Source organism: Paramormyrops kingsleyae, chromosome 21, assembly GCF_048594095.1.
Source record: "Paramormyrops kingsleyae isolate MSU_618 chromosome 21, PKINGS_0.4, whole genome shotgun sequence".
Taxonomy (NCBI): domain Eukaryota; kingdom Metazoa; phylum Chordata; class Actinopteri; order Osteoglossiformes; family Mormyridae; genus Paramormyrops; species Paramormyrops kingsleyae.
Genome location: NC_132817.1, coordinates 6,240,190 through 6,301,137, shown reverse-complemented (window position 1 = coordinate 6,301,137; position 60,948 = coordinate 6,240,190). Strand labels below are relative to the sequence as shown.

The window sequence follows — 60,948 nt, the reverse complement described above, 5'->3', positions numbered from 1 at the left end:
TACATTCAGAAAAATTTGCCCATCCATCCATCTTCCAACCATTTGTCCATTATCTATAGTCAAACCATAATCTTTATATATGTGCCAGTTCATTTTAATAATAATAATAATAATAATAATAATAATATATAGGTGCTGCCAGACAAGTCAGGGGTCAAAGGTTATGCTGTGGACATAAGTGGAGTTGCTGTTTTTGTCAGTTTCTTGCCATCCAGGTACCGCATGGCCCTCTGTGCCCAGGGGCTCGATGGATCCGAGCAGATGGTAATGCCCAATACAGTCTTGATCCTGGGAAGACAAAATGGTAACATGACTGATCACTTGTTTTATTCATGCGATGCTTAATTAGCATGCACTGCAAATTTTACAATGAAATTCCGGCTAAAGGAAATGTTTTGACAATCATCGTGTAGGACTATAAGATTTAAGAAGAGGACTGTTTACACTGGCTATTGCATCTCATAGAAGCTGACTATATTATTACTAATTAATTATTATTTCTAATTATTAATTTTATTTAATGGAATTAAATGTGTGTATTTTGGAAAACAAAACTCATAGCAGGACCTTCCTGAAAGACACAAAACACTGATACTTGGTTTCCTGCTGATGATCAGAATGAATTTAATAATTATCTCTGTAATAGATGCTAAGGATATTTGAAAGTTAATTATATCAGAAAGCTTGTTGAAGGATACTCACTGAACTGCTTCCACTGCACACACTGCATTCTGCATGTGGTAGCTCACCAGCCTCCCCAGGGGAGCTTTGGCGTCTTGGGTTTTCAGACAACAGGAGGCCACTGGACCAGCTAATGCTGGATAAGATGAAGGACACATGTTAGATGTGTAGATCTTAACAAAATCCCGGCCCCAACCAATATGGATCTTTGACCATCAACATCAGTAAGAGTTTACTGAGAGCTTCACTCAGCTTTGACCTCCGTACGTTATCTGATTTAGAATCTGTCCAATTTAACATTACTTGACAGTTTGTGCCACCAGGTACTCAATTGTCTACAAGAGTTAAATAATTGTACTACAACTAATTGACTACAGTAGACGTACATGCCAAGTGTCCTGTGTTCTCAGTGTAAAAGAGTAAGGACTGGAAGGCGTAAGGAGATCTAAGTATGGCAACGTCCGTCATCCATCTCTAGCAGAAGAGCCAAACATTTGGTCACTCACCTTGGCTGGATGGAGTATTCAGGAAGAGCATCAGTAGACAGAGGCCGAAGAAAGGTGAGCTTGCAGGCATCATTTTGACAGAAGGAGGATTTCTAACATCTCCATCCAAACCCTGCTTATATATACGCTTCTCTTGCTCCACGCAGAGGGGAAAAAAACAGTAGCACTTCTTCCAGTCTGCCCTCCTCCCCAACCACCCACCAAACCCAGCAATCGTCACCTTGCTACGAGTGAACTCTTACTTTCTAGTTTGTGGTGCTTGATGGTTTTTAAATATAGCACATCTTCATCAGAAACTGTGGTGGAGTGCATGTGTGCAGACATTAAAGCTGAAAGTAAAGCCTGCATGTCCAAAGACGATAGATAGATAGATGCTGGCTATTGTCATTTTAAGTACAATGAGATTTAGTTTGGAACACGCCAGCAGATGCACAGTATATTTACAATTAAATAGATTCTGAGGCATAAATAGAATGGGAGAGTATGTACAGAAACTATATATGTACAAGATATATATATACAATAAGGTGCTTGTAATTTAGTTTGCAGAGGTAGAGTTTTCAAGTGGACTAAATGCACATAAATATGGAAATTGCACATGTGGGGTATTGCATCAGAATGTTTGAGATCAGTGCTGAGAGTTCAGAAGTGTGACAAGTTCAGCCGGGTTATAATAAATGAAAAAGTGGCATCTACATGGGGAGCTAAGGGCTGGCGTGTCCGTGCGCTGCCATCTTGGAAGTTATGATGGAGAGTGAATGAGCGCTTAACATGTCAGGCAGCTCAATATCATTCATAGAGCATCACACTAACAAAATACAACTCAAAGATTCCTCCGTCTGCTAAAGATATTGGCTGAAACTTGTATGTTACAGTAGAAAAGTTTATGGAGTCTGCATAACGTTCTAAAAATTGATGCTAGATTTGTTACTATAGCACAGTGTCTGGTTAGAAGTTCTCCAGATAATAGCGTGTTGGGAAGCCAGGAAATCCACATATACCTGTTTAAATGCACAATAACGTGCTTAGTGGTCTTTCCTTGCAGCCAAGTAAACATTTTAGTTCTTCCATGACAGAAGAACAGAGTGCGGCCTTCTTGTCTGGCTCAACTTTTGTAACGTCCATCATCCCGGAGCTCCTCCTCATGCCAGCGTTCTAGAGCCTTCTCCCTTCACATTTTATAGCTGTCGCATCAGTTGGTGACTGGTTTGCGGCCCTGCTGCTCCTTGGAGCCTTTCTACAGCGCCGTGAGGCCCGGCTTCAGGATTCAGCAGAACATGGCAGCAGAAGGTTTCTGGGGTCCGTCAGGCTGACAGTGTGCCTCCGATCATCACGCCACTTGCTGAAGATTCTGTCAGGCTCCACAGGACAGGGGACAGTTTAGGGTCCCCAGGATCTTCTGAGGCGTTTGCTGTTTGGGCTCTAGACTCATTATAAATTGCACCCCCCCCCCCAAAGGATATTAACCAGTAAATAATCAAGCAAAAGCAACTCGCCTTGTGATGACTCTTGATGACTGGAATCAGCCATTTTTGCTGATATTGTGCCATAATAAGGGGAATTATCTGTTGCACGATTCACATTACACAATTGCTATTCTCGTAAGTCTGTATAACAGACAATCATGCATCGGCTATTATATTAGCAGTTGGATGAGTACTGATAACGAAGAAAAGTAACCTAGACGGATGAGTATATTCCTGATGAAAGACAATATCAGAGCATGAAATAAAAATATTCTTTATCGTTAGAACTCAATTTGCAACTGTATAAAGGGATATAAATGAGCTTTTTTTAAAACACTGTTTAACTCACCTGAGGGGTCATTAAACGTTAATAGTTATTTTTGTGTGCACAAATTGTGTATTTATTCTCAGACATTGTTTTAGTGGTCCTTCCGGAACAGACCCTGGTGGACTTATGTTGCCATTACGCTGATTGGCTATCCCAAAGACCCCGATACTCTTAGTGTGTAGCGAAGACGTGCGATTGGTTATTCAGTCAGAGGAAATATGGGGGGGTGCTGGGGGGTTGTAAATGGAAGCAGTGTTCCGTTTCTTAGTAGTGTGCTGCCTTGGCCACAAAAACCTCATCCCCCCTGCAGATGAGTTTCACTAAAGTTCACCCCCTAAGCACAGCTCCACCCAGGGGGCATCAGCACCCATGTGACTCCCTCTGACGTTCACGATTGGCCCGTCACAACTCTTACATAATTCCGATTGCCTGTTGCCAGGAAACAATGAGTCATGTGCAGGTTCTTGTTGAGGCTCACTGATGCATGGCATCGAGTCCTTAATGGCGTGTGTAATTATGCAACATCTACACACTTGTTCTGTAAGGCTGTGAAACCTGGTGGACCTCATCAGTGCTTAGTGAACTATCAAGGAGACCCATTTCTAAATTGCTTCTGCTTTTCTGTGAGAAATTGCTGTTGCGCTCATGCTGAATCGTGCCACTCGCTTTTTCATGGGGCCTGACTTAAATTTTTTCCTGCCACCATGACGGAGATCCCTCTGCAGGGCTGTCTCTTCAGAATGACAGGGCAAGGAAAGGTCACCCTCAAGACACTTTAACTTGATCTCAGTGGGGCAAACATTCGAGAGAGAAGGAAGGAAAGTGGTTCCTTTGTTATCGTGCATCGTGTGTGTGACCTGGAAGAGCCGAAAGCAACGTGTACATTAAGCGTGCGAGTGAGCAAACGGGCTAAACCACAGACAGGGTGTAAATCCCACGTGTCTTGGTTTCGTGCACGATCTCCAAAATTTCACATCAACCATTTGGAATGTACAGCAAATTAAAATGTGGTTTGGTCAGGGAATGAGACCCCAGATCTGAGGGTGGGGCGGGGGGCTTTAGGCAGCTAAGGCTGGAAACTTTGACAGTTCAGCACAAAGTATTAGTCAGTCTTATGCCCCTTTTTGGTACAGCAGCAGTGGGAAAAAAAAACAAACACTTTTTTTCAGACCCTGTCAACACATAATTAAATATCAGACTATATAAAAATTGTTATTATATACACTGTATGATCAAATGTATTGGCCAAGAAGGCCTCTTATGATCAGAAGAGCTATAAATCTGTCACCTTCAGTAATTTTCATGACATCTCATTCTCAATCCATAGGCATCAATATGCAGTTGGTCCCCCCCTTTGCAGCTATAACAGCTGCCACTCTTCTGGGAATCGCCTTCCAGAGGATTTTGGAGTGTGTCTGTGGGAATTTTTGCCCATTCATCCAGAAGAGCATTTGTGAGGTCAGGCACTGATGATGGAGGTGAAGGTCTGGCTCACGATCTCCATTACAGTTCATCTCAAAGGTGTTTGATAGCATTAAGGTCTGGGCTCTGTGTGGGCCAGTCAGGTTCTTCCACACCAAACTCACCCAACCATGTCTTTATGGACCTTACTTTGTGCACTAGGGCACATGTCACGCTGGAACAGAAAAGGAACTTCCCCAAACTGTCCCCACAAAGTTGGAAACATTGAAATGTCCAAAATGTCTCGGTATGCATATCAATACATCATGAATAATTCTATGTTGACAATTGTATATTGATGCCTATGGATTTAGAATGGAATACAATAAAAGTTCAAGTGGGTGTAATGGCCAGGTGTCCCAGTACTTTTGTCTATACTATATGTGTACCAGGTAGTATTAAGGTGGTGCATGTGTGTTTCACTGAATTTAAATGTATACATATCTATGTGTGTGTGTGTATGTGTGTGTGTGTGTGTGTGTGTGTGTGTGTGTGTGTGATATATATATATATATATATATACAGGAACACTCAAGAGTAAGACCTACTTGGCTGGAGAATAAGCGACAGTTTCACATGAGACAGTTCTACGTTTTCAAAAATCATACATATTCAAATGTATATGTTACAAAATAAACCATTTAATGTCTTCTGCAAAGAGCATCCCAAAAAAAAAAACATCAATGAAGGAGAGGGGCCATCTCTTCCTTTTACAGCAGTTTCTATTCTGTCCACCACCTTGTGACTCCTGCAAGGGCTTCTAGGTTCTGGTCAGAAACTCCCAGTCAAATCGAAACTTCTGAACAAGGGGAGTGGCAGACACTCACAAAAAATCAGCAAGTGTCATCATCTGATTCACACTGTTCAACCTTCCCGTCTCATTCCTCCTGAGTGTCAAGGCTACAGTAAAATGTCTGGACTCTCAGGCATTGGTGTCATGGGTTTCTGTGGTTGTTCTCGCATTAACTCTCCATTGACAGGTCGCCTCAAAGCGCGTCTAGTGAACGGAAGTTAGACAACCTAACATCTACTGAATGAAAAACCAAGATAGACCCTTTTCCACTATTAGGGGCTGCTAACCACTCCAACCATTTATTCATCTATATGTTAGCTGTGATCTTATTGAGGGTTGCCATACTCAGGGGTAGTGCTTGAGATTTTGGGCTCCATGAGAGCATATCATAGTAGGGCCCCAACTCCAGACCAATCCAATTAGGTTCCAAACATTTGTGTCACTCAGTGGACTCTGGAATCATCCTAACTCCCCACCCCCACCCCCCATCCCCTTTCCAGTGCCTCAGGACATGCGACCACCAACTTATTGGCAATCAACTCAATGCCATTAGCTCAGGACTTTCATGAAAACTAGAAATAGAGTCTTATGTGCAGAACACTCTGATCCTCTCCTGGACATGTTGAAAACCAGACTTCTGGGTTTAAACCAAACAAAAAAATACAGCTTGGTATAAGATGTTATTTTTCACGTTGCCATGGCCACCTGTTCAGTCTATAGGCCTCAGGTTGACGGACAGGATATAACTATTTGTGTGGCCACGAGTGTAATATTGCTGGTCTTTTCCCAGTGAAGATGCAACTCAGCGAGTGACGGTCAGCTGCTGGAGGGCTGACCTTCCCCAGTGTCGGGTGGAAAGGTTCCGCCACTGCATAATATTCAGCCACTGCATTTAACTGCACGCTGTTGACACCCTCAGGTCTCCCTGACAAGGGATTTTCTTGTGACACTTCTATCATGTAACACATTGTGCTTTTTTTGAGAAAGTAGGGGCAGACAGTTACAGGTGCAAATGGGGATTACAAGCTTTGCTCGGGAGCTCAACGGTGAAATCGCTCCACTGACCCTGGGATTTGAATCGGTGACCTTCCACTGAGAGGCAGAGGATTCCAACCCGCTGATTCACCACCCAGCAGGCGTCCAACGCTCCTTGAACTAACCTCCCATTCGAACACAGCGTATGAGCTGTATATTTACTCAAATGTGATAACGGGTCATTCGATTCACTGGAACCATTGAAAGCACATTATACTTCACACATCGTAAGGCGAGAGTGGGCGTGAACATGCCGGCGTGGGGCAAAGGCAGGTAACCAGAGCGCTCATTCACCTCACCTGGGTCTTATAAAATTCTCCTGGACTCTGCTGGATGGGTCCTTGCGCCGCTTGTAGGCTGATTTGGTTTGGTTTGCTCCTCTTGAATCTCAGCAGTCATTAACGATGGATAGATGCAATCAGACTGAGAGAAAATCAATTATATGAAAAATAAAACATTGCACTTTGGAGTATTGCAATATAAAGAACAGCACATATGGATTGCACATACATTGTATGTTTCCGAACCCCTAACTGTGCACTTTTTGATCCTAGCAAATGGAATTTCCCTTTATTTTAAGTACAAACATTGCATAATCTTCCGAACAGCTATAAATAGAGAAATAAAGTCCTCAAGTTTCTATACAATTCTCAGTTTCTATGCAATTCCCAATTTCTAAATCACACAGAATTTTCTGTTTACCATAACAATTAATCCCACGTAACTGCTGATTTTGGAACTGGATTTTGGAATATGCATGCACCGAGGACAGTCCAGTTTCCAATGAATATCGTAGCTTTCTTGGTTTTCGTGAGAAAAGAAACTTATGTTTGAAGCTGCCTTTGTTCAGAGGTTCCACTGCAAAATTGGCTTGTAACAGGCAACAAATTAGCAGCACATTAGGGCGAATTATGAATGAAGAATATCTAAGTGAAAGGAACCAGATGAGTCTGAAAAATGGGGACCTGCAGCAAATGCAAGGGGAAGTACTGGGTTTGCTGGACACAGACCATCACATTTCCACTTCCCCAATAAGTGGCCATGCACTCCTTTTCCAACTGCTTATTCACTGCTGGGTCACTGGAGGCCCGGAGCCAATCCCTGGCAACATAGAGCACAAGACCTGAACCCTCGGTGGGATATCAGTCCATCACTGGGTACACGCTCTCTCGCAACTGGCAATTTAGAGACACACAGTCATTTAATTCCGTATTTTTGGACTTAAATCCCCAGCCGTGCAGGCATGAGGCAAGAGTGTTTCCTCTAGTGGGATGTTCAATCCTGTTGCTCTGCACGTGGAGCATTGCACTAATGATGCATAGGTTGTGGGTTCAAATCCCACTCATAAAAAAGGTGCAGTCCTTCCCTCTGCTTTTTGGATGAAATCGTTAGATCAATGAATAAATGTAAGTTTATTTAAATGTAAACTAAGGCTGTGAAACAGACACCCTAATAAGGACATGGTGTTACGGCTCACAGTACACGAAGCCATGTTCCACATTCCCAAGATCCGAGGATTCGTTATCCGGTCTTACCTGCTGAAGGTGAAGTGTCTGTTTTCTGTGGTCTATCCCTTGTTTTGCTAAACTCACCAAACCCCAGGTGAGGTCCTGGTCGCCGGACTCCAACGTGTCTGTTCGCCATCGTACCCAGAGAAAGCCATGTCGATGGCTCTTCAAATCTGGACCTCGTTTCCAAACCCAGGCCTTGTTTTCAGTTCTCCCAGGTAGTTAGTTTTAATAATTACTGATTCTGATTGGCCAGAGGCTTCACACTTTGCTCACAGGTAAAGGAAGGCTGGAAAATCAGCAGGGCTCGGCCCTTGCGGCCTGTGATATGAATATCCCCAACATGCATCTAATATGAGTGCAGATTATTGGAGTAGAATGACCTTTGACCCTATACTCTGGAAAGCCATTGACGTCGCAGATATGAATAGGTTTTCAATAGGTACTGTGACTGTGGCTTTAATGCAAAGCAAATGCTTTCTGGAATCTGGCCCAAAATAAAATAGTTAAACTGAAAATTCAAAGTAATAAGTTTAGGAAGAAATTCCAGTTCTCAGTTAGCATTGAGTGTCCAGGAAGGATGTTGCATCAGTCACATGTCTGACCACAAACTTCCTAGACTGAAGCTCATGAGCCTCCTGATCCGAACGAGAGCTTACAGGCCTCGTTGCATGACGCTGTCCTTGGGCACCTCTCCTCTCTATCAAGCTCCTGCCAGAGCTCGCACCGAAGCCAGAGGCGTCGCTGTACTACACCTCAGCACTGCTCTGAGATCCTGGCCTGATACAGCACCAGCCACTTCAGCAGATACTGAGCTCCACAGATGCAGCCCCTATGCATCCCGTCGTCCCTCTTTGCACAATTTTCGATTTTATAATTTCTGTCTGTGGTGTCACTCAGTGAATCTGGGGATTCCCATCTGCGGCCAGCACAGGACCCTGCGGTCTCAGAAATCTGGCCATTTCACTGATTCCTTCCTCTTTCTGTCTTGGTGTGACTTGGTGTGGACAGACAGGAAACAGATGAGCGGCAAACCAGCTCGTGACCGACCGCCCATTGAGGAAAAACCACGTGTCGGATGACTTTTCAATGCTCCACCACTTTTATCATCAATGTCGTAATTGGTGACTTACACTTTTTAACATATGAGTGTTTTCCCTGGTGTATGTCGTCTTCAGCCATCATGCATGTTCTCTACAGGCGGTACTCATTTCTATTTGAAGTGAAAAAATCATTTTGCTAATTGTTAATATTGGCTCCCTTGTGTCTCTCTACCATCCAGAATCAAATACGTACCGAATAACTGAGCTGGAAAATTAACAGAGGACATAAAAACCACCATGGTTAATTTTTGCCAATAAAGGAACGGTATAGTGTCAATTTTCTAAGTTACAATGGCTGTGTCTATTAATGTATTTACTGAAATATTTCAATATTGTTCGTTAAATGTAATCTATTTGTCATTCATGGTCATAGAATTATAATTTGTGCTTATAATAGCTAGTGCTCTGTAGACTCTAATGGAATCAAGTGAACTGAGTGATAACATATGATTACATCTCACATTTACACATATTTATTTAGCAGCACATTTGCCCAAAGTGATGTACAAGTGAAGCAGATAACCAATGTTTGACTAGTAACAAGTGCAAAGTGCTGCTAAACAAATATCACGTTTCAATAGCGAATTATCAAGTGGCCTATTAAATCTACAGCCTTCAACCTACAACAGGATACTTTTTCTCATGCTGGTCTAGATGACAAGTTTTTAAATGCAATTGAGGATAACGAGATTTCCGCTGACTTTGACCAAAAGTATGTCTGACTCAACCGGAGTGCAACACCACCCCAGAGATTTAAGCAGCGAAAAAAAAAAAACGATTCACCAAACTTCTTCATTTCTTGGAAGCAATCTGAATTATCCAACATCCTGCCAGTTCATTCATAGCTCGAAAAAAAATGCTGACTTTGACATCCTCAGCGAAATAAATAGGGCTCTCTTGGTAATACAGGCACCAGTTAGTAATCGGAGCTTCATACAATCACTGAACAACACTAACGACAAGCATGTCTCTCTCCAGAAGACTCTCAAGCTACTTGGTGGTTCTCAGCATCGTCGCAACCATTATGGCTATCAGAACAGGTAAGGTTATCCTCATCCGTAATGCCTTTTTCATCGACTCGGTTCAGGCCATAACTCTAAAAGCCTGAGGTTTTAAGAGTAAAATCTGCGGATTTGATGCAGCTTGAGCCAGCCTTTTGTCTCGGACATCGACGGCTGCGTGACCGACGCCTCTAATGATGCCCGTGGGCGATTATCATCATTAGCAGTCAGACTTGTAATGTCAGGCTCATGCACCGCAAATCACATACTTCCTGCGAGACTGACAGGCTTTCAAACATGGTATTCAAAGTGCTCAGAACCACCTTCCCTTTTCTTTCTCTAATGCTTTTCTACTTCTGCACCGTCAGTTTTCCCACTGTGCGATATCTTTAAAGTGTAAAACAGCTTCTATCTAAAGAAAAACAAATTCTTGAGTTTAAATAGCACTTTAAATCTGCCATGCATTTTCTAACATATCTACTTAAGAAGGGACTTAGATGTCGCTGTCAATCAGCTGAGGTGACTGTTGGATTTTAATGAACATTCATTGAATTCAGTTAACACAAACTGAGGCTGGATACCCCGCACACTCCGCATGCCACAGAGATCGATCTAAAACCATTTATCCTTTCAGATGGGGATGAAAAAGTCACCAGCTGTTGCACTACAGTGTCAAGGAGGAAGATCACGTCACCCATCCTGGGGTACAGGACCCAGAAATGGAGCCCGCCTTGTGTGAAGGCAGTGATGTAAGTCCGGCTACCAATCAGCAGCGATTCTCGGTGTCTTTTAAGCGATAGTTTGCTCATGGCTGAAATCCATCCATGTCACAGAGTGGAACCGAGAAAGAAGTCAGAATCCCTGTGTTAATGGAGAGTAATGCAGAGATATGATTGAATGACATGTCGAGTAAAGTGCATAAATACGCTGGCCAATCATGTTCCACCTGATTGACATGCTGAATAATTGGCATTAACACTCAGTTGCCATGGCGACGGACCGCACGTCTCTTATTCAGCCCAAAAGGCCAAAATCGCTGGTCATTCTTGCAAACCAGGCTAGCATTAGCATTAGCAGCACCAGCCACCTGCTGCCGGTTAGCGGACCGCTGTCTTAGCTCGCCCTCTCCTGTTTCCCCAGTTGAGAAAAATCCAAATACATGCACAGATCAATACATGCATCCTTTTCCCCACAGCTTTGAAACCGAAGACGGACCTGTGTGCAGCCACTGGAGGGAAGAGTGGGTCTTCCAGAAAGTTAAGGAACTGGAGTAAGTGTCAGATGAATCTTACAGACGAATTAGCGCATTAGCAGTCATGCTAGGTCAGTAGCACTTTGGGAAAGAAAGCAACCGGACCTCAAATGTGACGCATGGCTCTTTCCCATACAGGATGGCCCGAAGAACCCAGATCACCACAGCCCCCACCTCGAGAAGGGTCTGAATACTCCTACAAGCAGTTTCAGTGGCGCAAATCAACGCTCCTTTCCAGTTATAAATGAAGATCTCTATAGTAACTCAATTCACAAACATCCACGTGTATTTAAATCTTATATGTTTTAATGTAGACTTAAATTATTAATTGTTATTGATGATGCACTTTTATTTATTTCTTTAAATTATTATTAAGGAGTATGTATTGGCAACTTTAATATATATGGTTTAAGATTTGCTGTGGAGATTAACTGTTTATGGAAATGTCTAAGATGGATTGACGTGTTACTGCCGTGGACAAAATAAAAAAATGGAGAATAGCAAACGCTACATTTGTTGCTTGTCTTTCGAAAATGCGCGGTTTAAAACCAAAAGCCAGAGATCCTGAAGATCTGATATCAGGCGGCGTTACGTGAAGGTCCGGGGTGAAAGGTGTCAGACTGCGGGAGGAGCAGGAGTGCGTGGGACAGTTTAAACATGAACGTGCCACAGCCATCTTGTTCTCACACTGCAGGTAAAGGCCTGTCTGCGGGGTGATTATGAATCGGCCTCATCGGGACACAAAAGCTACGTGAAACTGATCAATTATCACCACAGAATATAGGAAAAGTTGCAAGGAACAAATTAATAAAAATAAGATGCTGGTCCCCATGGGAAAATTCATCTTCTGTTCTCTCCAACTTGCTCTAGTCTAGAGGACACACACATCTAAATGGCAGCAACGGGCAGCCACCTATGGCAGTGGCAAATGGAGCTGGGGGGTACAGGGTCATGCTCAAGGACCCACTGACATGTAACTATTCTGCCAAAGCTGGGCTCAAGCCGGCAACCTTTGAATTACAAGTGGAAAGACTAAGCCCACCGAGCCACCTGCTGCCCCTGATTGGTACTGCAGGCTCAGCAGAGCTCGTCATCCTGGACAACCGTTACACTGCAAGACGTGCAGATGGAAATTTTTTGTAATGAAGGACATATTTTTCCAACCATAACAGATCACTCATACCACAAATTTAGCACCTTGCACGATTTCGCCTCCAGCTGTTGTGTTTCATACCACAATGCAAATCTTTTTCTTATTCACCTTGTAATGACGTGGGGCAGAGATGGCTCAGTAACTGAAAGTGAAATTGCCAGAGATGTCTGTCAGCTAGGCATTAAAGCTGGAATGTATGCATGTATGCGTCCTTGCATATTAGATTTTTCACTTAAAGATGAAAGACTATTGAAACCGACGACATGTGACCAGGGAAATGCGTGCGGTGGTTTAGAGCTTCACTTTTGTTTGCTTACTATTTTTACCTGAAGTGCTCTAAATATCTTAAAATTTAGCACACTGAGTAAGTAGAACAGTATTAAACAGAAGCACTTTTCTGTTACAGGTTTTCATTCAGCGTTAGTATTTTATTCACAGACAAGGCCTGTAGGAAATTTCAAGATATTTTATCTTGATTATTAGCTGTTTTCCGTAATTCGACTCAGATTGAGGATTTGTAATGATAAAACTGTTTTGTGTTTCCTTCTTTTTTTTTTGCGAAAATACTGTAGAAGAAACGTTACCTTTTCTAGCTGAGTAACAGCATGTAACTCCCGGGATCCCCTGTCACCTTGAAGGCAAGTGTTTTTCCGTAAGTCATGCATCAATACAGCTTTGGGCGTAGCTCAATACCGACATCTAGTGTCCGAGAAGAAGTACAACCGGCGCTGCTTTTAACGACCCACCGCGTATATATACCAGCCGGAGCCCCTAGAACCGAGGCCGCTGCTGCAAGCAAATGAATATAAAACCGATGGTCAGGCGTGTGTATGTGCGTCATAGTTATTTACTATTTGTTATACTGTTAGAACTAATAATAATAGGTGGCCTAAGCTGGTTTCCTAGCGAGGGCCATAAACAAATTGCGAGTTGTGTCTGTGTGTGTGTGTGTGAGCGGGTATACCATACCTTATGGAGATACAATGTCCCCACAACGTGATGAATACCTGTATTTTATAATAAAAAAACTCAATTTAATAAAAAATCTGTGACTACAATGAAAAAAATTAAAATGTAAAATCTTGTATTTTGTTTGGTTACTTATGGTTATGGTTAGGGCAGGGTAGGGGTTAAGGCTGTCATAATTAGCGTTAGCATTTGTCCCATACAAATGAATGAGTGGTCCCCATAAAGATATGTTTACCCGACGTGTGTGTGTGTCTGTGTGCACGTGCGTGTAACCGTCCCGTAATAACTTCATATTACGCACAACAAATAGAAGTTTAAATGTTAAATACAGCTACTTAACCGTTGCTTTTTCTAGTTACTGTGACTTTTAACCAATTATTGCAGTTATGTAGATTGTCGAATCTGTTTTTAATATCTAAATGTGCTAACCAAGGTCATTTTGTTAGTGGTACATAAAATCGTTTTACGGTTAAAGTAAAACAAACTAAAAAGCAGCCTATTCTTTCCCTAATTTTATGATTATGATAATTTATGAATATCATGAATATTTACTTGAAATTTTTTATAAGATCCTTCAAACATTTTCCTCCTAGACTGATCATTACATGCGCAAAAATTGACGTCTGTACAGTTAACGTAAAGACACTGCTTTTCCGCGAGGGACTATTATTGCGGGTTTAAATCTAATCTTACGTATCAAACACGAAACGATGTATGGTTATTCACTGATGGCGGGATAAGGGCTCCAGCAAAAGGAGCGTCAGAATGAACAGCTTATCTTCGTTACAGTACAGTAATGCCTGGTACGTAGCTGGAAGGGAGATAAGGGTACAATACCAAAGCTGATAATATCACTCAATGCAAACCTACACTGTTCTTCAATGAATTCGAACAAAATATTAATAGTGATAATGATAATCAGGCGCGTCGCTAAACACTTTGGGCCCCATGACAGTGCATCATATTGGGTCCCCCAGTCCAGACCAATCCAGGTATTTTCACATTTTTTTAGGGCTACCTTTCCCCCTCTTACAGTGCCCCTAATTAATAATAATAATAATAATAATAATAATACTGATAAAACATCCATCTTCTAAAGCAGTGTTTCTCGACCCAGACCTCTGGACCCACAAACGGTCCATGTTTCTCTGTCATAAACAGCACTGGACATGCTCAGAATCTACAAGGTAGCCTTCAGGGTTAGGAAAAGCTAATTAAACGTAGCGAGCTGTATTTTTAAAGTTGCCACAGTGTCGCAGTCATAGTAGGGGGTGGTGTGTTTCAGTGCTTAGGGCCAGCACCTCTGAAAGGCCAGTCATCCATGGAACACGCTGAGAAAGAGTGTAAATTGAGCACGATCACTAAGATAAGGAGGAACCAAGCTATAAAAGGATCTGAAGGAGTTATAGGGCCTTACTGTCTAATCTGAGCGGAAACTGGCCAGACGCTCCATGGAGGCTGTGGTCACATCATCTAGACATGGCAGGCGACAACTGCGCCTGAGTACGCCGATCGATGGGGGCCACTTGGGTTCATCCCGCACTTGAATGAAGGCCGCCGGTCAAAGGAAGGGCTGGTGCGGAGGATGAGATGAGAGAAGGGAGGTTGACAAAAGGGGCTCAGTTTCCAAAAGATTGTGTGGGAGGGGCTTAGCAATAACAAACAGCCAATCAGAATTCTAGAACTTAATGTGACAGAATGTTAATTGCCACCTGAGAGATGCCTAAATGGGTCTGGGGTGACTCAGCCCGCCTCCCTGAACGGTCACATTCTTTTTAGAATCAGAATCATAAGTTTTTCACCGAGTACTTTTACATACAGTTTATTCTGAGGTGTCATGCAAAGCATCCAATCATTTCTAGGGGTCTGGAGCCGATCGCAGAAACTACAGCCATAAGACACAGAATGACCCAGTAATAATACTATGAACAAAAATAAAATACTGTGTTCTAAAGTGCAAAGAAAAATTCCTTGTAACTATTAGGTACTTTGCAGAAACAAGCTGTAACTATGTTTGAGTTTGTCATAGGTGATAATTGTCATGATTGGGCAAGGAGACAGAAACACCAGTGTCATGCAAATTAGTACTGAAATTAAACAGAATGAAACCAAAGAAAGATCCCAATATGTGTGAGTTCAAAACAGAGCGGCTGCTTTGAATGTATGGAGATAAAATCAGGTCACCTGGGCCGTATCTCTGAAGGGAAATGTGAGTAAGACAGAACCGTGAGTAAATGACGACCACGCTGCTGGTATATACTGGTACTGTATACACACACACAGTCGCATAATACATACAGTACTGTGCAAAAGTCTTACGCAGGCAAAGAAAATGATGTTTAGATTATACTCATGTTGCTGTAAAACTATGATATTATTCCTGTCAAAGTGTGTCAGCTCAGCCATTTCAGAACCTCTGCTAAAATCATCCCAGTATTTGCAGCGACCGTCCAGTGCAGCCATGTATGTTTTGCCTTGGCCACTAGCACACCTCATACAGCTGGTCAATCTGTCACTGACTTTTTAAACCAGTTTATTTAATTATTTCATTAAGTTGTTGGTGAAATTTAACAAAATCATGGAACGGCTGAGGTGCCCCTGAGGAGAAGTTTGGGAACTGAAGCGGTGTTCATCTAGCCATCCAACTAGATATCAGGAACTTTTTAGAAAACAGAAGAAATTCTTACTAGGTTTTATTGTGTTACTCTTAATTTGCACATGTTCTAATGTTAAATTGTGTTTTTTGTTCTAAGCCAAAGTACACTTGCTACCCAGATAAACAGCTTTAAACATTTCTTTGGACTGCCTAAGACTTTTGCACAGTACTGTATAGCCATCCATGCACCTTCTGTGTCTGCTTGTCTTATACAGGGTCGCGGGGGATCTGGTGCCTAAAACTAAAGTAGGGAACAACCCAGGATGGGGCACCAACCCATCGCAGGGCACCAACCCAGGATGGGGCACCAACCCATCACGGGGCACCAACCCAGGATGGGGCACCAACCCATCGCGGGGCACCAACCCAGGATGGGGCACCAACCCATCGCGGGGCACCAACCCAGGATGGGGCACCAACCCAGGATGGGGCACCAACCCATCGCAGGGCACGCAGACACACCACTCACACACCCAGAGGTTGAAACAAAATCTTGGTCTGGATTTTTACTTTCCGGACCTGAAATGTCCACCTCTGCGCACTCCTACGGGCAATTTAGAAATTCAGTTTACTTCAGCACACTTTTGGACTGTGATGATGACATGGAGGGAACATGCCAATGGCACACACCTGGAACCGAGGCAGAGCCTTGAACCCTGGTCCCAGATATGTGAGGCTGACTCTTATATATAGATACTGTCTATAAATATACCATATAACCTTAAGGCAGTTGCCTGTTAATATGCACGCATATTTAATTTTGTTTGTGTTCTGTTAGTACGTACTGGCCGATTTTATTTGAGGTTTTGTATTAAAGTAAAAATTGCAGACTTACACAATCAAGTAGTAAGACACCAGAGACTCAAGAGTCCAGGTTGGTCTTATTGAATTAATGAATCTGTATCCTTAGTGTTTATTGTAGAAACGACCTTTCCTCCGGCGTCTTGGCAATAGGCTGTGTGGTTTCATCTGGTCTGCTGTTCCCTGTAAGATTTGTGCTTCGGAATATGCAGGCTGGTATGCTGATATCGTGACCCTTTGGAGAGAAGCTGAACCACTCAAGCTTCTGTCTGACGCGGAACCGGTACTTCAGGGACCCAGCTGTGTGTGTCGTCACATGGTGGTGATGTCACCAAAGCGGGACAGGGACAGTAAAGGGGGTCAGGATGGGGGTGGGACCGTTTCATTCTTCTCCATCCTCCAAATTCCAGTTGATGGAGGAACATAAAATAAGTAGATAATGAATTCAGAAGAGAGAGTTTAAAACTGCTTTGATTAATGTATTTATTTCAATCTTTTGATATACAGCCCATTAATATGCAAGCATACAGAAGGTATTTTAACTGAAAGCTAACATATATGTATTATAGTATACATCATAACAGAAACAAGCAGAAAGAATATGAATCTCTATTTTATATGTATTCATTAAGAGGAAGTACGAAGCGTGTTTATTTAAAAACAGAGTAATGACGTATTAATGATTTTAAATCAGCTTAAGAAGCTTACTGATGCTGTTTATCTGTTTGTTAAGGTTTGGTAGCGCTCCCGTTGATCATTTTGAGAGCCCAGCATTCTCTGTATGATGGGTCTTCGGGTGCTCCACTGTTAGTCAGCACGTCTACCTTCTCGCTGTAAAAGGATGGCCGGTTATCACCTGATTAAACTGCTTTAGGGCACAGGAACGAGGGTATTGGGAGGTTTGGGATGTTACCTGAGACAGGAGATGGTAGTCTTGACCCAGTCATGTTCAGGACTGGCACAAACCTTCTGGTTCCTCATCGTGACGAATCTGTACAGGGAACAGGATGTGGAAAAAGCTATCAGAGGCAACAGTGGACCAGATTGTCTTGCAATTTCTCCGTTTGTCTGCCCCCCCCCCCCCTCCACCATCTGCGTCGATCATATTTGAGTTGTTCTGAAACTTTGATACAGCATTGGATGGTCCTTCGCATTGGACTCACATGATGGCGTCCATACGACAGACCTCCAGCGAGCTTTGCACCATGTAGCCCTTGATGAGGCGGAATGGCAGGGGTCTGCGGGTGTACTTCACACAGCAGGCATGGTTCACAGGGGGGTCTGCAAACAGGAGGCACATGCAGCCATCATGGGTCAAAACCACGAGATACAGCACGCAAACCGGGAAGAGCGAATCGGGATTGGAGCGGTCTGGATCAAAGGAGCGGTCTTTCCCAGGTCACCTTCTCTACGATTAAAGAACCTCTCCATCGAAGCTCAAGATCAAATGACTGAGAGATTTAAACTCATACTTGAACTAATTCATTTTTATGGCTTATCAATCTTACTATAGAAAAAGCATGGAATAAAATCCACAAATAATAAGAAGAAAAAGATTATACTAGCAGCAAGTAATTAATTTCAGCTTCTGTAGCAGATAGGTAGTACAGCATTGTATTAGCAGTGAAAAGGTTGTGGGTTCAGAGCCCAAGCAGCACATGCAAAATTGTAACTCTTCCCTCACATGTAAGTTGATTTGGATGAAAACGTCAAGTAAATGTAGTTTCCTTGTCCATTGTTAATCATCATTTCGCCAAAAAACTGTTAGCTAATTTCCAGATACGCATCTATATTGTCGATTTAATTATACAATTTTTATAGATTCCGCACAAATTATTGAAGCACACGAAATGACCATGTCCTACACAGCCATGTTTTCTGCTGCCGAAAACGACCCAATGAGAGGAGAGACTCACATGCTTCGCTGGACTGCGGGACCTCGGCCAGGAGGCAGAAGGAAAGGGCGACGGTGACGAGGCTTCTGCAGCAGGTCATGATGGCAAAACGGGGGTCGAGTCTCACTGGAGCGAGATCACCTGCCCCGTGCACGTTTATACCCGCCAGGGCCAGGGGAGGGAACTCCGCAAGGGTCCCGTCGGAAACCGCACATCGGAGCAGTGATAAGATCTTATCTGCAGCCTGCAAATGTAGCACAAAAAGCCAAAGGGACTGAAACCTATGAGCATGGGTGCAGGAAGCACTTGATGTTCTAGGGTTTTTCTGAGGGGGCACATTATAATCAGTGTGGCCCCCGGGGGCCACCGATGCCATAATGGTGCTGCTGAGCTCAGCAGAAACCAAACATAATTTTAAAAATGGGAGCAAATCGCTGCTTTTTACCAAATACAGAATAATGGCCCGAGATCAGCCGTAAACATTTAGTTCCTTATTTATCGTGAAAGATATTTATGTGCCTGACACATGTCCACGCTAAAATGTCTGAGAGCGATGAAGTAATAAATATCAAGTATTCATATATATTATAAAAACAATTTTCACGTAGATCTTTAAGCTAATTCAAAATATATTTGAAAGAATTTCTTCATGTATATTAATTTATCAGTCATGGCCTTGACTAGTTAACAGAAAGAAATCTGTTATATACAGAAAATATGGTGCAGGTCCAATGCGATACATAGTAGTTTTAAAATTATTTGTCAACGATTGATTTTAAACTTTAGAAGGTATAATATGTAAACTACCCTCCTACTTTTCAGCGTATATTAAACATTGTGTATAATCAAAAAATGGCGATTTTAATGCAATTTTGTTTTTCAAAGTATAAAGTTGCATGTACTTTGCTTATGGTTATTGCAAGCATGAGGGGAAAATGTATGTCATGGCTGGAAAACAAAAGAGAAAACTTTGACTTGGTTGACCTATTTAGTTGTGGGAAAGAACATACGTTTGATTTCCTTGAGATTAGAATCTTCTTTGCAGGTTTCTGTCGCCATTACATGACTGTTGACTGGTCTGACCTAAAACAGGGACGAAACAGCATGGTTTAGAGCTGAAATGGTCGACATCGAGCTGCATTCAGGGAAATGAATGAGAAGATTTGCTTCGTGTCCCCCAGCGTTATCGCCCCCCAACACTGTGACCTACGGTGTCCCTTACCATGTCCCTTACCGTGTCCTTACTGTCCTGCCTGCATGCAAGGAAGACGCACTAATTATTCATAACTGATGTTTTTCAGTGCCTCGTGCCATTGTGGATGTTACACTGTTACACTTTTTATTTTCGTATATGTTAAAAAAATTTTTTTAAAAAAGCAATGGATGCTGGACATCGACGAAGATCCAGGGTGACTGTTTTAAAATGTGCAAAAAACAGAATTTTAGTTCTGGTTTATTATTTAAATCTGGCCTGTTATTTGTGATCTCTGTGTAAATATCTTTCGAGCCGGAGGTGTATGAAAGTAAAGATATATCTTTCAAGATAATATCGTCCTCAAAAATCATATTGGAAATACTTTGGCTTACATGGTACGCGTAGTGTATATAAACGGCTTTGTTATTACTTAGCTGTGTAACATTTGTAAACTGCAATTTTCTTCAAGGTAAAAACTTTGCTACATTTCATAAAATAGTTTAAAAGGCCTTTAAAAACCTGAGGACTTGTGGGAAATTTGCACCCCCTCCTGGACAAAGTGGGAACAGGCCAGAGCGCTTCACTACGCCTGCTTTAGCTGACCATGACAGGATTACCTTTTGCGTAGATAATGAGGCAGTTTTGTGGCATCGCAGTGTGGGACCTTGAAAAATGGGACAAGCCCCTGTTCGAACCTCACTACTACTGGAAAACCCCATGGGTAAATACTCCCCCCCTCCCACTCCCACACATCATCCACCGGATGATGGAGAGATAAGCTAAACAAAGCCATAATCGCTTATCTCGGCCTTCCACCTTGGCTTTGTAAGGTACCAGCCTTTGGAGAATGGATTTGATTGATTTCCTCACGATGTACTTGCTCGTGTGGGTGTGGGTGTCCAGCATGGCCCCGGTGCGAGGGGGGGCTCTGCCACTCTTTTCAGGCTCCCGCTTTTTGCAAGGATGCTTTTGAAGCTGTCCGACGTTGGGCACGAACGGTGACAGCAAAGTTTCGAAATCCAGTAAAGTCACTCGTTCGGTCTGCACACAGCCTCAAAATTCAGATCTCTCCATCTTTTCCGTCTTTTCAACAATTTCATAGTTGTTGTTCAAAGGCGAGTCGTTTCAGTAAGTGGAATGGGCTGACAGCCAATCAGCTGGTCTTAAATTAGTCATATGGTCTTAAGGTTGGATGTAAGTATCCGTACACCGACTATGTAATTTTTCACCCGAAGACATCATCTGCTGCTTTTTGACACTTCTTCAGTGAATTCAGAATTTAAAACAGGAAAGTTTTTTATGCTCAGGAAATGATTAAAACATTTGTCAGAGTCCATCATCAGAATCTCTCATTCAGTTGATGCTCAATGTTCCTCTCAAACCAACAGTGGCTCCCAAAGGAGTTGGGAGAGAATTTCTCAATGCTGTCCCATCCCATCATGCAAAGTACGGGAACTTGACGCTGTCTGTCATTAGCAAAGGGGAGAACCCATCTTGGTTCACAGGAGAACCCACACAGTTTCCTAGGAGAACCAGGGGTGTTTACAGGGTCTGGTTCAGAGGAGAATCTGTTTGGTGTTCCACAGAGTGAGAGAGAAGCTCAGCATAAAGGAGACAGAATAGCATGATGCTAACCACTGAAGGCTATCATCAATTACAGCAGCACCCACTGGCCTAGAACCCAGACACAAGCCAGCAGAGACCACACAAGCTGCTGAATCTGATCCGGACCCAGTTCCCTTCTCCCCACGGCCATGTTTCCTCAGGATCACAGCGTTATGTCACAGAGTTACGCAAGCTGCAGTGTTTTCTTAATTTCGGCTTTAGTTCCTGTCGTTCTGGATTCTGTTTCACTGGGGTGGCAATCCTACACTCATCTACATCATCATTCTTGTCTCATCCCCATATCTATCTCCTTCCATCTTCCTGTGAACGCTACATGGAGGCCCTTGGGCTCAAGATGTTTCATGAAGAATGGCTCTTCTAGGGTCAAGAGGAGGGTTCCATCCTGCTCGTTCACAGCTAGGGCCGTAAAGCCGACACGTAGCGCAGTCTCACGTTCCCTGCGTCACGCCCCACCGGCAGACTGGCAATGGGAGGCAGCTGCCCCCAACCAAAACCCAGCAACCACGCTGAATAAAAGTACGACAATGGCTGCAGCCCGGCGCGAGGAATTGCTGATGTATAGAGACATACTGAGCGTTAATTTCCCTGTCTCCCGTATAGCTCCGTTCCGCCCTGCCGGACTCTCCCTGCACCTCGTCTCAGCCTCCCTCCTGCCCTTCCTCCCCTCGCTCTTCCTCCTTGTGAGTTCCCCTGTGTGCCCTGTCTGTGTGCTCGGACGCATTCCCCGGTGGTCAACCCTCTCGCCCGCAACCCCCGACCACGGACCCGGATCCTGACTCTTGCCTGCCGCTTGTTCCTGATCTCCCGGCTTTCGACCCCCCCTGCGCGACCACGTCTCTGTCCGCTCCCTGTATCTGTTGTCTCTGACGGGTTCAATAAAGGCTCAGTGATCAAACCCACAGCGGGTCAGTGCGTATTCGTGACACCCTGCCTCGTTAACCTGCCATTGTGACCGGAGTGGCCTTAAACGATGTGGTTCTCCTTAATGGAAAAAAACTTGCTGTGGTGACACACGTCATACCAGCCCGATGTCATGGATGTCACCTTCCTGGTGAAACGTTACGGAGGACGGAGCTGTCATGTGAAGATGTGAGTCAGGAGCGGGGTGGGGAGAGGGGTTTGGGCACTTCTGTTATACCCATGTTCCCACACATGGCCCCCATCTACTACCCCTCCCCCCCAACCAACCCACACACAGTCAACCGTGGTCCAATATGAAAGGGGTCTGGCCTGTTCCATGAAACAAAACAAACTGTGATATTGTTTTTAAATATAAAAGGAATGAGGAATGCAAGTTCCACTTGGCTTGCTGGAATGGAAAATTATGTATATAACATACAAATTCAACCATCAAGATCTTTAATACTCATTACAAAGGACTTGAATGTCTTTAAAGTCTAATCGTTGGTGGGGCTGACATCTGCAGCGCCGGCTCACACGATGTTGCTGGATGTTGTACGACTAATTTCTTCGTGATGTTCATCTGTGTGGTCGCTGGGTTATATATAAGCATCGAAAAAACCCTGAGGAATGTAAACCCATTACTAAAGCTGTCAAACTGATCTGCGCGCTGGTAGATTTGTAGGAAATACAGGCTGCGTTTGAAGCACAGTCAGTGTTGTGGTTGTGTCTGTCCAACTGTTTGTCCCTCCTAGTGATGGGAGGGGACAAATCAGGAGACAAAATTGAACACTATACTCACAAGGAATGAGAGGGTGGCAGCAGGGGTCCAGGGTGGGCCCAATCCTAAGCCGGTCACCTGTAGTTCTAGGGTCTGCTTTCAGGTAGGGACAATTTGTAAATACCCTTAAGTCTGACTTCCCATAATTTCCCAGGTACCCCCCCCCCCAGGTGTCCCCACCCACCAGTAATGATGGGAGTCTTGCTTCAGGGTCTAAAGCGGAAGAGGGTCTCCCACCCATGCAAGAAAAATACAGGAGCCTGGAATTTGACCCCTTCCTGCCCCCCCGCTGTGTTGAGGGTCGTACTGTTGCGTGCCCCCCCCCCCCCCCCTTGCTCAGCAAACTGGGTGTGCTTTCCAGATAGGAGGGATGTCACCATTTTTGAGAGAGCAGTTGTCCCCGCCGAAATTCCCGAAAGTTCCTGGGAAATAAAATTACGAAAGACATGGTCAAATTAAATCAAGCCGATTGCCTTCCACTCGGGGAACAATGGGGGGGGAAAATAACATAGAAGACAGAGTGGTGTCTTGCCCTCCCCCCCCTCCCCAACGAAATCCCTCTGGCCATGCCAAGACCTTTCAGCTGAAGCCGTTCACGTACTCCCACAGTCTGCAGCCGGGGAGGGGGGGGGAGAGGCCCAGTGGGGATGGAGGAGGCGCAGAGTGGGAGGATAAGCTCCGCAGGGGCAGAGACGGCTGGGGGGGGGGAATCACACAAACAAGTGGGCGCTGGTGACCACAGGAGGTCCTGTACCACAGGAAGGGCGCCTTCGTCTTTAAAGAACGAGAAGAATGAAAGAAGCCTGTTGGTTTGAGCTATTTGTGAACACCCTCAAAGCACCGGCTTTTCACTCACACTGACAACAATGCCCCAACGTGCCCCCCCACCCAGCTTGTCTGGCCCCTTACCCTCCCCCCGTAATTAGTTGCACGGATGCTGTGCTAAACTCCAGGTTTTGGATAAAAAAACAAACACGGATTCCCGGTGACCCAAATCGAGATGGATGATGGTAGAGGCGCACTCCCTCGGCCTCTTCTGGGGGGGGGGGGGGTATCGGCTCCAGGCGGTCGGTCTCGCACACGGTGACTCCTACACGCGTTCTTCACGAGCTGTTTTTACTGCTGCCAGTAAATCATGTGGTGCCGAAACACCCCAGGAACCAGCCGTAGGACGTGGTGGATCCCAGCAGGACTATTCAGGGAGGACTGGAGTCTTCCTCAGTGGCTACCAGTGCAGGGAGCATGTCTTCCAGAGATGAACCCAGGGAAGGTATGTGGTTGGACATGCGTGAGATTTTCCAGCTTCCTCTGCAGGTCATTGATGGGAGGCTGGGACTCTACTTTCATAACATGTATCCCTGAGTTCTGGTGGAATCGGAATATTAGCACACGGACAAAACCATCTCATAAGCAATCCACAAAACTAGATCTAAGGGCCCTAGTGTCATTCATTCTTACCATCAATTAGAGCAGATACAGATTTCTGCCTGGGCTTCCTTGTATAAAGACATTACAATGTGAAAGGAGGGGTAGTTTAGGATAACATGACATGTACGGTGTAAACACTCCTCGCCGACGTGACTGATCACTACACTCTCTGGGAGATTAGAGTGTAGAGAAGAGGAAGAGAGAGTGTGAAACATGGCCGCTTGAGAGAGCAGACGATATAAATCAAAACAGGTGACTGGAGGCATTCCACAGCCGTGGAAGGCTATTTTTAGGATCGCAGAACCTCAGTATGTATGTAGGTAGTGTAATATTTCTATGATTATTGTGAACACGCTGGTGTAAATAACACAGCAGCTCGGGATCGAGCCAATATTAGTGAGATATTCTAGGATTTTGTGTTCTTTAAGAAGCAGGGCTTAGTGCAGAGGCGAGAACTTAGCAAACCTGTGCTTTACTGAATCAGTGAAGGAGATCTCAAGAACATCGCTTGCATGTGCTTGCGGGATCTCTAAGGGGTTTCCGGCCTTGTTTGCAGATATTGCTGATCAGGTTTTAATGGTAGCAAAGGTGTCTGGGCCAGAAATGTAGCACCTCCTCTGTTTCTGAGATTATATTGTGAAACAAGTCACTTTGAAATAACTCATTACTCAAATTTTATTGTCATTTAAAAACACATTTTCTCTTTCTCCTCTGGAGAGATTCACTATTGTAATGTTGTAAAATGTATTATCTTCTTACCTCCTCAGTTTTTTTAACCTCCTCCAGTACCACAGGGTAGTTTGGTGAGTCTCTGGCAATTTGGCTACTGTTTTTTTTTTGCTGCAGCCCCATGTGTATAAAAACAGACAGACGTATAGCAGAACCATCCTTCCTCCTAGAGATATATCAACAGCAGTGAACGAACACGGCACTGAGAGATCTCGACAAAAAGAAAATTCGAAAGGGAACGTCGCCGACGTTTCACACTGTCAAGCTTTAGTTTATCGGCTGGCACCACAAGATCTGCGCAATTTCAGAACCTCAGCTCCTCATGTGGCTGGCTGAGGATGATTTTATCACCGGCAGTATTTTAATCTTGGTGCGTTTCAGACGCCCACGTGCATCCAGCCCTCTTGTGGTCTGTGTCATGACCCTGTTGTCTTTGGAAGCTTAGAACCCCAAGATTAGAGATAAATGTCCTCGGATTGTATCTGTAAAACTGCGACAGCATTCACAGAGAACGAGGGCCGCTGTGTCACTGCGGCGTTAGAGTATAACGGGCACAGGCAGACTGAGAGAATGTCACAGCAAAGCATTCAGCACAGATAAGAGGGAGCACAGGTCCACTTCACTACAAACGGCCCAAATGTGTGGGTTGATGCCATCTGGGTCCTCCTGGACAAAGGGCCTTTGGGCTGCCACTCAGCGAATTGTTCTGGGGCACCAAAGAATCTCAGGAGAAAATGGGACATAATCCAACGGTAATCAATCAAAAAACCAGTGACACAAATTGTTAACGAATGTCACGATGGCACTATGAACCCCCGGGTGTCGCCGCCACCTGCGGCCGGCCCCCCGCCCACTGGCGTCGAAGATCAGCAGGCCTCGGAGGTCCCGCTCGCGTCCCATTGGCCGAGTCGCCCGAGTGCGGTATGGTTAATTCGACCATTATGATTGCGCAGCCTGTCGAGCAAGTCAAAGGAGCGCCAATGGTCCAGGCATGTCAGCTGACAATCGATACGGTCTCCATAGCGCCAGATGCTCTGTCTGTCTCATTGTATCAATCAAGATGGTTTCATCATTCAACTGTCCAATCAAGCCACATCGGTTTCATACCAGATTTACTTCTTAGAACATATAAAAGAACAATCAAGGTAATTTCAAGTGAAGTTACACAGAACATATTTATTTAAAACATTTATAAAACCATAAATTATAATGATAGATGCGATAAATAGAACAGTTCTGATATTACTTTGTGTCACACATGCTAGATTTTTCATTATTCCAGAGTATATAATTATATAATTGTGTTTCATGAGACAGGTGAGTGGTTCAAAGTGCATAGCATTTACATTGGTGGGGATGTACTCCGAAGTAACCGCTAAGCGGCGCCCTTGTTTTGCCACTCTTCGCTGCGCATTGCAGTGTATAGTGCTATCAGGAGAGCGTATATTGGAAACGTTTCACGTCGCGAGCGGTAATGGGGGTAGCAGTAGGCGTTTTTCAGGCACTCTCTCTGTGGTGTTATTTTGAGCAACAGCCTAAAATATACCGAACGAATCGTACTGGTTCCCGTTTGTGTCATTGATCGGGACCCCTAGAAAGTTTCACAAGTTGTTTGTCTTTGCCATTAAATGTGGTGCAGCTTGGAGATCGAAACGGCAATTCGCGCACAGTTGCGACAATAATATTCAAGCATACTTGAAAAACAGTGGTAATTGTTAAAAAAAATCCCAGGTCCTCTAACTGAAACCCATAATTACATTGAATAAAATACCGCAACAATGTAACATGAAACTGCTAATCGATTGACGCTTAGGCTAAATAAATCGCCGCTTTGTCGGAGGGCGGCGCGCGAAAGGTGCGCTGCAGTGAGTTTGTAGGGATGCGCGTGGATTGACTGGCGCGTCACAGGCAGCCGGAACGCCCCTTGGCAGCGGCTATAGACGCGGCGCCCTCTTCCAACACTTATTCCACAGGGATAAGAGCGCACCTCGGACCTGTGCAGCTCGGAGCGAAGGAGACGGAGTCCAACCCGAGCAAATGGCTGCGTTTGTTTTCACGGTGTCGTCTGTACTGTTTGGAATTTTCAGCTTTGTTTCCTCATCTCGGACTTATCCTCCGAATGAAGGTAAGGCAGAAGTGGGATCTTAATGGAATTTGTTTTTTTTTCCCACCGATGGCTCTCTTGTGAAGGACTACAGCATTTTAGTCTGCGGGCATCGCTGTTAAAGTCCCGCATCGACTGAAGATGTGTCCAAGAATTTACCAGGATTTAATTTTTTTTTTATTTCTTTTTTTGCATGCTGTGTTTTTATGGGTTTCGACGCGAGTTGAAAACGTCGCGTCCTTGCATACAAATTGAGACGGACTCGACTTTTTTGTAAATCAGAGATCCGCGTATGCAACCTGACGAGCTTCGCGTTGTGGTGATGGCAATGCGCGGAGGGGACACTCAGATGCCATACAGTCCAAAGATATACGTTACAAAAAGTTCATTTTTATGCGAACAAATAAAACACGCAAAATCGCAACTATACATATACGTGCTTTGATGTACATATAATTTTGTCCAGCATAATAATATAGAACATAATCCTGTACTTCACCAGTTAGTGAAGATATTGTTCTTTCAGTTGAATGAGTGAAGTTTATACGCGGGATGCTACTGGTAAATTTTGTGCGTTCAAAAATAGTTTGAACATTGCAATTCATGCATTAAATACGGAGCCTAATTAACTTTGAACGTCACCGTTCGCTGTAAACGTTAGACTGCGTTCTGAGACCGGTTTCATACAGACCTGATGCTCTGCGTAATTATTTGTCTTTCTCTGTTATGCGACACAATTAGTCACATATGCATTATGAACTCATTTCGAGGGATTCATGCTGGACTGTAAAATATAAATTCTTTGCTGACCAGTCCTTCTAGGGTTCTCCTATCAAACCGTTGGATCGCATCCAAACCCCCTATTCTTTTCCAGCCAGTGAGTAGATCTGATTCGAATTGCGCATCAGATTAAAGCCATACACATTCCTAAATTTTTATCTGTTCGTTCTATATAAGTAAAACTATTTTGTAGCCTAATCAGAATAAATTACAGAATAATTAAACACAATCTGTTGTTTAGTGGTGTATTCTTGAACCTTGTTGTTTTTAGCGTGAATTTTATCTTCTTACCATTTGTTTCAGTAATCCGGGGAACAAAAAATCAGTAGGCTTTTAAATAAGTGTAGTAAACGTTTTATGTTATGAATTGTTCATTGTTGACATTATCACAGAAAAGCCCTATTATTGATAAATATTTAAAATTGAAACTTAAATTTGTTTAATATTGAGCCAAAGATACAAACTTTAATGCTCTATTTAATGATCGTAAACAAGAACGATTACGTGAGGAACGTCGCGCTATTGTGACTATGGATACGAAGTTGCAATGTTTGAATTTAATTCCCTGCGCAGAGACGGCGCTGAGAGCTGCACTTTTGTCTTAATTGTTGCTCTGCATGCATTTTTACTCAGCGGGGATTTCTGTTCATTTACTTTTTGTTTTAGTGACGCTCCTGGACTCCCGAACAGTGCAAGGGGAATTGAAATGGGTGGCAAGCCCAACAGAAGGAGGGGTAAGTGCACCCCTCGCATAATATCTACTCTTAAGAAAAGACCTAAATGTCTTCTTTTTTCCTTGGTAACGCGAGAACGATGTTGTTCAGAGGCGTCATATTTCCTGAATAGACAGTTCAATGAATCGTCTTTTGTGGGGTAACTTTATATCCCCCACTCGGAAAGAGAAAAAGGTGAGGGGGCCTTTTCGGCGATTACAGAATCATAGGGGATCATCTGGAAGGAGATCTGGATGAATGCCGCGCCCGTGACCCGTCTAATTGGTGTATATAAGGTAACACTGATAAGGAAACAAAGTGCAACTGTTCAAAACTACCGATTATAGGGAAACGTGAACGGCTGTATCGGGGCCGAGCGGCTCGCTGACAGCGGGCTGATTTAGCGCAGATACGGGAGCGCCGAGACGTGCGGGGACGCTCCAGCAAACCGCCTGTATTACTGCTGTCTTTGGAGGTGCCCCGCTACGTACAGTGGCTTATTTCACATCGAAATTATGTGGCTCCTTGGGGTTTTTGACTCATGTCTTAATCTATATATAGGGCCTAACCGTATTGTGAAAATTAAAATATAAATAAATAATAACATTGATAAGACAGTTTAGTCTCTCATTTTTGCGTTTAAAATATAAGTAAATGTATAATTACATTTTCTTTATTTTTGAAGATTAAACTTTAGATAGACCATTGTTAAATTAATAGTTAATTAACTTAATTGTTATCTAAAAGCTCCAACAGCTGCACTGCGCTATTATTATTAATTATTATTATTAATAATTGTTATTGTTATTCATTATTATTATTAATTATTATTGTTGTTGTTAAAGCTCTCGTCCGCAAGCACACGTTTACTCATTTTCCGGTAACTTTTAACGCCCGGGTGGCGCACTGCCTTTGCCTTGGAAATGGAGATCCGATGAAGGTCCGATAGAGCGACGTCGCCTGCGGCATTTCCTTTGATATACTTTCAAGAAAATAAACACCAGGATGAGCAAACAAATGTGAATTCTCAAATCCTTTTTTTTTGCTGCTACATTAACATATTGCACGTTTTTTCCCCATTAGAGATTTTGATCACAGGTTTTTAAGATTCATGGGTAAATCGTGTTATATATTTTTTTAAAATATTTACTTTAACGAGAGCTTCAAGCTGCGTCTGTGAGCCTCGTTTTCGCAATAAAAATCACCTGAGCGATTACTATCGTCCTAGAAAGGAAAGGCCAGCACCGTAATTGCCTGCACCCTGCAACTGCTGAGATGATAAGCAAGCTTTCTGTTTTATTCATTTTTAAATCAATTTTTGTGACCTGTGGGCTCTGTAGGCTCTGTGGGTTCTCCGGTGTTTGGTAATGAGTAATGAAAATGGGCGTTGTCCTGTTTTGCGGCATCGTCTACTAGTGGGAGGAGGTGAGCATCATGGACGAGAAGAACACGCCCATCCGCACCTACCAGGTGTGCAACGTGATGGAGCCCAGCCAGAACAACTGGCTGCGGACGGACTGGATCGCTCGCGGCGGAGCCCAGCGCATCTACGTGGAGATCAAGTTCACGCTGCGCGACTGCAACAGCCTGCCGGGGGTGACGGGCACCTGCAAGGAGACCTTCAACCTCTACTACTACGAGTCCAACGACGACAAGGAGCGCTACATCCGCGAGAGCCAGTTCGGCAAGATCGACACGGTGGCGGCGGACGAGAGCTTCACGCAGGTGGACATCGGCGACCGCATCATGAAGCTCAACACTGAGGTCCGCGTCGTGGGCTCCCTGACCCGCAAGGGCTTCTACCTGGCCTTCCAGGACGTGGGCGCCTGCATCGCCCTGGTCTCCGTGCGCGTCTTCTACAAACGCTGCCCGCTCACCGTCCGCAACCTGGCGCAGTTCCCCGACACGGTCACGGGTGGCGACACCTCCTCCTTGGTGGAGGTGCGTGGCTCCTGCGTGCACAACTCCGAGGAGCAGGACGCCCCGCGCATGTTCTGCGGCGCCGACGGCGAGTGGCTGGTGCCTATCGGTAACTGCCTGTGCAGCCCCGGGTACGAGGAACGTGGCGGCACATGCAATGGTAAGTTACCCCTGTAAGGGACACCGAGCAAGAGGATATAGACCCCAGCTCCTCATCTTCCATCCATCCATCTATCTATGCATGTGTCATGTGCTGTTCAGGTTGTCTCTGGGGTCCTATGATATAGGTGTCCAACCATTTGCCTGCTCTGCTGGTTTCTCTGCGGATTGTGCTTGTACTGACCACCAAATGAAACCACTCCTTCTCGTTTTGCACACCCCCCTCCCTTGGTATTTGCGTTATAAGTACATTTAGTCCAAAAAGGATTATTAGATAGGAAATGTGTTTACAGAGCAGCTCAGAGCAGGAGAAGCGATGTGGAGCCGGGCGAGTTAAAAGCGCCGTGCTGATTATGCGACTTGAGAAGCGGCCCTCGGGGTTTGCTCGTCAGGTGGCGGCATAATCGAGGATCTCGCTTCGGCTGCTTGCCACCGGAATGAACTTCACACGCGGACAGACGCTGGCCCGCTCCCGAGAGGCCGCTTAATCGTCCCAGGGACGGGAACACACCGTCAGGAACAAAACAAAGGACGGCAGGCAGAAGATGAGATGATCTCAACGCCGTCACAAAGATGACGGCCGTTGCCCTCCGTTTGCTGGCTGTTTTGAGAGTTTGAGTGGCAAGACGGGGCAGGGGGCCTAAGAGCGGGGTCAGGGGTCAAGTCTGCTCTGGGGGGGTCGGGGGTCAAGGCTACTCCGGGAAGTTTGATTGCCGGTTAACGCACCATCGCCGAGCCCTCCCCCTCTGCCGGTCCAGCCCTCCAAAGGGGTCCAGGCTCAGAATCCTCGAGAAACATATCAAGCTGAAACGTAGAGGAAGAGCAAGGAAACGCCGCAAGACACTTTCACACGGAGATTAGGCAGGACGTCCGCTTTAATCCGCTGGTTTATTCTCTTTGTTTTTCAATAAATACACAGGGAAGGGTTTGCATTTTCTCTGGCTGCATCTGAACCGCAGGACATCTTTCTAAAGTAGAGTAATGAACCTTGAAATTGGAATAGATGACTGAAAAAATATAAAGACGCAACATGTTTTATAAAAAGCGCAGGCTTTGCAGAGTCCTAGGGCCTGTTTCATTCGTGCAGCTGCTGTCTGTAGTTCTGGTCAGTACAGTGTCAGTCCTGCTGACATTCACGCCCCGAGTCCCGCTCTGGGTAAATGGGGGCCGACACGGTGGATTATCTCGTGGCTTCGCCGTCCCGACCGCGACAACGTCCGGCATCCTCCTCTCCAGGGTGAGGTTGAAAGGTCCTTCACACTCCCAGGCTCTGGGTTCTGCTTGATATTTCGGAGCGTGAATCCAGAGCGGGGGCCGGATCGAAAGCTCCGCCTTGACCGTGACGACCATGATGGGGTTATGGTCTGCGGGGAGAAGGGGGCGTCGCTCGGTGGGACGTCCCAGGGCGTCAGAGAAAGTCGGACGGCTGCGGAGGCGGGGGACGGGTGAATGCGACAGCCGCCCCCCCCCTCCCCGCTGGGCTGAGGGCAGTCAGGGGCAGGAATGCGACGGGACGGACACAGGGGGGGTCAGAGGTGCTCGCCGCTCCCATCCATCTGTGTCCATTAGAGACTGTCGTTGATTAAGACCTCAGAGTTTGACAGCTTGCTATTGTCAGTTGACCCTGTCACTAAAGGTACGAGGCATACAGACACACAGACAGACTCATGTGGAGATACACGCAGACAGACACATGCCAGGAGCACAAACAGGAACATACAAGCCACAGATGTGGACACACGCGTGTTCAGGATGGCTCCAGATGCAAGTGATAAGGAACATGTTGATTTATAAACATTATGGTATTCCATTTTGTGCCCCATACATCTCTCTCTCTCTCTCTCTCTTTCTCGCTGTGCTGAATCTCCAGCCATATCCTAAAACCAAGCGTCAGGCATTCATCTGATTGGCAACAGATTTAAACGACTTAGAAACTCGCAGTGTTTCTTTTTTATTAGGGTGAGACGTACTTAATTATGGGTTATCCGCTGTCGTACGATACTTTGTGCCTGGAGACTTTAGCCCTGAATAGGGCCGACTGTTGCCATGACACCGTCGGAGTTGTCAGTGGTAAACTGGATGTTCTGGGTCATTCGGAAGCTGCGCGCTGCCTTCATTCATATAGCTAGATGGCTACGCGCAGCAACCCACAAAGGCAATTCGGTTTATTCATTTTTTCGCTGGCACTTTAACAGTCATTATCGGAAGTGTTATTTACGCCAGTGGTGAATTTCAGCAGTGTTGGGATTAGAGGGGCAGACCGGGGCCAGAGAATTTGTGGGGTCGAGTGAACGTCACGCTACAGGTGGATGTTACTCATATGGCCAGCAGGGCCCTCCTAAGTTAGGATGATTACAAGGGGGCCGAAAAATAGTTGGGGCCCAGTAAAATGTGTTTTTAATGGGTCCAAAATCGGTAACGGTACCGCTAATGATCAGTGACCCGTGAGGTCTCAGTCGCTGCTCTGTTCTGCTCCGCTGTCCTGGTCCCAACCTGCTGAATCACGCCCCTGTCCTCCATGGCCGGGCTCGGCACCCGCCGTCCAGGATGTAAAACACGCCGCCCCCTACAGGCCGAGCGTTCCTGGGAGAACGCGCCAGCGGTCTCTGAGCCAATGCGGGCCACGCACGTCGATTCCTGTCACGATCCCCCCCGCACCCCCCTCCCCCACACACCCCTCCCCCAGGCCTGTGAAAAGGAGGGCCGTCAGCTGTCTGAGAGGAGTGAGTGAGGGAGAGAAAGGAAGAATGTGGCAAGAGGAGAAAAAAAAATAGAGTCCTGCACTTTGGTCACTGGTGGATCCCTCATTTGCATATTCTGTATGTCCCCCAAATGCAAAGCGACACAGCACATGGCCCCCAGGCTCAGGGTTCAGGCCCCCCTCTTTATGAAGAGGCCTGCCCCCCTTCTTCCAGAGCACCCCTCCTCCAGTCACTGATTTACATTTATTTGCTTACATTTCTGATCTATAATTCAGATTTTATAGTGCCGCTTCTCATTCTGCTGGGCTAGCCTTTAGGTCAAGTCGATTCCAGACTCCAAGTGTGTGTGTCTGTGTCTTTCTCTGCGTGTGTGTCCATGTTTGTGTGTATATTTATACATTTATATGTGTGTGTGTCTGTCTGATAGTGTGTATCTGTGTGTGTGTCCGTCTGAATATGCATGTCTGTGGCTGAATATGTGTGTCTGTGACTCTGTGTGTCTGTGACTCTCCCCTCGACCTCCATCAGCTTGACATGGAGACTAAGGTCATGGTGTCAGGTGCCCCCTGAGGTGTCCTGCTCCTATTCCTCCTCTCCTGCTGAGCCTTTCCTTTCTGAGAAGCATAGAGACACAGAGTCCTAAAGGCTGCTCCGAATTCCCCACGAGACTCACGTAGTCTTCGGTCCAGTGTCGGTTCGGTCTGAACGCCTCGCTTCTAACAGACGCCACTCAGTGACATTTAAGACGCCATCCGCCTCACCCTGACACATGAATGGCAGAATTTGCACGTTTTCACGCGGCAGTGAGGGTAGATGTTCCGGCCTGGTCTCCGGGAAGCATTTCCGCAGCACAGAGACGGACAGTGTTTTTGAGTGTAATAAGAGGCCACACTCTCAGAGCCAGACGTGAGAGAAGTGCATTCGCACGTTGGGCCTCTGGTCTTTTTCACTCTTTCTCCAGGACTGTGTGTGTGTTCATTCTCATTATTTCCAGATGTTTCTTCTCTTTCCTGTCTTTCCTCAAAGCTTTTCTCCTCTTGGCTCTTTCATCGCCTGGCTTGCCCCGTCGCCATGTCCTGAGCATCGGATTGAAACACCCACCTCGGCCCCCCAACCCCCCCCCCCCCCATGCCCACCCTCCCTTACTGCTTCCTCCATGTTTCTCGCACGCTTGGGAAAGTAACCCGGACACGGACAGCCGGTTCGACGGCGCGTGTTTCGGTCGCCATGGTACCCCCCCCCCATAAGAACGGCCTGGATTACCTCCACCTCGCTCCCCTTCCTGCGGTCATATGACTCCAGGGATTGTGGGCTCGGGGTCGCCGTGGTGACGCCCCCCCCACCCCGGCTCTCACAGACGTCTGTCGGCACCTGTCTACCAGTCAGAAAGGCATTATGGCGTGATAAAAATGGTTGAGCGAATACGAGTAATTAGGTGTGAGCCTCGCAAAGCTTTCTTTACCACAGAACATTACCGCTGCCAATTAATTTGAAGGGCTTTCATCTCACTGCCAGACCAGTGGCCACCCCCAGCCGTCTCGCTCCTTACTCACCACACAGACACGATACAATTAGGATATTATATGATTTATTTAATTAGCTAAGTTCCTCTCTTGCGTGTCGAACCCGACTTCACTTGGTAGCTGAGGTTAATCGCCTAGGGGGACTTCATTATCTTACATAGCTGTCTTGCTGTCGGAACGTGACCCCACCCCCCAGGAAAAGGGCCCTCTCTTAGAGTGGCTGTTTTTTTGTACATGTGATCTAAAGGCTGTTAACATCACTCCTCTTTGAGCTGTTGACTGGACATGGGGCAGAGTGAGTCAATCAATCACCTACTGCACCGAGCCTCTGACAGAAGCGATTCACAGCAGGAGAATGTGGTTTATTAAGTGTGACTGAAATGTGGTCTAAGCCACCGCTGAGCCTATTAGCATCCCAGCCTGGGGGGGTGGGAGAGGCGGCAGGGGGTTTGGGGGGGCGAGGGCTAAAAACTCTTGAATGGATTAGACTGGAAGGAGGGGCTCAGAATCCAGTTCGCAGAGGTAGAGCCAGAGTCCTGCAGACCTACACGTGACACCAAGGACATTCCTAAGTGACAGGTCCTGGGGACCCTCGTCTAAGCTGGAATGGTCCCGCTGTCACTAGATTCTGCTATTTCCACGGCAACATGACCACCGCTACCGCGGAAACAGCTAAACGCAGTGCCGGCAGGACCCATTCTAGCCATAGGTGGCCCCGATGGGAGCAGACAGACTGATGAAAGAAGGCAAAAACGGGCCGTATTCGCAGTGTGAGGATGTTTTTTCCCGTTACTTTTGCAGAAAATTGCTTAAAGGTCAGCGCAGTTTTTCCTGATCATGCCGCCGATATTTAGCAGTCAGCTGATGGTGGGAATGCGGGGCAGCCTCGGTGCTTTTAGCTGAGCGTGACGCAGCTCAGCGAGCCAGACAGCGGACCCCGCCAGTCTGCACTACCCGTCCCAGGGCTCCGCACCGGGCCGCGCCTGGGGGGGTCATGACATTAGCGTCGGAGCATCCAGCTGTGGCTGAGAGGCTGCATTAGTCGGCTAACCCGCGCTAACCCGAAAGCCATTAGCGGATCGCGTTGCACAAAGAGTAGCCGGGCTCGCGCAGGCTGCTGCGCGGGGTTAATGGCGGTTGGCGTACACCGGGGGCTGGAGCCTTTACGCATCACTTCCTTTTGGGAGGCGGGCGTCCACTCAGGCCCCGCCCACTTGAGCCATGGTTCGGTGTGTTCCCAGGCAGTTGGGCAATATTGCTGCAAATCCTCGTTCTAATACGCTGATAATGATAAAGTCTGAAACATGATGTAATGTTTGAATGGAAAGGAGACGAGGATTGGCTGGATTATAATGTCCTGTTGCCATGTGATGCTCCTGAATGATGACAACTTCCGGAATATGTGAGGCTTTCGCCATACAGAGGCATTGACGCGCTAACTTGCCTAGCAGCTGCCCCCCCCCCCCCCCCCGTCCTGCCGCCACCTTTCCTTCCTGGTTTGTGCCCGGATTCCGTCCCGGTGTTGCTCTTGGAAAATCCACGTGCTCCCCCCTTCCTTTGAGCCATTGTGGTGAGTGGCACCGTCTTTGTGGTGAGCCTGATGATAAGGCCAACATTAATACAGCAAAGAGAAATGTGGGGAGGGGCCGACGCCCAGAAAGACATTTTTATACGGGGTGGTTATGGCATGAATCGCTTTGCATTCCTGTCTCGAAGCAGAGGTGTGGGACGAGCACTGGGGGTTTCTGGGAAACGGCAGCGGGAGGGAGGACAAAGTTTGCCTTCCAGTGAACGGAGATTAGTAACAACAGGCTTTGTCTGATCCTGATTGAATCATTTGCTTCAGGTGGGCCAGGCAACCCCATAATTTCTCAAGGGGCTGCAAGCTGTTTCTCTAATCCTACAATGCAGGCCCCCCTCCCAACCTGGTTTTACTGACGTGGAAGGAGCTGGGGATCTTGGGGGGGGGGGGGGGCAGAGTCTGAGCTCCCCGTGTGTGTGTGTGCATCTGACGCGTTATTGGCTCTCTGAACCATGTGACGTGGCCCTGCTCTCTCGTCAGGCTCCTCTCCTTCCTCTGTTCTCCCTCCCTGCAGCCTCATCCTCTCTCTTCCAACCCCCCCCCCCCCCCCACCCCCACCCCGCCCTGTAAAACGCTACAGCAGAACCTTCCGGGGCTTTTGGAACTTTTGGTCCTACTTTCGTTTTCTCCCTTGTGCCCCTTTGTTTTGTCAAAGACAGCGAGTTGCTGCTCACACTCCCTCGTGCATGTCACACTCACTCACACACACGTTCCCCCATGCACATTCATGCACTCACACAGTCCTCCATGCACATTCATGCACTCACACAGTCCCCCATGCACACTTACACGGTCACAGTCCCCCACGCACACTCATGCACTCACACAGTCCCCCACGCACACTCATGCACTCACACAGTCCCCCACGCACACTCATGCTCTCACACAGTCCCCCATGCACATTCATGCACTCACACAGTCCCCCATGCACACTTACACGGTCACAGTCCCCCACGCACACTCATGCTCTCACACAGTCCCCCATGCACACTTACACAGTCACAGTCCTCCATGCACACTTACACGCTCACACAGTCCCCCATGCACACTTACACACTCACACAATGCCCCGTGCATACTCATGCACTCACACAATCCCCCATGCACACTTACACAGTCGCAGTCCTCCATGCACACTCATGCACTCACACAATCTTCCATGCACACTCATGCACTCACACAGTCCCCCACGCACACTCATGCTCTCACACAGTCCCCCATGCACACTTACACAGTCGCAGTCCTCCATGCACACTCATGCACTCACACAATCTTCCATGCACACTCATGCACTCACACAGTCCCCCACGCACACTCATGCTCTCACACAGTCCCCCATGCACACTTACACAGTCGCAGTCCTCCATGCACACTCATGCACTCACACAATCTTCCATGCACACTCATGCTCTCACACAGTCCCCCATGCACACTTACACAGTCACAGTCCTCCATGCACACTCATGCACTCACACAGTCACCCATGCACACTTACGCACTCACACAATCCCCCATACACACTCATGCACTCACACAGTCCCCCACGCACACTCATGCTCTCACACAGTCCCCCATGCACACTTACACAGTCGCAGTCCTCCATGCACACTCATGCACTCACACAATCTTCCATGCACACTCATGCACTCACACAGTCCCCCACGCACACTCATGCTCTCACACAGTCCCCCATGCACACTTACACAGTCGCAGTCCTCCATGCACACTCATGCACTCACACAATCTTCCATGCACACTCATGCACTCACACAGTCCCCCACGCACACTCATGCTCTCACACAGTCCCCCATGCACACTTACACAGTCGCAGTCCTCCATGCACACTCATGCACTCACACAATCTTCCATGCACACTCATGCTCTCACACAGTCCCCCATGCACACTTACACAGTCACAGTCCTCCATGCACACTCATGCACTCACACAGTCACCCATGCACACTTACGCACTCACACAATCCCCCATACACACTCATGCACTCACATAGCCTCCCATGCACACTCATGCACTCCTGCAGACCCCTGTGCACACACACGCCCACACCAGCTCCTAGCATGCATTCACATGCACCAACACATGCCCCCCCGCCCCACACTCCTGTGTACACATGTAACCCTTCGTGCCCCCCCCCCACACACACACACTATGCACTCGCTCCAGCAGGTAGGGGAATGAATCCTACCTATGAGTCCAGATCCACAAATGCCATCAAGGCCACTGCCTTTGTTTAGCATTACAAAGAGGACACATTGTCCCCTCTTTCAGGTTGGGGGGGGGGGGGGTAACGATCCTGAATAACAGGGGAGAAGCCTGTAATCACTGCCTTATTATCAATGGGCAAAAAACCCATCAGTTTAATCCAGTGTCAGCCCCCCCCCCCCAAACAAAGCTGCTTTGCCCTGTGGCACAAATAGCCCCCCAGTCAGCCGGCTTACGTTTAGGATGGGACAGGAGAGGCCACAGTAAGGGCTCAGCTTGGGGGGGGGGGGCGTCCCACTCAACATGTGGCGGCCCCTTGTAAAGTCAGATTGCTTTGGACACTTCGGTAAAGAGCTGAGGTCTTAGGATCAGGTGCAGGCTGCCTCCCCCCCGCCCCCCCCCACCCCGTGATGTCAGAAGCCCCAGGGCACAACCCTTAATTAACTCTCCCCCGGGCGTTCCTCTAAAAGGAACCAGCGGTGAGCTTTTTTGGTGGAGGGGGGCTTCATCTCGCTTTCCCCTCTGCTGCACAAAGATAAAGACCCCCCCTGTTAAAAGTGCCCCCCCGTCCCGATCCTGCCTGAAGACCTGTTCTGCCCCCTCTAGTCAGCTTCTGCATCTGAGACCGCTCCCAATCAGAGTGAGAATAATCTCCCCTCACTTCATCTGCGACGGCTCGTCTGTCGAATCCCAATTAACATGACCCCACCCCCATATCTTTCGCTGATTGGCTCCCCACTTTCAGTGAATCGGTCAGGCTGCGGAGGGGAGGGGGGGAGGGCGGGACATTTCTGAGCCACGGTGGGAGGGTCATCAGTGATCAGGAGCACCGCTGCTGTGCTGATAAGCGGCGGACGTCCAGCTGTAGGCCTCGGCCAGCCATCTGGTACCTTCCCTTGCCTATAATTATCCTGGACTTAAAACTCTTAGTAAGTGAATTACCAGTATAATGTCATTTCATTTATTGATTTAGCAGCATTTTATCCAAAGCGATGTACATTTGAGAAAGCAGGGACTGTCCCTTGCGCAACTGGTGTTAAGGGCCTCACTAAAATTACTTAGCCGACCACAGGATTTGAACCGACAGCCTTCTGGTCACAGGTGATGTGACTTGTTGATCCACACAGCGCTCCCAGCGGCTGGTTTACAGGCAACTCACACATGGGGCTTCCTGACCCTCCCTCATCCCAAAAGAGACCCTCTGTTCACCACGCCGTCCGAACTCGTCGGCTGTGCGGTGGCTGTCAAACCGCACGCGGTTCCCGCGAAGGTCCGGACCGGCATGAACAGGACCCCCTGTGACACACAGACATTCGTGTGTTGCAGTTTGTAGTTCAGCAAGGGGTGGGAAGGACACCCGTCTGGTAGAACCATCCCAGACGACCACGGTTATCCTGTGGCCGCTTTTATTAAGCCGCGGCGTAGATGTGAGTAAGATGTACGACCGTAAAATCCAGATAAGTTTATGGCCCAGCGGTTTAGAAGAATGCAGAACACTTGAGATTCATGAGCGTGTTTTATACCGATGTTGATAGGCCACACTATAAAGGCTCTATGAATAGCCACAAGTCCGCCTTCCATGGCTGGCGGGGGGGTTCTGCCGGATCGCGCCGCACGATCCCGGGAGATGACGGGAACGCCGGCGATAAGGCACTGACAGCATTCCCGGGAGGCGGCCGGGGCTCGTAATTAGGGTCATAAACAGAATCCCCGGCCAGCGCACTTTCATTCATGCATTCCTGCCGCCCCTTATCTCTTTCATTCCCTGCAGAATGGTGGGACGTCTGTGCCGGGAACGTGGACGGCGGAGGACGAGAAGGGGGTCGTGGTGGGGTCGCGGGGGGGTTAGGCACGGACAGGTGATGACAGCTACGCCTCTCGCACTCTCAGCCTGCAGGCCCGGCTTCTTCAAGGCTCAGGCCACGGAGCCCGGATGCTCGGCCTGCCCTCAGCACAGCGGCTCCACCACTGAGGCCTCCTCCGCCTGCCGCTGCCACCAGGGATACTTCCGCTCGCCCTCTGACCCCGTCTCCATGGCGTGCACGCGTAAGTGTGTCTGTGTGGGGGGGTGTGTGTCAGCCCGTGTGTGTGTGAGAACCTGTGTGTGTGTGTGAGAACCTGTGTGTGTGTGTGTGTGTGTGTGTGTGTGTGAGAACCTGTGTGTGTGTCAGCCTGTGTGTGTGTGTGTGTGTGTGTGTGTGTGAGAGAGAACCTGTGTGTGTGTGTGTGTGTGTGTGAGCAGGCTTCAGTCTCATGGTAGGGATTTTCAGAGAATACATTAACACAGATTTGAGAACCAATACCAAAAAAAAATACTTGTTTGCCTTTTCTCTTAATTTCTTTTAAAGGAACTACAACTTCTTATGGCATTTGAGTTTCGTTATGGTGGGTAAACATTAAAGCAGGAGTTTACAGGAATTTAAACTTGGGAGTTTAGCGAAAGTCTTCATTTGGATTTCTAAGTATGTCTGAATGTACATGTGTCTGTGGATATTCATTGTTCACTATAAATTTCTCATTGATGTACATGTGATGGTGTGTGTGTGTGTATTTCGTCTGTCTATCTCTCCGATTCGCCGTGTGTGTCCTGTGTTGTCCCCTTTCCTTTTGGCCTCCATACTTTGTCACTGGTCTCACCTCTGACCTCTGACCCTTGACTGCTCTAGCTTTACGGGCATCCCAGACATGTTGTTACACATTTAATCTGAGCTGCCTCAGTAAAATATACAATAACTTCAGTGTCCAACTGTAGACGTTGTTACGCTGCCTTGGATGTTGGTCTGTAACTGTAATCATCAGGCAGCAGGACAGCTTGGCAGCTTTGGCAGCTTGTCTGGAGCTTAACGTCAGACACAAGCTCCGCCTACCATGACAGAGGGTGTCACTGCCTCGTAGGTTAATCACACCTCATGTTGACCCTTCGAGGTAAAAAGAGAAGGTGTGGTAATTCTCAGTAACGCACAACACTGGCCTGCTCACACACACACACACACACACGCACACACACACACACACACACACACACACGCTGTCCTGCCTCCCTGGTCCTCAAAATGCTTATTTTCACATATTCCATGTTATTCTCTTTTTTTGAGACATAAACACATATAAGAATAAAACTTGTGGTCAGACTTTCATCTGGTGCCCCTAGAACGTTTTTCATGGGGTTAAGGGCCTTACTAACCCCCCCAACAGTGATGTCGAGTGGCTCGGGATGCTGGTCTGACAGGAATGTTGATCCCTCTTAATGTCTGGGTGTGTCTTTTTACACATTTTACACGTGCAAATGAGCTCACGAGTGCCCGCCCCCCGTCTCCATCCCAGGACCCCCCTCGGCCCCCCAGCAGCTCATCTCCAATGTGAACGAGACTTCGTTGACCCTGGAGTGGACGGCACCGGAGTCGTCCGGCGGCCGCGACGACCTCAGCTACAGCGTGGTGTGCCAGCGGTGTGGGCCAGACCCGCGCCGCTGTCAGCCATGCGGGGGCGCCGTGCACTACTCCCCCCAAAAGGAGGGGCTGCGAGACACGCGTGTCGCCATCACCGACCTGCAGGCCCACACCAACTACACCTTCCAGGTCTGGGCCGTAAACGGCGTGTCCCAGCAGAGTCCCGGGCGCGAGCAGTCTGTGTCCGTCACCGTGACCACCAACCAGGCCGGTGAGTGTGTGTGTGGATTATGTTTATATGACATTGTGGGGACCAAAAACCTGTTATTTTGATGTTGTGGGGACCATTTTTCAGGTCCCCACAAATATCTGTAAATGCAAACAAAAAACTGAAAATGGCAGAAGTCTCAGATTTTGTTTGGTTACTTATGGTTAAGGTTCGGGCTGGATGGAGGTTATGACAGAGAGCCTAGTAGTGCTTTTACAAACCCCACCATTGTTTGTCTTTGTTTCATTCTTAGCTACTTAGCAGTATACAGTCATTAACATAGTAATGGTTTTACACAGGCTTTCCCTGAAATTGCACTGCTATTGCCCCTGTCACGATTACCTGGAAGATCTCTGCATCTGTCGTCAGCATCTGATTGGCCGAGTTAGACGTGTGTCACACAAACATGTCCTGTAACTTTGCTCTCCAGTTTACGGTGTTTAACTGAAAACTCTTGATGCACATTTTTTTTTTTTCCCCTGTTTCCATTCCTTGGTCTCCTCTTTCTGGGTTTCTGGTTTTCAAAAGCCGTCTTTGTTGGCCGGCGGCTCTCGGCGTCCGCGAGACCGAGGCGCCCGTCGCGGCCCTCATTAAAGCCGTTTAAGCGCCACTACGAGCTGCCGGACATGGCGTTTGCCGTGAGGATGAGACAGCTGCTGGCTGAATGCCCCAGAAACAAAAGCGCCCCAAAATAAAAGCTCCAAAAAGGTCTTCTGGGGCTTCAAGGGAGGGGGGGCCCTTATACTAATCATGATTTTACAGGCCCAATAGCCAAGCCTTAGAAGGCCCCGCTGTTCCCACAGTTGGAAAGCAGCCCCATTGTGGTCAGTCCTGTCATTTGCACGTGGGGGGGGGCCTGAACAAAGGGGGGCGAGTGTGTCAGAGGCCAAGGAGACCGGACCTGCGCGAATGTCACAACAAACGTGTGAAAGCTGTCCAGTCGGGGTTGGGGGTGGGGGGGGGGGGGAGTGCCATTATTTTTAGTATTTTACAATTTTGGGCTTCAGTGGTAAACAGCCCGTTTTAAGTCCCCCATTTATGGCTTGAAGGCCGCAGCTGTTTCTCAGATAAACATGTTGGCTACACAAGTATACTAATTAAGCATCTTAAATTGAATCGGAGACGCTGAGGCTACTTCTGTCAGTCTTCATCTAACCTTGAACACATTCTCCAGCTCTGCTGGGTGGGTTTCAGTCCACGTGGCCGCAACTTTAGCCTGAAACTTAGCAAAACAGTCAGTGTGGTCAGCTGTTAGCGCGCGCCGCTCGGTTTGCGGTGTTAGCGTTTGGCAGATGGACGGGGCGAGCCAGGGAGAGCTCTCGGCTTAGCGCCGCGGGGACGTCCGCCGAGCAGCGCCACACCTGCGCGATAATCCGCGCGGCCGAGCTGAGAGAGAAAGAGAGAGAGACCTGCTCGTAAGGCAGCATGAAGGGGAGTATCCCAAAAGTGACTTCATTAGCATAGCATTAGCGTAGCGTGGCGTCAACCCCAAGTTGACGCACAATGAAAACAGAGCCGAACAGGCGGGTTGGAAGTTAGCGACTGGGTGATCTGGCGAGGGGGGGTCGTTAAGTGGGACAAACAAATGCAGGTTTCCAGGACGAGGAGAATCACCTCAGATGGGAGCGGCGTGCTCTTTGTAGCCAGGGAAATTGCAGCCGTTTGAACAGCTTGGGTCGTTCTTGAGGAGCGCCTGAAGAGGCCATGATTACAATAATAATGCCCATCACAAAAGCCTCAGCAGCCCTGTAAAATTCAGATGGGCACTTGGTTTCACTTCGAGTGCATGCGCGTGTGTGCGCACGTCCCTAAGGTGTGGACTGAGTATTTGAGCCGGTTTACACTGTTTTTGGGGTCGGGAGTGCAAGGCTGTGGTAGAGCACTGGCCCTTTAAGAGGAAAGTCAAACGCATGCCTGACGAATTGCAATCCAGCTCACATTGCAGGAAACCAAGTTTTACTGAAACTGTAAATAGTGATTCTGTTTTATTATTTTAAAGTCAAATTGGGGCCGAATGGTGGCTCCTGTGCCGGGAGGGAACTGATCAGGACCTCGGCGGGCCGGACCTCAAGCGCTGTATCTCTGCTATTGCAGCTCCCTCCCAGGTCACAACCATCCAGACCAAAGAGATCACGCGGCACGCCGTCTCACTGGTGTGGCAGCCGCCCGAGCGATCCAACGGGGTCATCTTGGAGTACGAGGTCAAGTACTACGAGAAGGTGAGGAGCGGCGTCTTGCATTCCTGCCACCAGGTGGCGAGGCCGGGGGGTCGCGGAGGAGACAAAATGTCAGCTAACCGTAGCGGAAATGGCGGCCCTGCGGATTTTGAAGCCAAGGACCTTTTTCCAGTAACTTGTGCCGGTGTCGTTGTTTTGCCCAAGGCTTCCTGGATGATCCCAGGTAGCTATTTCTGTCCGACCGCCGGCGCCACGTCAGTGATGATTTATAGAGGTGCTGCCTTTCTGAACCGCCGCTTTCCGGAAGCTCCGACGTAAACTGGGACAGTAGCTCTTCCTGTGTGATGTCAGTAAAACACGACCTTTAAAGCATCCAAGCGTGCACTGCTCAGGCGGGCCCGCCAGGAGCTTTCCAGAACACATAGGGTTGTGTAGTTAAAGAACACATACACAAGCGGGAGGCTTTTCAGTGTCTGTTTCTCTGCGAATCGCTGCCGGCTGGTGAGGTCCGGCCCTGCGATGATGTTGATCTGTGACCGCGGGTCTTTTCATCCACCAGCGTGTGAAATAACTCTGTCTGTATTAGTTAGACGGCGAAATGAATTGACCCCCAGATCACACGTTTAAATCTCTCCTCTGCTCTGCGTAACGCTCACAAGAAGGATTAATGAATGGGTAAAACCTTCCAGAAAAGCATATTCACAAAACATGCTGAAAGTAATCTCCTTGCTCTCCTTCTTCCTCCCTCCCTCCCTCCCTCCCTCGCTCTGTTCCGCTCCCTATCTGCCCTCCCCAGGACCAGAACGAGAGGAGCTACAGAATAATCAAGACCTCCTCCCGGAGCGCCGACATCAAGGGCCTGTCTCCCCTCACCTCGTACGTCTTCCACGTGCGGGCGCGCACAGCCGCGGGCTACGGCGAATTCAGCGCCCCCTATGAGCTAATGACTAACTCTGGTATGTTGGGGTGCTCCGGACCCCCTGAGGGGCTGCCTATTCTGGGCGACGTAGACCGCACGGCGCATGCTAAAATACCCTGTGCTTGCTTTTGGCACTCGCAGCATGACCAGGCACTGAACCACTAATAAATCCCGTTGTCTCTCATCTTAGTCCCATCCCCAGTCATCGGCGACGGCGCCAACCCCACCGTGCTGTTGGCCTCGGGCGGCGGTGCCATCGGCCTGCTCCTCGTGGCTGTGGGGGCCTTTGTCATTTCCAGAAGGTCAGATACCTCTCGCCAAGCGCTCTTTGCCCTTCCGTGATCCTCCGTTTCCGCCGTCTTAACTCCCTGCGGTCCGCGTCCTCTCCGTGACAGTACAGCTGATTCCTGCCGCTTATCTGCTCTCGTGATTCAGAGCTGTATCCATGGGGTTAATAGCTATATTTACAGAGGTTGTTTATTGTTATATATGCCGCCGCTGTGGTTTCGATTGCACGCCGCTCAGTACGTGCACCGAAAGTGAGACACACACAGAACTCTGAAGCTGGTGTTTTGCCAAGGAGAATATTTTTTTTACCACTGTCTCAAGCATTTCGCTTTTCCATCCCCTTTCAAAAAAACGCCACTCCAGCTCCTCTTAGCTTCATCAGTATTGCAAATCACGACACCCGGCACGCAAAACACACTACCAATTCACAGCAGATTCACGGGAAAACTGTTTTCACCCTCCACAAACTCTCTCAGCCTTTGCCCATTTGGATCCGTGAGCATTTTCATTTAGGGCTGTAATCCATATCGTGTTCCCAGTGAATTCCCAGTGATGTTTCCGAAGATGCAGAGTAATAAAAAAAAAATGCTTTTATTACTGTGGCTGTGACCCAGGCCTGAATGAGCAGGTGGATAAGAGAGATGCATTATGAATATTATTATTTTCATAAGAAAGAAAAAGGAAGAGGCTGTTTCACTCCCAACTGTACAAATATCAGCAAAATTATTTCTTGTTTATGTTGAGAATGACACGAAACGCCCTGGTAAGAATCATACATGTATTTCAACATGGGGGTGATGCTTAACTTGGACACTCAGAAGAAAAGCTCTCAAAGGAATAATTTATAAGTCCACGTTTGTTTTTTTTCCCCCCCAAATCATTTATTTTTGTACTGAATGCAACACAAGGTCAAGTCACTTCCTGTTTCATTTTCCAGTTCATGTAAAATCAATATAGTTTTTCTAAAATGTTTGTATGTAAAATACAGGGGAGGTCACAGAATCGCAAACTGAACATTCAATATTCTAAAAAAAAACAGCTACTTTTATGTAACCGCAGCATGGTTGGCTTTCAAGAAAGTTCTGGAATGAAGCGTAATAATGTGACCCCCCCCCCCCCAGCAGAGTCTTTTTGGTGGGACAAACAAAGGGAAGCATCGTAATGAGCCTGTGGTATCGGTCGGCATCTTGACAGCTTCCTGTGTTTCTGGGAGTTCCAAAAGCAGGACTCTCGGCTCGCTAAGGATTTCCTCGCTGTTTTTCCGTCCCGGGTGGGAGGAGAGCCTCAGCCAGGTCGCTGCGGGTTTGGGATACCTTAGATTCACGTTTTTCTTTGTTTATAGAGGCTGACGTTGAGGAAAGTCATATTTCGATCCCGGTTTGAACCTGGCAAAATCCTCACACTGTAACACGTGACGTTCATCCCTCCCAAGGTCTGGCGTCCTCCTACTGACTATAAATGAAGGAATCTGCCGCAAAACCTACATAAACTTTCCCCGCCTTCCGCAAAGTCTTTGGTCCCACGTCTCCAGTTTGTTTTCACGCGTGCCGACAAACTACAAATGAATCGGCGAGAGACTGAACAGACGGGCTGTTTCCGGAGGGACGCGCTTTAGCGAGAGGCTCCTGAGTGCTTCCTGCGAGGCGCCGCCTAAATGCTGAACAAAACGGCTGATTGGGGGCACCGCTGCCGCCGGCGTGCTGACATTTCCCCGGCGGAGAAGCAGCCGGCGGGCGAGCCCAGGTGCTCCCTCCGCTACAGTGTGTGGCCTTTTCCGGCCACGCAGGTGGTCCCTCGCTGCCTTTTATCTTTGGGCTCAATGACCTTTTATATGTCTCATTCACTCGATTGTCTGTTGCTTCAGTCTCATGGGGAGATTGGGGCTTTAAAAGCAATAGCCAAGATATACAGTGTTGTCCATCTGTGATCAGTTAATCTCTTCTCTAGATCTGTTTACGTCCATCCCTTCTTTGTGATTGTACCCCCCCCCCCACCAACAAAAACACACACACACACAACAGAGCTAGATGGAAGCTTGTACGTTCTTTTATCTAGGGTGTGTTAGCAACTGTCATCTCTTGGGCTTCTTTAGGAGAAGTAAGTACAGCAAAGCGAAGCAGGATGCGGACGAGGAGAAATGCCCCCCCCAAGGTAAGTGTCGATGCACCCCAACATAGGAAGGTGGAGGGCAAGAATTAGGCTGGTACCCCCCCTGATTTTCACATCCTCCGAGAGCCCTGGTGTAGCAGCGGGTTACTACGCTGTGCTTCTGATCAGAAGGTCATCGGTTCAGTTCCAATCCCCTAGAGACTGAATCTGCTTTCTCAATTGTATGTCACTTTGAATAAAAGCTTTTGGCAAATGAATATACTGTATATGAACGTTTTTTGTAGGTATGAAGACCTACGTGGATCCCTTCACTTACGAGGACCCTAACCGTGCCATTCGACAGTTTGCCAAAGAGATAGACGCTTCCTGCATTAAGATCGAGAAGGTCATTGGCATCGGTAAGCCAATTCCCGTCTCACACACATGGAAAAGAGCCTCCCTTCCAGTCCAGGGAAGCTCATGCAAACAGCAGGCCGGCTTGAAAATGTTTGACTCGGGAGTAGAATAGAATTCCTATAAGCGGTGACGGGGACGATCGGCTGTGCTCCTCAGGGGAGTTCGGCGAGGTGTGCAGCGGCCGGCTGAAGCTGCCGGGAAAACGGGAGATCTGCGTGGCCATCAAGAGCCTGAAGGCGGGCTACACTGACAAGCAGAGGCGGGACTTCCTGAGCGAGGCCAGCATCATGGGCCAGTTCGACCACCCCAACATCATCCACCTGGAGGGAGTGGTCACCAAATGTGAGTTTCGTGCTTGGTGCCGCTGGCATGTATTATTTAGCTAGAATACAGTAACTAGAGTGATTTTTCTCATTTGAGAAGCTGAAGCACAGTGTTCCTAGGCACGTAAATCTCTTAAGATCTCAAGGTACCCTCAGAAAAGGAAATGATGTGAATTTTGACAGTAGGAAGCTTTGGGGTCGACCTTAGCGGTATTATCATTAGCTTGAAGTGCGCTTGCGGGATTGCACCTGGCCAGTGAGATGAGGCTCTTAGTAAGGTTGGGATTTAGGGCTTTTTATCCCGCCTGAATAAAATCGGTTTGACTAGATTGCATCGGTAGTATGGGAAGAAACTTCAAAAGAAGTCACTCAAAAACCACTGCGAAAGCTTAATTTCTGACCTGTGCTAGGCCTGCTTCTTGCTAGTGGGAACCAGTTGACCCCCAGTCCCGTGGGGAAGGAGCCCGTCCCAGGGAACCCAGCTGTGAGGTGGCTTTTTTCGCAATATGTGAAGAAGAAGTCATTCATCACAGTGTCAGCTCCACATGGTTCCAGGGCTCTGGGCTGATACTCTATCTGTATTCGTTCTTTGGGCTTTCATTTTTTTTGGCATGGAGTTTTTTGATTTTTTTTTTTTTTCTCTTCTTGCTCGAATGACGGGAGTGCTGGTTCGCCGGCATTTGGACCTCTGGATGCGGGGCTCTGGGCGGACAGCGCCGTGAGAGCTGGCGAGTGCGGGTATGAATAGCAGATGAGCACTATGGTCTCCTCTGAGACAGCATTCTGGGCTCTTAACTGCTCTCAGAGAAAGAGGAGAAATAGTGAGATAGCCTAAGACAGCAAGCGTCAGCAAACACAACACCGACCGACATGCAGAGGTGCAAAGGGGATAGTGATAGTCCGGATGGGCGATGTTGTGATTGTAACTACACTCATCTCCTGAGTCCCTTAGGCCTGGCCGGGATGTTTGACACGCATTTATTTAATAACTGTTTGAGGTCGTCTCCAGTGTGGGTATTAAATGTCGTCCGGGGAGTGGGAGAGCGGGTCAGGGTTAAACAGGCCTCAGAGCGGGAGAGCTTGTTATGGCTATTGTACCGCTCTCGTGGTGTCCCACCCCCCCCCCCCCATCCGCCTCTTATACGATTTCGATAGCAGTATGTTGTCTCTATGGTAACCAGTCGGCAACCCAGGAATCCCGGAGAATAGTAACCAGGACCCCTCGGCGCGTCCAGAAATGTAAACAAAGCCAAAAAATGCAAAAATCATGCAAATGAAGGGGAGAGAGAATAAGGCAGAGGAGGAGTTTGGGCTAAGGGGGCGGTCTTTGTCTTCTCAGGCCAGATCGGGAGCTGTCAATCGAAGGAGCGCTCTCTTTCATCCACTGCGAGCGAGGCAGTTGTCATGCTTCATGAGTGGCGTCCCATTGAGACAAATTTTCTATGGGGCAGTGGGGGGGGGGGGTGCAGAGAGGTCCAGATGACGGGTGAGCAGACCTTCCCAAGGTCTGTTCTCTTTGCTCGAGGTCCCTTCCCTTCCCATGAGCAGTCCTAGCTGCGCTGACGCCCTCGTCCTGTCCATGCAGGCAAGCCGGTGATGATCATCACGGAGTACATGGAAAACGGATCCCTGGACACGTTCCTGAGGGTGAGTCGCTCGTCGCTGTTTGTACGTGTAGCAAGCAGACCGAACTAACATGGCTAAAAGAAATCACGGCCCTCCCCCTGCTGAACTGACCTGAGGAAATGGATGGCAGGGCAGTGGGCGTAATGTTTAGGGAGCAGCACTGTAATCCGGTGATTTGCCGGCTTCACTCACCTGGACATCGTTCCGCAGAACAACGACGGGCGCTTCACGGTGATCCAGCTGGTGGGCATGTTGCGTGGCATCGCCTCGGGCATGAAGTACCTGTCAGACATGAGCTACGTGCACCGCGACCTGGCAGCAAGGAACATCCTGGTCAACAGCAACCTGGTGTGCAAGGTGTCCGACTTCGGCATGTCACGCGTGCTGGAGGACGACCCGGAGGCCGCCTACACCACCAGGGTAAGGCTCCAGCACCTCCGCCTATTCACCCCTCTGCCCCCCAAATGCCTAACCTGGATTAAGTGCCATAACGGGGGTCTTATCGACCACAGGGGGGGAAGATCCCCATCAGGTGGACGGCCCCCGAGGCCATCGTCTACAGGAAGTTCACGTCGTCCAGCGACGTGTGGAGCTACGGCATCGTCATGTGGGAGGTGATGTCGTACGGCGAGCGGCCGTACTGGGACATGAGCAACCAGGACGTGAGTGTCTCACCTGCTTTTCCAGAAGCTGCCGCAGAGCGAGCCTCCATGCGTTGCTACCAGAATGACAAGTACCTCTGATGAACAGAGATATTAAAAAATAAATACCCAGCTACTTAGCTTCATTAATGTAATAATGGGATCTTCAAGCGAACAGGCAGTTTGAGACTAAATATAGCATGGAAATGCATTTCCTTCATCCCTGTGAAGGTGGGTAGTTTTCATGCACCTCTATATACAGGTGAGAGTTTTTGGGTCAGAGGTCAAGGCCATGCAGCACTCAGCTGGGCCTTACCCAAGGGCCCAATGGTGATATGATTACTCTGCTAGACACGGGACTTGAACCAACAACCCTTCCGGACACAGTCACAGATCTCTAGCCTGCTGAGCTGCATATTGCACTATTTAATTGGAGTCCAGACACTCTCTGAACTTTGACCCCTTGCATTCCCACAATCCCAGGTGATCAAAGCCATCGAGGAGGGTTACCGGCTGCCCCCACCCATGGACTGTCCTGTCGCCCTGCACCAGCTAATGCTGGACTGCTGGCAGATGGAGCGCAGTGCAAGGCCCAAGTTCAGCCAGACGGTCAACATGCTGGACAAGCTCATCCGCAACCCCAGCAGCCTGAAGAGGACGGGAGGGGAGGCGCCGCGGTGAGGCGCCTGACACTCAGCACGCACGTGTTTACACACACGTGTTTACACGCATGTGTTTACACACACGCACACAGGTCTCAAACATACTCGCATTCATTCATACAGCCACACATGCTCACACTCAGTCATAGAGCCACACACATACTCATACTCGCTAATGCAGCCCCACAAACACTCATTCATGCAACCTCACACATACACTTTATGGACAAAAGTACTGGGACTCCAGTCTGTCCAACATCTCACTCTGAATCACAGGGTATTAATATGAAGCCGGCTAACCCTTAGCTGCTACGATAGCTTGTACTCTTCTGGTAAGGTTTTCCGTTAGATGTTGGATCATTGCTGGTGGGATTTGCTGCCATTCATGTTGGGCATTGATGTTGGGTGATCAGGCCCCTGTCTGTGAGCTTGTGTGGCCCCCCACTTCGCAGCTGAACTTGCTCCCAGATGTTTCCACTTCGCAATCACTTGCAGTTAACCAGGGCAGCTCTATCAGGACAGAAATGTGGAGAACTGACTTGCTGGAAAGGTGTCCAATGGTGATGCTGGGTTGACTAACCTCTTCTGTGTGACCCCCCCCCCCCCCCCCCACAGTCTGCTGCCAGTGTTTGATGCTGCAGATTACATGACTTTGTGCTTAATTATATACCTGTATGTCAGTAATGGGTCTGGCTTATGTGGTCAATTGCTGTAATTACTATGGGATCGCAATACTTTTGTCCATATAGTGGACTCACACATTCATGCAGCCTCACATATACTCACATTCATTCATGCAGCCTCACATATACTCACATTCATTCATGCAGCCTCACATATACTCACATTCATTCATGTAGCCTCACATATACTCATACTCATTCATATACTCACTCACATGCACCTGCCTCATCTCTCTCCCTGTCCAGGACCGGTACTGGCTTGCTGGATCCGAACAGCCCTGAGCAGCTGTCCTCCTCTGGGGGATCCGTGGGAGACTGGCTGCACGCCATTGGGATGGAGAGGTCCAGGGACAACTTCAGGTCCACCGGCTACCCCAGCCCCGAGGCCGCAGTCCGCATGACGCAGGAGTAAGTCTCCGAAGGTACCCAAACCCGTGGCCAGCTAGCCCGTGAGGGAGAACTGGGCGTTTGGCACGTGCGCATTAACTCGAGTGTGCTGTGTCGGCAGGGACATGGCCAGAATGGGAATATCTTCAGCGGCGCACCATAACAAAGTCCCATCAAGTGTCCAGGAAATGCAGTCCCCAGTGCAACCGATGCAGGATGGGATGGTTCCGGTGTGAAGGATAAAGAAACCACAAACTAACTCGAAGCTGGCCATTTCTGAGGAAAGTTACGAAATAATAAAATTGTTTACCTCATCCATGCACTTTAAACTACGTTGGAATATAGGAAATGAGGAGCAGGAAGCTGCACTTTTACACGACATCATCGCTGCCCTTTTGCAACAAGACAGTGGAAATGTTGTCTTGGACTGGAATGTACTTCTGAAGGACCAAACTGGCACGTTTGCCATGTATTTGTAGGAAAGGAACTACGAGTTTCTCGTGCGTCACATTTATGGCGATTTCTCGCATACTGAGATATAGATTGTTTGAATTTTCATTTTATTCGTATGTCTTTGTATAAATTGTTCTTTGTAATATACTGCCATGTTATTCATGTTTACTTTTCCTGCATCCTCACCTTCGTTCGAGCCCTTCTGTATCACACAGCTGTGTCCTCGTTTTACATATGAGCCAGTTTTGCCTTCGGCCCCATTATCTCCGACCATCTGACCTAAGGTCATGTGCACGGTCCGCCGCCGCCTTCCCCGGCTCTGGGACAAAGCCGGGTCAGGATGCCGTAGCCCTGACGGCCACCTCCCCCCCCCCCCCGTGTTTTCTCCCTCCCGGTGCATGCCGCATTCGACAGACGCCAATCGACATAGTGGCGGGGCAGTAAACCCCAGGAGCCGTGTGGAGCGAACCAAACGTGTCTTGAACCGGGGGGGGGGAGTGTTTTCCCATCACTCACATTTAAGGTAGTTCCAAAAAATGTAATGAAGTTAGCGAAGCAGATCCGGTCAGTACGGAATGAATATGAATGTAATTTTTTCTGCCTGAAATGTTTTTCGGTTTGCCAACCTGTGATTTGTCTTCTTCTAAAGGGTCTGTCCGGTCTGTGACAAGCACGATTTGTGGTTAGGGTGTCTTCACACTGTCATTGTGTACTGGGTGCGGTGACACCTTTCCAAACACGGTCTCGTAGGTCTGTAAGCTCCAAAAGGTTCCGAGAAAAAAGGAACTGCTGGCTTACGTGTATAAAAGAAGAGAGAACTCCTCAAGGAGATTTTTGAAATTGTTCCCAAAGGACTGTGTTTGTTCATTGCTGTTGCAGCCATTTTACTTTCCCAGTGACTGAGATGAATGCTCTGCTCCGGGTTCGAGTTGGTCCGCAGCCAGCAGTGGAAGACCCCTGACATGTATGGCGGACAGGAACGTGGATAGAGGTCTGTCCACATGATCTGGTCAGCTTCTCATTGACGGGAGCTCCAGGCTTTTGGACAGAGAAGGGAGCGGCATAGAGAATCGGTCCTGACGTCAGTCGCAATCAGGGGACAAAGCCTCTCTTTTTTTAGAGCCAGTTTCTTCAGGAGACTCACTGGTTTTCGTTTTCACCCATCTGGCCTCCCAGCAGTCGGACCCCAGGGACGCTGCCGGCCGTCTCTCTCTCACGGAGCTGATCCAGCCCGCTGTACCGGAGGTCTCCGAATCTGCCCCAGGGTGCGGCGAAATCTCCAAGATGCCCTGAGATTTCCGGAAGGTGCCGCACGGGGATGCATAGACAGACAAAAAAGGAAACATTTTATCTTTATGGGCTGTTTTTTAAAATAAGACTGATACGCATAAAATTCAGAAAAAGAATGTAAAATAAATGCTTGCAGATATTAAGCATGGAGTTCTTACTCTCTAACGTGGCATTTTCGGACTTTAAAGCCTGTAACGGCTCGGGCAGTGAGTAAAGCATTTCATCCTTAGTGGTAGGGGGTCCATTTTTGTTTATTACACGGAAAAATAGCCTCCAATTTTCTGTTAGGAGATTCTGCTGTATTTCTTATGAGTTTAGCAGATGTCTGCCTTCTTTAAATGGCGTTAATATTCCTCAAGCGTAAGCGTGTGACCTGTGTCCCTCGGGGGGGGGGGGGGGGGTGGGAATGTAGGTACGTCAGCTTAGTGCCCGGGTCAGATGTGGCACACCTGGTGCTTGTGGAGAAGTGGGCAGGGTCACTTTCAGCTCTTTCTCCCTCTCTATCTTTCCCTCCCTCCATCCTCTCCTACTCCTCCCCTTCAGAGCTCATGTGGGGGCGGCGGCCACATGCAGAAATACCCCAAACAGGAAACTAACACAATCAAGAGACATTGATCTCCCTGCAGGAAAGGGGGGGGGGTGGCAGGCACTGGGCACAGGTTTCAGATCGGGGGGGGTGTCAGTTCACTGAGGACCGGTAGAGCCTGGATTCTGTTGCATTCAAGCCTTAACTTGGCTGCTTGGGTACAGAGCAAACACTTAATCAGAAAACATCTGTTTCTCGCAGCTATTGCAGCGGTGATGCACGCTGATTGTCCAAGCCTTTGATTAACAAAGAAAACAGAGTGTGGGCAGATGGGTAATTTCAGAGCCACAGTAAATACTGATTTGAGCTGAGCCGCCTTTTCCTAAACAATCACCATAATGAGCCATGCATACATTAGGTACACGGAGCAAAGTTCTGAAACTGTTCATATCGGGAAGAACTTTCCAGACGATGAGCTAAGCGGTCGTATGATTGGCTCTCCCAGAGCTGGAGGTAGCCTTGCATTGGTCAGACACCTGTCCCCTCTTAATATAGGAAGACACAGTTTACGCTTAAATCCTCATTGTAAGCGCTTTCACAGAATCATGTGGGTGGGGCTTAGCCACCAGACGGACAAGTCTTACGATGGGGGTGTGGCTTACTTTTAATTTCTGAGCCACTTAGTAAGTATCCGCACAGATGAACTTTAAGCCGTCATTTCACAGATCTTTCGGAGTGAAGCTGTGATAAGTCAGGGTGAGGGCTGGGTTTGGCCATTTTGCGTTCCCATGGTCACCATCCCTGTGCCAGCTGCCACCTACCAAGCAACTGGACCTGATTGGACTGATTGCCGGATATGGATAACACAGCTGACTGGGCTCAGGAGAGCTGGCCATTACGCTCTATTTTATATTTTCGGGTTTTCTGTTTATGTTTGAATATTTAAGTCGGTGTTTGTGTCTCGTTCTTTTATTATTTCATAGCTTGACAGCATTCCGCATCTGGCCGATTGTTTGGACAAGGCGGAGCGGGGTGGTTTGGGGGGGGGGGGGGGGGTGAGATGAAAGACAGGGAGAGTGAAGCTGCTTGACTTCAAAGGGAGAGACGCAAAAGGTGACCGGTGACGGGATGGTGAGGAGGCGGAGGGAGCGGAGGGAGCGGCCGACAATGAGCGGGCGATGAAGGCAGAGCGGCAGGGCTGGCGGGGGGCAGCAAGACGTCCGTGGGATCGGAGGAAGGCCATGCTGGGGCATAAAGAAGATACCAGACATATTCAAGGAAGACTGCAGGAGCATTTGGAAAGACAGAAACGGATCTGAACCAGCGGCAGCATGGGAATTATTTATTCTAACACCTTAATTGTAGTTATTTAAAAATCAAACTTAAAATCCTGACTCAGTGCAGACAAAAAAAACATGTTTTTTTGCACCTTTGACAATGACATGCTAATTACAGTGGCAAGTGGCATTAATGGCTCAGTATGTTTCATAAGGTGACAAACTGACAGCTTGTCTGAATATCTGGATAAGGAACATAAAGCGGCATGTTAAAAAGTTAGGAAAGAATAATACCTGCAACAGAAAATCAAGGTATCAAACCAATAACCCAAAGGAAAATGCATCGAGACCAACATTACATGGTTGGTTCTATAAATTGTATGTTTATTACCAAAGCATTCATCAGAAATGCAGCTAAGTCAGAAAAAATATGCATGTGTTGCATTGCGTGCCGATTTAAGTGAGGAACAGAAGTGCTTATCTCCAGGAGTTCAATCGTCCAATCAGGGCAAGCTGGCTGATAGGTAGCTGCTAGATTAATGCACATTACCCAGAATCCCCTGAGTGTATTATTTTTGTACATACAAATTGCATAGTCATGGCGTACTTGCTTAGTGCTGTGTAGTCAATAAAGAACTACTGGTAGGGCAAGTATTGAAATTTTAGAAGAGTGTGTACTTTTACATAAAATCTAAATCACGCTGAAGTTGCTCAAAGATTAAGATTATTGTCGGTGCAGATGGAGCAGGTCAGATTTCCCGCTGACAGTGGCAAAGCAAGCTTTTCCTCCTGTAAAGGACACAGCTGAGTCTTTCATAGAGATCTTGAAAGGCAATTTTGGGGGGATTCTGTGATTTTTCACTTGTAACTGAAATACAATGTCAAAGGCCAATTTTCTCATCATCCAATCACAGTATCTAAATTTGCTTAAAGAGGCAGTCATTCTCTTTGTGTGCCGGGGCGCTCAAGCGGTGTGGGAGGATCATGTGACCAGCACAACAAACAAACAGCAAAACTGTGCAAGCCAAGAACGACAGACCCCGACTGCCTTTAGCCGCGAATATGAGGGACTGCTGTTCACAAGCCACCGCAAAGTAGACCAGGTAAGACTGAGAAAAGCAGGCCGTCGCGAAGAGGAACAGGTGAGCTTTGAAAACCGATCCGGTTATTTGACTCGCTTGGATGGTGCCCGCACCTTCTGAAGGGGCACATTGAACATGTGTGGAGGTGAAAGGGCACATCGCTTTCCACACGCCCACCTCCCTGAGCCCGCGGGCATCGCCAGGGCCGCCAGGACGTCGCTGACAGCAGCTTGAGCGCCTATGCAAACACGGCCATTACGGCCCTGGCCATACTGAGATACCCCCGCCAGTGTTTACCTACATTATTGTGATTATAACAAGTTACATTAACTAAACTCAGGGTAATTAAAAAAAAATACAACCTTATTGCCTTACCAATATAACCAATATAACCAGTAAAATCTATTTATTGGTACCACCAATTTCTTTAAATAATTTTATTTCTTTAATATTTATTTTAGTTATTTTATATTTTTTTTAAATAAATGTATCAATTTCTTTAAATATACAAACAAAAAAAAAGACGGCCTTCTCAATTTTATTAGCATTAAAAAATTTATTTAAATTAAAAGTTCATTTAAAGAGTAAAGCTTAGAATTCTTGTTCAGAAAATTAAAAAAAAGGTCTGGCTAATTACCGGCAGCCCTCAGAGGCATTTCATTGATTTCAACGAGAGGCAGCTGGCCCTCGTTTCTGTCACGCCTGCCTCTATAAAGCCGCGAGTGCCGGCCTCCTCTGTGCCTGCGTTCGCTGTGTGCCGTGTGAGCTGCGACTGCGGGTCTTTCAGTTAGTTTATTAGTGCCTTTTAAAGTGAAGGGCTACATCTATTTAATGCGTGAGTGTAGGGCTTTACCCAGGGGTCAGGAAGCCGTGAGGAACCTCGATCTCCAACGCGGGGCAGAGATTCTAGCCGCGTCAGGCTCACTGCGCCGTCGCGAGGCTCACTGCAGCTAGATTATTTCTCATTGCAATTCCCCATTGAATCAGTGCAGGTTCTAGACCATTTCAGCTTGGGGGGGGCAGGCAGGGGCCATTTGTTCTGTTAGGGGGGGCAGATGCATTTGACCTTAATGTCCTCCATGTCTTACTTGCACTACTTTGCCAGCATTAAGAAGCAAAAGATCATTTTGAAAACGATAAGTTATTTATGCAATGCTTTGCAGTTACATTTTATAGTTTTTACGAATATGTTACTCACTCTGATCTTTTTAGACCGTCTTGCTTCCACAAGTTTTTTTTAATTAACTTTTTTTTTTGCTTTTCACCAACTGAAGCGACTCGACCACCCGCCGCACCCGCGTTGAGTCCGTCACGAAAATGTGTTTACGTTTGTGTTTGGCCTGCTCCCAGTGCAGTTTTAGCCACATGTATAAATGTAAATTACAATAATAGTAATAATACATTTATATCAGGCCCATGTAGCATATGTATTTAGGGGACCCCAGGGGGGGCTATGTACATTGTCATACGGACACTGCCCCCCTCCAGAAAAGCCCCTGCATCGAACCCAATCTTAGAACTCTGCTGGAAACTTTTAATATTACTGGTGAGGAAGTAGCAGTTTTTCAGTAAAAGTACACAGATGATCAAGGTGAAAATCTCGATTTAATCATGACATCGTGACAGATAAAACATGCCCTGGATACAGGGGTGTAGCTTTCAAAACCTGGGCCACCTGACTAAATGTCACCTTGCATCCCAGTATAATTTCACATATTAAAGAGCCCCTTGAAGTGCTGCCCCCCCCCCCCCCCCAATCTGCCAGCATATACATGCCCCTGCCCCATTACGACTTTTTGGGATATCCTACGAACATTTACCTGCTCTGCTGCCAGTCTGGGTTACTCACAAATTCAACGTGTCAAAATCTGCACCCCAGGATCATCATTAGCCTCAGTGCTCCTTTAAGTTGTCTTTAATTTGCAATTCTTCTAATGCAGCGTTTCCCAATCCGCTTCTCGGGGACCCACAGACTATCCACATTTTTGCTCCCTCCCAGTTCCCAGTAGGGAGCAAAAACATGGACTGTCTGCAGTTCCCCAAGGAGCAGATTCAAGCACTTCAAGGCCTTTGGGGACAAAAGGCCTCTGTACTGTGTGGCCAGGTCATCACGGTTACTATTGGATTATTATTTGAAACAAAGGTTTTAAGTGTCAAGCGCGAGAAAGTCCCAGCCGTAGTTCCGAAGGGCGAGAGGGGAATCTGTTACCACGCAAAGTTTCCCGGTCGCCTCCGGGTTTGTTTAATCTGCACATTCCTGCCGCTACTTTCGACGTGTTAATTTACTCCAGCCTGCAGTCACTGCTCTATTACTCCAAAGTGACGGCTTTAATGTTAGAGCCCCTGACACGGGACAGATTCTCAGGAAGCTGCTTGTCTCTGGCTTTAAATGGCTTTTATTGTACGTGTAATGAACACACTTACATTATGTATGTTATTAAGGTAACACAGACACAGATGAGCGTTTTAAATAAGGTTTATGTCCATATTTATTACCAGAATAGGCCATTTATTGACCCGGGGAATTTTCCTGGGGTACAGAAGCAGTTTCCCAATAACTCAGACTCTAATGCTCACATTAACCAATGTAGCAAAGATGAATGAAGTCCACCCACAATGAATAAGCCGGGATGGTACGACCTGACCATTGTGTCCGATCCATTTCCCCCCCTTCATAAAATCAATATTTCAACTGGATTAGTTGACGATAGGTTTTTAATTTTTTAAATAAACATGTGACCGAGCTCCTTACGTTATTTTCTGACTGTACGTAGAGATGGGGGCAGGAGGGCAAGTGGTGAGGCAGTGCTTCACTGGCGGAATGTGGCTGTTTACACACGGGCAATGCTCTGTGACAGAGGCATCCATCACTCCTGTCGTCCCAGGCCTGTGTAGCGGGTGGTGTTTGCTCAAGGCCGGGCGTGGAGCCCGTCTGCGCTGCAGACGCCCTCGGGTCTCACCGGCTCCCCGCACCCGCCGACTGCGGACCCCTCCGCCAATTGATTTCAGCTCTGTGGACGACCCAAGAACAACAGAGCAGAGCAGGGTCACTCCTAGCATCTCCATATGGGAGCCGTTCGCATAGAACCTTGCGGTTAATGGCTCGGCCTCGGGAACGGAAGGGGGGTGGGGGGGCAACCAAAACAACGGGCCCGAGAGAGGGGCCGGTCTAAATAAAGAGCTCAGACTTTCATTTATGATCACACGCATCCCTGTTTAACACGCTAATGCACGACGGACATTGTATTAAGTCTTCTGTGGGGTTCTCGAAGCCCATTTCGGCTCACCGCTACACGCATGGTGCATCGGGGAGGGAAAATCTTTACGGCAGTTTGCCAAAAACAGTGCAATAAGGTTATTTTATGGAGCTCTGAAGGGCATAATTGCATTTGCTTTGCAAGTCATTTTAACAAGGCACTATGTCGCATGGCATCAAGCGCAATTCTGCCGAAGCTGTTCCATGACCTCTATTAATCTGTAC

General features: G+C 47.5%; 2 protein-coding genes and 1 long non-coding RNA gene across 5 annotated transcripts; 2 read left to right on the top strand and 1 right to left on the bottom strand.

The window, feature by feature from the left end:
* The first annotated feature begins 831 nt into the window (after positions 1-831).
* On the top strand, positions 832-2,678 carry LOC111847342 (uncharacterized). Its single transcript, XR_002839087.2, has 2 exons — positions 832-1,241; positions 2,372-2,678. It is a non-coding gene; the product is annotated as an uncharacterized lncRNA (long non-coding RNA).
* A 14,501-nt stretch (positions 2,679-17,179) lies between these two features.
* ccl20l (C-C motif chemokine ligand 20-like) lies at positions 17,180-46,257 on the bottom strand. 2 transcript variants are annotated; one of them, XM_023818554.2, is made up of 6 exons: positions 46,036-46,257; positions 19,619-19,691; positions 18,630-18,852; positions 17,877-17,994; positions 17,627-17,704; positions 17,180-17,544 (listed from the first exon to the last, which is right to left on the bottom strand). In XM_023818554.2, the coding sequence occupies exons 3-6, from the start codon at positions 18,706-18,708 to the stop codon at positions 17,442-17,444; spliced, it is 378 nt and encodes a 125-aa protein (XP_023674322.2). In that variant the 5' UTR covers positions 18,709-18,852; positions 19,619-19,691; positions 46,036-46,257; the 3' UTR covers positions 17,180-17,441. The 2 variants fall into 2 exon arrangements, with proteins under 2 accessions (XP_023674322.2, XP_023674323.2); XM_023818555.2 differs by lacking the exon at positions 19,619-19,691.
* On the top strand, positions 27,142-54,725 carry LOC111847407 (ephrin type-A receptor 4-like). 2 transcript variants are annotated; one of them, XM_023818552.2, is made up of 17 exons: positions 27,142-27,392; positions 28,818-28,885; positions 30,281-30,944; positions 40,862-41,017; positions 42,296-42,631; positions 44,723-44,847; positions 45,602-45,761; positions 45,915-46,026; positions 48,105-48,163; positions 48,406-48,519; positions 48,674-48,859; positions 50,426-50,487; positions 50,677-50,886; positions 50,979-51,128; positions 51,591-51,784; positions 52,699-52,874; positions 52,961-53,084. In XM_023818552.2, exons 1-16 carry the CDS (start codon positions 27,305-27,307, stop codon positions 52,862-52,864), a joined length of 2,850 nt encoding a protein of 949 aa, XP_023674320.1. In that variant the 5' UTR covers positions 27,142-27,304; the 3' UTR covers positions 52,865-52,874; positions 52,961-53,084. The 2 variants fall into 2 exon arrangements, with proteins under 2 accessions (XP_023674320.1, XP_023674319.1); XM_023818551.2 differs by having other exon boundaries at positions 27,177-27,392; positions 52,699-52,860; positions 52,961-54,725.
* The last annotated feature ends 6,223 nt before the right edge of the window (positions 54,726-60,948 follow it).

Excerpts from the sequence above, each read along its gene's own strand:
- ccl20l (XM_023818554.2), bottom strand. The coding sequence starts at position 18,708 with ATGACCTGCTGCAGAAGCCTCGTCACCGTCGCCCTTTCCTTCTGCCTC. Across the intron at positions 17,995-18,629 it reads CCCGCAGTCCAGCGAAGCAT|ACCCCCCTGTGAACCATGCC; the intron begins GTGAGTCTCTCC and ends TCCTGTTTGCAG. Across the intron at positions 17,705-17,876 it reads TGTCGTATGGACGCCATCAT|ATTCGTCACGATGAGGAACC; the intron begins GTGAGTCCAATG and ends TTCCCTGTACAG.
- LOC111847407 (XM_023818551.2), top strand. The coding sequence starts at position 27,305 with ATGGCTGCGTTTGTTTTCACGGTGTCGTCTGTACTGTTTGGAATTTTC. Across the intron at positions 45,762-45,914 it reads TGAGCTAATGACTAACTCTG|TCCCATCCCCAGTCATCGGC; the intron begins GTATGTTGGGGT and ends CTCTCATCTTAG. Across the intron at positions 51,129-51,590 it reads GGGACATGAGCAACCAGGAC|GTGATCAAAGCCATCGAGGA; the intron begins GTGAGTGTCTCA and ends CCACAATCCCAG.